The sequence below is a fragment of the Salvelinus fontinalis genome, chromosome 13 (genome assembly GCF_029448725.1).
Source record: "Salvelinus fontinalis isolate EN_2023a chromosome 13, ASM2944872v1, whole genome shotgun sequence".
In the NCBI taxonomy this organism is placed as follows: domain Eukaryota; kingdom Metazoa; phylum Chordata; class Actinopteri; order Salmoniformes; family Salmonidae; genus Salvelinus; species Salvelinus fontinalis.
In genome coordinates, this window is record NC_074677.1 from 28,123,110 (window position 1) to 28,194,814 (window position 71,705).

The 71,705-nt window shown below is 41.8% G+C and overlaps 3 protein-coding genes across 8 annotated transcripts; 2 read left to right on the forward strand and 1 right to left on the reverse strand.

Moving 5' to 3' along the window:
- The first annotated feature begins 16,506 nt into the window (after positions 1-16,506).
- On the forward strand, positions 16,507-45,800 carry LOC129868350 (histone-lysine N-methyltransferase, H3 lysine-36 specific-like). 4 transcript variants are annotated; one of them, XM_055942261.1, is made up of 23 exons: positions 16,507-16,594; positions 17,954-18,780; positions 20,439-20,580; positions 20,810-20,982; positions 21,099-23,133; positions 23,364-23,476; positions 23,564-23,819; positions 24,006-24,094; positions 24,221-24,266; positions 24,451-24,653; positions 24,851-24,988; positions 25,152-25,275; positions 26,219-26,419; positions 26,722-26,901; positions 27,085-27,241; positions 27,570-27,775; positions 31,055-31,167; positions 31,282-31,551; positions 33,123-33,239; positions 40,890-41,031; positions 41,332-41,438; positions 41,706-41,907; positions 42,183-45,800. In XM_055942261.1, the coding sequence occupies exons 2-23, from the start codon at positions 17,971-17,973 to the stop codon at positions 42,824-42,826; spliced, it is 6,468 nt and encodes a 2,155-aa protein (XP_055798236.1). In that variant the 5' UTR covers positions 16,507-16,594; positions 17,954-17,970; the 3' UTR covers positions 42,827-45,800. The 4 variants fall into 4 exon arrangements, with proteins under 4 accessions (XP_055798236.1, XP_055798234.1, XP_055798235.1 ...); XM_055942259.1 differs by lacking the exon at positions 16,507-16,594 and adding an exon at positions 16,871-17,278; XM_055942260.1 differs by lacking the exon at positions 16,507-16,594 and adding an exon at positions 16,871-17,062.
- Positions 45,801-46,167: 367 nt separating this feature from the next.
- LOC129868351 (ras-related protein Rab-24-like) lies at positions 46,168-54,501 on the reverse strand. Of its 2 annotated transcripts, none has more exons than XM_055942264.1 (9): positions 54,106-54,501; positions 53,387-53,562; positions 53,199-53,267; positions 52,912-52,990; positions 51,478-51,545; positions 48,361-48,460; positions 48,171-48,190; positions 47,986-48,045; positions 46,168-47,832 (listed from the first exon to the last, which is right to left on the reverse strand). In XM_055942264.1, exons 2-8 carry the CDS (start codon positions 53,498-53,500, stop codon positions 47,989-47,991), a joined length of 507 nt encoding a protein of 168 aa, XP_055798239.1. In that variant the 5' UTR covers positions 53,501-53,562; positions 54,106-54,501; the 3' UTR covers positions 46,168-47,832; positions 47,986-47,988. The 2 variants fall into 2 exon arrangements, with proteins under 2 accessions (XP_055798239.1, XP_055798238.1); XM_055942263.1 differs by having other exon boundaries at positions 48,171-48,221; positions 54,106-54,500.
- A 10,604-nt stretch (positions 54,502-65,105) lies between these two features.
- Positions 65,106-69,948, forward strand: LOC129868352 (membrane-associated progesterone receptor component 1-like). 2 transcript variants are annotated; one of them, XM_055942266.1, is made up of 4 exons: positions 65,106-65,825; positions 66,593-66,748; positions 66,832-66,889; positions 67,326-67,417. In XM_055942266.1, exons 1-4 carry the CDS (start codon positions 65,531-65,533, stop codon positions 67,333-67,335), a joined length of 519 nt encoding a protein of 172 aa, XP_055798241.1. In that variant the 5' UTR covers positions 65,106-65,530; the 3' UTR covers positions 67,336-67,417. The 2 variants fall into 2 exon arrangements, with proteins under 2 accessions (XP_055798241.1, XP_055798240.1); XM_055942265.1 differs by lacking the exon at positions 66,832-66,889 and having other exon boundaries at positions 65,401-65,825; positions 67,326-69,948.
- The last annotated feature ends 1,757 nt before the right edge of the window (positions 69,949-71,705 follow it).

Genomic DNA, 71,705 nt, shown 5'->3' on the forward strand with positions numbered 1-71,705 from the left:
AAGTTAACCAGAGACTCTCTGAGGAACTGACTCTCCAGCAAACGAACTGGCAATTCCAACAGAGAATACAACAATGACATACGGTCGTAAATGTATACGTTGCAATTATTCTCGAATGAGCGGCTGTTCATGTGCAAAGGATTAGCATTTCAATTAATATAATTATCAACTGTGTGTAGTGAATCCATTTTGTCTTTCCCGCTCTTTTCGCAGTCCCCACCCCTTTCCTTTGTCTACCAAGCTGTCATATCGGCTTCGTCCGCTAGGGACTTTTTCTTTGTATCATGTAGTAACCCAAATATCTACTGTTGTTTGTTATGTATTTCTGTGATTATTTAGTTAGTTAGTAAATAAATAATTAAGCCAATTTGTATATCGCTGATTCATCATTTAGGCTAGGGTTCGTGCAGATATCCAAGGGGTTGCAACGTTTAGTAATGAGAACTGCTGAGGTAATAATAATTCATTAATAAGTGGCTGTTTTGATAAGATATGAAAATATCTGATGAGTCGATTCGGGAAATAGAGACTCTATTAAAAAAAATCCCATGGTGCCCCGACTTCCTAGTTAATTCAAGTTTACATGATTAGTTTAATCACGTAATAATAATTACACATATAGAATTGATTTGATAAAATAATAGACTATCATTTAATTCACATTTAATGATAGTCACAGACACGACAATGGTCAATTATCATGGTCAAGACATATTCAATATCATGGTGAAGTTGTGAAGATGGGGAGGGGTATGTCTGTTATAAAAAATATGATAGCATTTTTGACACAAAAATCAACTGTACTAGTTGTTCAGGCTCTGGTCTTGTCCCATCTTGATTACTGTCCTGTAATATGGTATGGTCCAGCACAGAAAGACCTGCAGCTGGCTCAAAACAGTACAGCACACCTTGCCCTTAACTGCACCTACAGAACTAACATCAACAAGATGTATGCCAGTCTTTCCTGGTTGAGGGTTGATGAAAGAGTAGCGTTTTCTTGATGTCAATGACCAAAGCACCCTCTTAGGCCTCATGGGTGGAATGTTATTAATATTTTTCAAAATCTCCTAATTAATTATGTTTATTTTTTTTACAGACGAAAATCCAGTGTTTCTATGTCAAACAGTTTTGTTATATTTCAGTCTTTGGTGATGTATATAAAGTGTAATATTCTGACGCAAACTCAAAATGAGATACATTTTAACTCTATATCTGACATTGTACAGGTATCTTCTTTTTAAAGGCCATAACCATGTGTGTGAAGTGTATACTTTTGTTTCAAAGTAGATTTGTTTAAGCCTACCAAGAATCACTCTGTGTGACCCTGACTTAGCCCACTGCAGAAAATATTTTTAACTGTTTCTCTTCCAGGTTTTACGAGAAATATTACTGTGATGAGAATTCCAGATTGTCTGCATAATCAAATAACATTCAGCTCAGACACCCATCCATACCCCACAAGACATGCACCAGGGGTCTCTTCACAGTCCCCAAGTCCAAAACGAATTCACGGACCCGCACAGTATTATACAGAGCCATGATCACACGGAACTCCTATCCATAACCAATTACTCAAGCAAACAGCAAAATGACCTTTAAAAAACAGATTAAACAACATCTCCTGGAATGGTGGGGACTGTGAGGTGACACACACAAACACAGACACACTAACACATACATCATTTCTTTGTTGTATTATTTATGTTGTCTTTTAGTTGTATTTGTTGTGTTTATCAATGTATTTTAAATTTGTGTGACTGTCCTTGTCTATCAGTGGATTTTGTTACTTCTCATGTGAACTTTTTTATGGACCCCAGGAAAAGTTGCTGATGCTTCTGCAAAAGCTAATGGGGATCAAATAAACAAATATATGTCTCTACCTCCCATACTTTCTCTGTCACTAGGATTTTCCTCTAATCTTGTGTCCCTGCTTTCATCCAATTCTCCCTCTGTCTCTCTGTCTCCGTCACGTCTTTATTCTATGTGTCTCCATCTCCCACACTATCTCTTTGTCTCTCTCTGTCTCTCTGTCACTCCCACATTCTATTCCCAGCCAGCCTTATTGTCCTGATAGATGTGGGATTTTGACATCTCTCCTTCTCTCTCATGCCCTCTCTTTCGGTCACTCTCTCTTTCTCTCTCCTGCCCTCTCTCTCGGTCACACACACACACACACACACACACACACACACACACACACACACACACACACACACACACACACACACACACACACACACACACACACACACACACACACACACACACACACACACACACACACACACACACACACACACACACACACACACACACACACACACACACACACACGTACTGCTACCCTCCTGTCACAACTCCAGCAAGTCCAATGGTCTGGCATCTGACAGACGTTCTTTCAAAGGTTACATGTCAATCAGTTTTGACAACCATGATGAAGATTTAACCCTGCAGCAGCCAGACTCTATGGTCATGAACTAACCCCTTAACCTTAATCTAGCTACTGAAACCTAAAAGATGGTTAGATTTCTCTCAGACTAGTCCTTATCAGCCAAAAATATACATCCAGGTGGCTTAACCCTATTTTTGTCTTGGCATTTTTGTATGTTTAGGAGATAGACTAGACCTCCTAAAAAATATTTATTTGCTTATCTCCCAAGTATGTTCCCATGGTGCTGAGTTTTAATGCAGTATGTTATTAGATACAGACATGAATAAAGAGAAAGGCTCTGTATGGTTGCAATACAATCTTCCTCTTCTTCTTCTCCTCCATTCCCCACATTTGGACCTGATGGGTCTGTAACCATGGTGCTGCAGGGATCATATTTAGAAGTGGTGGGAGTGTCAGTTAGGTCTCTTTAGCAGAGCCAGAGGGAAGAATAGAGAGGGACTTGGTTAGCATTAGGTCATCACTCCCCCTCCCCCTTTACACACCAGCCCCCATCACCCCCCAATCTAGACTCCCTACTATTAGTCTATCTCAAGCTATGACAGAGCTCATCTCACAGTGCTACGATGCAGATTGACATCTCAATGAGAGGACAGCGGCAGTCTTTTACAAGGACCATTTCACGGCTGCAGGCTTTGTCTCCCCGCGCCCCTCTGGGCAGAACCTCCGTTTTTGGGGGGTTCAGAGGGGTGGGAGGTGACCACAACAGGCTGAAGGGGAGTGCGGGGTGGGGTAGGAGGGGACACCGTCATGACCCAGTGCCCCTCAATCAGAGTCTGTGTAACTGGCTCCATATACCTTGCCTTTGCATATGAATTGGCTAGCCATTGTCCAGGCCAAAATGCACATTAAACCTGACTGGAAACAAGCGAAAGGAAAGGAGGCCAAAACCTTTTTCTCTCCCTCCTTAATAAAACAATTAATTAGACTATGGGTTTCTAGAAGAAGGACCTCTTAGTGCAAATCTCTTTATTTGTACCCAATGGTATAATGTATCCTGTAAATAAATAGGATGTTTATTGTTTTACCAGAGAGAGATAGCATAGTGCTCGGTCTGTATCTGTGCCTTTGTCTGGCTCCAGATTGAGATTTGGGTTTTCTCGTCTTGGTGTGGGTGGTAATAGACTCGTTGAAGGCTGACTGCTCTGTGGAGGACACCTTGGTCTCAGAGACGCCATACGCTTTTGTGCTGGTCACTGAGGAAACAGCAGTAAAAGAGTGTCTGCTAAAGAGACAGTTTATTTCAGAGTTTATGAAGCTAATCAGAGTTGGGGTCAATTCCAATTCCATAAATTGTACATTCCATGGCTAAAAGTAAAATGACTGAGTCTGTGTGTTAGGTCTAAGGCCTATATTCAATCAGATCAAGCATTAACCGGCGATAGCAGTCACGCGTATAGAGGATGTTTTGGCAGTGTCAGAGGTGGAACAGCGTTGAAGCCGTCAAATCGGTGAGCAGCTGCTCTTGCGATCACTATCACAAAGCCACACCCGCCCCACTTGAGTTTGAAGTTCAGAACGAGAAAGTGCTATGTAGAAAAATCACGCTCAAATTGAAAAATCATTGAACAAAATAATTTGTATTTCCATCAGCCTAATCAAGGTGTAGATTACATCTCACATTCCAGTGTTTGAACTTGTAAACAAGGCTGCATGGGATATCTGTTCATGCAACTCCATGCAGCCAATGGCAATGTCTGCTTTAGGTATAATGCCAGGAGCCACTTGTTCCACCTCCGACACCGCCAAAACAACCTCTGTGTGGATGTCGGCTAAAGCGGGTCTGATTGAATAGAGCCATGAGTATACATGTAAACATAAATGCCTTTGGGAGAACTGTATAGGCCGAAAATATTGTATTCTAACATTTTTATCATAAAGGTTTGATTTTCAACATCTTATCAACTCTCTTTTTGTGCCTGATCAATGTAAAGCACCCCTAGCTAAACTCTCTACTGTTAATTCAGAGGCATCCCTGTCCACGGTGAAAGAGTGGAGAAAATTCTTCTGGCATAGCCCCTCACTGTGCTTTGTGCTCTAGGCCTGACAGGCGGTTTGGACTGGACGGGCCCCATGTAGGCCAGCCCTGGCCTTCTCTCTGGGGTCCTGAGGAGCAGGGTCCTGGCGGGACACTGTCTCCAGCTCCAGGCCCAGCCATGCAGCCGTCAGCAGCCCAGTGGGGTTTGTTTGTGAAGGGTCCGAGTCGGTCCACAGCAAAGATCCGGCACAATGTCCAGCCTGCTGGTTCGGATTCCGAGCCAAGAGGCCAACTGTAGGGGCCTCTCAGTCAGGGGCCCCCAGGGCCAGCGCTGGGCTCTCACCATCACAACGCATGCAGCTGCGGTAGGCAACGCAGGCACAGCCCCCTCTCCCCTCGCCTACACAGGTTCCTTCAGCAATGTGGCAGGCTGTGGCCCTATGAGACACAGCTCATATACATAATCCAGCAGGCCCCCAGCTCTCTGAATAGAGGCTCCCCTCCTTTAGGGCCCAGAGCCCCTCAAAAGGAGCCTGCACCTCCCGGTATTGGGGGCCATGTGCGCAGTGAGAAAATGAAGACCTCTGCTCCCCTCTAAATCCCCTGGAATTTCTCATTAAACGCAGGTCTCGGGCTCCTGAAGACCCCGGCCCCCCCTTGAGGAGACTCAACCCGGGCAGAGAGAATGGCTACTCCAGTCCACTTTGTGTCGGCTGCTGTTTCCCAATGCTTGTTATTCACATCTTCCCTTTCTCCCGGCACAAGAGGCTTCTCCCAATCGCTCTTTTCAAAGCCACTCAAGATTTCCTCTTCTTTTCACTCTATTTTAATGTGTGAGTGAGTGTGTGTGGGGGGGGGGGTGTGGAAGGGCCCAAACCTTGGGTTGGAGAGAAAATAGTAATTGAAGTGACATGTTTTTTATGGTTTCCTAAGATATTTGGTGTGGAAGTAGCTAGGACGGATTCATCCGGACACTCATATCAAACACTAGGTTTTTTGGTGCCTTGTTCTCAAGTTAGAGATATGCTCAATGCATGTGTATGGAGAGAGTGGAGAGCTCTGAGAAAGGCAGAGAGGATGTTTAAGGCAGTCTTTAAAAACATATCTGGCTAGTGATTCAGCCGAGGGCGTTATCACTTCTAACTTTTTGCTGATGTAAAAACGTCATTTTTCAAAATCCCAAAGATGATGATTGATCTAGTTTATTTTACAATTATGAAAAAACAACAGTGTAATATCAAATCCCTTCTTGTTTTATTGTAATTATTCATTCCATAAGTAAGTTGTTGTGTCCTGTCCATCCCAGTCTATTACCATTGTTTAAAACTACAAGCTTTGAATATTGTTTTAGACAGATTTTGAATATAAATCTGAAAAAGTGCATTTAGACTATATAGTACCAATGGAATTGATGGAGTGCTCAGATCCCCCTCTGTTATCCCCATAAATAGTGCATGTCATTTTGCAAACACAGTGTCACGTTCCTGACCTGTTTTCTGTTGTTTTGTATGTGTTTAGTTGGTCAGGGCGTGAGTTGGGGTGGGCATTCTATGTTGTGTTTCTATGTTGGGTTTAATGTGTTGCCTGATATGGTTCTCAATTAGAGGCAGGTGTTTGACGTTTCCTCTGATTGAGAACCATATTAAGGTAGGCTGGTTTCACTGTTTGTTTGTGGATGGTTGTCTTCCGTGACTGTATGTATGTTCGTACCACACGGGACTGTAGCGTTTTGTTTGTAGTAAGTACCTGTTTGTGCGTTCTTCGTGTTATATGTAAGTTCTCTAGTTCAGGTCTGTCTACGTTCGTTTTGTTATTTTGTAATCATTCCAAGTGTTTTTTCGTGTTCGTCTTCGTTGTTTAATAAATCATTATGTTTTCAAAACCCGCTGCATTTTGGTCTGATCACTACTCCTCCTCTTCAGACGAAGAGGAGGAGAGAAACCGTTACACACAGCTACTGTCACGACTTCCACCGAAGGTGGCTCCTCTCCATGTTCGGGCGGTGCTCGGCGGTCGTTGTCGCCGGCCTACTAGCTGCCACCGATCCATCTTTCCTTTTCGTTTGTGTCTGTCTGTTTTTGTTTACACCTGTGTCCTATTAGTTCATTTCGGGGGGTTTATTAACCTCTTCTGCCTGCTAGTCTTTGTGCGGGATTATTTGCTGTGTTTGCTCTGTTAGGGGTGAATGTTTGCGCCACAGTTTTTTTTTCTCACAGTCGTTGTACCGTTGGTACTGTATCAGGAGTAGAGGTTTCTCCTCCGTGTGTTTCGTGATTTTCCCTATGTGTGGTGACATTCTTGGGGTGTGTTTCCCCACCTGTTGTTGCTGGGTTGGGACTTTATAATAAACGACTGTGCCACTGGAAATTCCTTGCTCTCCTGCTCCTGACTGCTGCACCTACCTCTTCTTAGGAGGCACCTAACAGCTACTGTATAGGAGATGCCCTTACCTCCCCTTAAGGGTGTTAACGTACCTACAGGAGAAAGTTAAAAGCAATCTGGTTAACCTCTTATGGCTGAGATCGGCTAAGATCCCGTTAACGGGATTGATTTGACAACAGCCAGTGAAAGTGCAGGGCGCCAAATTCAAACAACAGAAATCTCATAATTAAAATTCCTCAAACATACAAGTATTTCACACCATTTTAGAGATAAACGTGTTGTTAATCCCACCACAGTGTCCAATTTCAAAAAGGCTTTACGACGAAAGCACACCAAACGATTATGTTAGGTCAGTATCTAGTCACAGAAAAACACAGCCATTTTTCCAGCCAAAGAGAGGAGTTAAAAAAGCTGAAATAGAGATAAAATTAATCACTAACCTTTGATGATGTTCATCAGATGACACTCATAGGACTTCATGTTACACAATACATGTATGTTTTGTTCGATAAAGTGCATATATCCAAAAATCTCAGTTTACATTGACGCGTTACGTTCAGTAATGTTTTGCTTCCAAAACATCCGGTGATTTTGCAGAGAGCCACATCAATTTACAGAATTAGTTATCAAAAACTTTAATATAAGATACAAGTGTTATGCACAGAATTAGAGATATACTTCTCCTTAATGCAACCGCTGTGTCAGATTTCAATTATTTTTAACGGAAAAAGCAAACCATGTAATAATCTGAGTACAGCGCTCAGACACCAAAACCATGTTGGAGTCAACAGAAGTCAGAAATAGCGTTATAAATATGAACTGACCTTTGATCTTCGTCAGAATGCACTCCCAGGAATCCCAGTTCCACAATAAATGTTTGATTTGTTCAATAAAGTACATAATTTATGTCCAAATACCTCCTTTTTGTTCGCGCGTTTAGCCCAGTAATCCAAATTCATGAGGCGCAAGCAGACGAAAAGTCCAAAAGTTCCGTTACAGTCCGTAGAAACTTGTCAAACGATGTATAGAATCAATCTTTAGGATGTTTTTATCATAAATCTCCAATCATGTTTCAACCGGAGAATTCCTTTGTCTTCAGAAATGCAATGGAACGCAAGCTAACTCTCACATGAACGCGTGTGGTCAGCTCATGGCACTCTGCCAGACCCCTGACTCAAAGAGCCCTCATTCCCCCCTCCTTCACAGTAGAAGCATCAAACAAGGTTCTAAAGACTGTTGACATCTAGTGGAAGCCTTAGGAAGTGCAATATGACCCCATAGACACTGTATATTGGATAGGCAAACCTACAAACCTCAGATTTCCCACTTCCTGGTTGGATTTTTTCTCAGGTTTTTGCCTGCCATATGAGTTCTGTTATACTCACAGACATCATTCAAACAGTTTTAGAAACTTCAGAGTGTTTCCTATCCATATATACTAATAATATGCATATCTTAGCTTCTGGGACTGAGTAGCAGGCAGTTTACTCTGGGCACCTTATTCATCCAAGCTACTCAATACTGCCCCCAGCCATAAGAAGTTTAACAGCAAGCGATTGAGCAGCATAACTCCTGAAGAATTTCAACATGGGCTATCCGCATGTGGGCTACAAACACAGACAGTGTATTATTTGTTTTCGAGACTGCCACAACAAACTGCAGTTCCTCACATTACAGTTAATTTATCAGCTGTGCGTAATACTGTGCCCATTGGGATATGTAGGAATGAATGGGTCAGAGGCATGTTACTTGAGTCCTGTCAACAGATTTGATGGGAGAGGGTCCATACGTTCCTTTCACTCATCATGTTCTCTATGAATTCACCATGATGCAATCAAATCAGTCCCCAAATCCCAGTTTACATGAAACTACCTTTGTAAATCAAGGTTCTCTGTGTGGAGAGATGGGTAGAATAATAGGGCAATAGCGAGAGAGAGAGCAATAGAGAAAGATAGAGAGCGTAATAGAAACAGAATGGGATAGAGAGATAGACGGAGAGAAAGAGGAGAGAGCTGTCACCGGCAAGGACAGCTGACAGCTGAGATCGGGGAGGTGAAAGGTCGGGGGTGGAAGCAGCGGGGGAGTGGAGCGGAATTTAAAACAACAGGAAGAGTATTCCACATACTGAGTTCCGGGAGGGAGAGGAGGATAGCGTGGGCCTCCGGAAACTCTCCTTTGTGAGATAGTGACAGAGACGCCTAAAACTTAATCAGCGAGGGATCTCACCCCCCCCCCCCCCTACACACACACACACACACATACATACACACATATGAACGTACAAAAACACAAATAAGCATACACACACATACATAATTATGCATACATGCCTACACACACCCAATTATCACCCCAGTCGGTACAAAGGTTAAGGCTATAGCTGCTATTCAGTGCCTAATGATGGAAAGTTTAAACTCTCAGATATTGTCCTGTTGGAAATGATGTTTCTGTCATTTGTGAATTGAGGAATTCAATGGGGCCTTATTCAAACAATTCCTGATGTGAGATCTATAATTTCCTATTCTAATCAATCTACATGTAAAATAGATATGTATTCTAAATTGTATTCATTTGTTACAATGTTAAATTGCATTATTACACATAAGACATAACACAGGTGTTACACATATCTGGATTCAATATGGTTTACCATGATTACTGCATTGTTGGGTTATCTATCTTTACATTTCACTGTACTTGTCCATGTGACAATAAATACATGAAAGATGTGCTGCCCCTTGGTGGTAGAATCATGTCACCACAGGTTTATTTCAAAGTAAAAACATTCTAAACTCATCAAAAAAAGAAACTTCCTCTCACTGTCAACTGGATTTATTTTCAGCAAACTTAACATGTGCAAATATTTGTATGTACATAATAAGATGCAACAACTGAGACATAAACTGAGCAAGTTCCACGGACATGTGATTAACAGAAGGGGGGGACAAAATCAAAAGTAACAGTCAGTATCTGGTGTGGCCACCAGCTGCATTAAGTACTGCAGTGCATCTCCTCATGGACTGCACCAGATTTGCCAGTTCTTGCTGTGAGATTTTACCCCACTCTTCCACCAAGGCACCTGTAAGTGTAACGATTGTCGTCTGGAGAAGGAAAAGAGGACCAAGGTGCAGCGTGGTAAGTATTCATAAATACGTTTCTTTAATAAATATGAACACTAACAAAACAACAACACGACAAACGAACAGTTCTGAAAGGTGACGACAAACACTAAACAGAAAATAATCACCCACAACTCAAAGTGGGAAAAATGGCTACCTAAATATGGTTCTCAATCAGAGACAACGATAGACAGCTGCCTCTGATTGAGAACCACACACAGCCAAACACAAAGAAATAGACAACATAGAACACTAGACATAGAATGCCCACCCAAACTCACGCCCTGACCAACCAAAATAGAGACATAAAAAGGATCTCTACGGTCAGGGCGTGACAGTAAGTTCCCGGACATTTCTGGGAGGAATGGCCCAAGCCCTCACCCTCCGATCCAACAGGTCCCAGACGTGCTCAATGGGATTGAGATCCGGGCTCTTCGATAGGCCATGGCAGAACACTGACATTCCTGTCTTGCAGGAAATCATGCACAGAACGAGCAGTATGGCTGGTGGCATTGTCATGTTGGAGGGTCATGTCAGGATGAGCCTGCAGGAAGGGTACCACATGAGGGAGGAGGATGTCTTCCCTGTAACGCACAGAGTTAAGATTGCCTGCAATGATGGAACAAGCTCAGTCCGATGAAGCTGTGACACACCGCCCCAGACCATGACGGACCCTCCACCTCCAAATCGATACCGCTCCAGAGTACAGGCCTCACTCATTCCTTCTACAATAAACACGAATCTGACCATCCCCCCTGGTGAGACAAAACCGCGACTCGTGAGTGAAGAGCACTTTCTGCCGGTCCTGTCTGGTCCAGCGACGGTGGGTTTGTGCCCATAGGCAACATTGTTGCCGGTGATGTCTGGTGAGGACCTGCCTTACAACAGGCCAAGAAGCCCTCAGTCCAGCCTCTCTCAGCCTATTGCGGACAGTCTGAGCACTGATGGAGGGATTGTGCGTTCCTGGTGTAACTCGGGTAGTTGTTGTTGCCATCCTGTACCTGTCCCACAGGTGTGATGTTCGGATGTACCGATCCTGTGCAGGTGTTGTTACACATGGTCTGCCACTGCGAGGACGATCAACTGTCCGTCCTGTCTCCCTGTCTTAGGCGTCTCACAGTACGGACATTGCAATTTATTGCCCTGGCCACATCTGCAGTCCTCATGACTCCTTGCAGCATGCCTAAGGCACGTTCACGCAGATGAGCAAGGACTCTGGGCATCTTTCTTTTGGTGTTTTTCTGAGTCAGTAGAAAGGCCTATTTAGTGTCCTAAGTTTTCATAACTGTGACCTTAATTGCCTACCGTCTGTAAGCTGTTAGTGTCTTAACGACCGTTCCACAGATGCATGTTCATTAATTGTTTATGGTTCATTGAACAAGCATGGGAAACAGTGTTTAAACCCTTTACAAATAAGATCTGTGAAGTTATTTGGATGTTTACGAGTTATCTTTGAAAGACAGGGTCCTGAAAAAGGGATGTTTCTTTTTTTGCTGAGTTTAGTAGGCCTATGTATTGTATTGCTTTTTATTTAAATGTTTTCAGTGAAGGCCCAAGATTCAACATACTTCTGCTGTAGGTCAATGTTAATGGTTAATCGGGAAATTATATTTTAAATGTCTAAACATTTACCATTACTGTACGTCTAATTATCTTTACATTCATTATGCTAATGTATAATATCATATTGAATGCTTTTGTTTTTACTGAACAAAGCCATATCTATACATCCCTTGTAGAACCTATTACAGCCTACTGAAACAATAAAAGTCGCTTTGGGTGGCAGAGGTCAAACTTATATGTGACCACTAGGTGGAGTAAGTAGTGAGTTGTGCAGTGGCGCCTGTTGGCAGCAGGCCCGGTAGAGTCGTCTGTACAGCCAGAGAAGAAGAGGCGAAGCGAGATGTTTCACTGCCCAAAATCTCCACCGAAAATAAGCCCACTAAGTGAGGAATTTGTATGGAGGTCAATGAGAGAGTCTTTCTATGCCTGCTACGTTAAGTTAACGAGAGTGTCGAATTTTGTCAACAAAAAATGTAATTGCTAATTTGCTAAGAGGCTTATTGGATAAAATAGGAGTTTTGTAATGGTTAAGTTGTTACAAATACCCGATATAAGTGGATGCACGTGGCATTTCGGCAACTTTGAAAAAAGAACTTTCCATCAGTGTGCTTGTTTTCATAGAGATAGATAGAGGACTCATCATGCATATGACAGATGTTTGCATGGATATTGCCAATAAGCATGGTTACATGCACACAAAAATATAATTATGGTGGATAGTCAGATTACTATAATAGTTTAAAATGTTTACATGCTTTGCAAGAAGAACGATTTCCCAAATAATCCTGTTTACATGGACACCAGAGGATGCTGGTGGAAAGAGTTATAGGAGGACAGGCTCATTGTAATGGCTGGAATGGAATCGATAGAATGGCATCAAACACATCAAACATATGGAAATCAAGTTTGATTCCGTTCCATTAATACATTCCAGCCATTACAATGAGCCGGTCCACATATAGCTCCGCCAACCAACCTCTACTGATGGACACCTCTGAAATCAGGCTAAGTGATGGGACTTTTGTTAATGCAGAAAATTGGCAATCAAAAATAAGCATTCTACCACAGTGACCATGTTATTTTTGTGAAACGTATTTGATTCTGAGTTTTTTTTTTTTTTTTTTTTTAACTAGTCAAGTCAGTTAAGAACAAATTCTTATTTTCAATGACAGCCTATCCCGGACGATGCTGGGCCAATTGTGCGCCGCCCTATGGGACTCCCAATCACGGCCAGATGTAATACAGTCTGGATTCGAACCAGGGACTGTAGTGACACCTCTTGCACTGAGATGCAGTGCCTTAGACCGCTGCACAACTTGGGATTTTGGACATATAAAGTTTGTATGTGAAAACTATTTGTAAGACACATACTTACTTACGCATAAGAGCGAGGCTTGCGCTATTGGTGCTGGCACATGTGCAGATCAAATACACAGCTGGGATGAGATTAAACTGTTTATATTTCCTAATCATTCAAAAGCTTGCTCAGAAAACCAGATGTTTTAATCGGTGTATGCTTACTTCAATTTTGACCTTACACCGATTAAGATAAGCAGAGTAAGGTGTTTACATTACTATTTCCATACTCGGCCTACTGCCATAATTAGTTTAATATTGAATAATTAGTGTGCATGTAAATATACTAATTGAGGGCTTACACCATTTTAAAGTAGTCAACTGGCTGGGGATTCCTATGAGTTGGGCCATTGAATAATAATAAGAAAATGGACTACTTTAAAATGGAGATAGCCTCAATGGCGCTGCCCATTCAGTCACATACATTATAATGGCACAGATAGAAAGAAGAGTCCTCTATCTATCTCTATGGCCATTTCACACGTATCTGCCCTCTCATTGGCTAGAATGTTCCCACCTGATCTCGCCTCCTCCCACCTGCATTCCGTTTTTCAGAACATGTATTTCCATTGTCAGAGCGGTTACTTGACTATCTTGTCAATATAATAGACCATCTTTACTACAGCTACAAAGTCATAGTTATGGCAAAATCCCGCCCATTTCTATAATTTATCTTCTTAAAATCGGATTTTAAACCTAACCCTTACATTAACCCAAGCCTAAACCACACTGCTAACGTTATGGATAATCCTAGCCTTAAATTAAGACCAGAAAGCACTTTTTTTTGTTCATGAATTTTTCATGATATAGTCCATTTTGATTTTGTGGCTGAGTTAACTAGGGACAACCGAATGAACGTCTGGGACATTTGGCCACCACACTTGAGAATTAAATAATTTTTTTGTGACCTGAATTATATGCCATACAAACGCCATACAAGTACAGTATGCCAGTTCTTCTAGAGTCTGTTTCTGTTTTGGGGTGCACAGAGAGAGGTTGTATTTGTCAATGTAGTTGAAATCGTATTATAATAGTGTTATTTACTGTAAACACGTTCTAGAGAGAAAATATAGTGCTTTCTATGTAAACCAACATAAAGTGCAAACACGTTTTTTAAATTATCTTATCTAAAGATTCATTATATTGCACTGGATGTTTAAATATTTAAGACTTGGAGTTGTAGGGCTTTCTTAGGCCCTCTTGATTCGAACATCTTTAATAAGTGGGTGTAGCCATGTCCAGCTGCATATCCTCTGAGCCAATTGGCTCCTGTCTCATACATAATGCTGCAGGTGGGTGGGGGGGAGGAATGGCGTGCCACTAAGGGGCAGCCTAGTTCCTGTTCCCAGGGCCGCGGGAAACAGCCGCCCTCCCTCCACCCTTCTTCCCTCCTCTCTCTCTCTCTCTGGCTTCCAACAACAGAGCCTGGCGCGAGCCTGTGAGTATACCAACCAGGGCTTTAACTCACTGCTGCATCCACCGCACAAACAGACAACAATTATAATGCAATGCATGCATCGTGATCATTGTGATTTGATTTCAACACACTAAAACATGTTACTGTAGTTTTGGTGGTTCTGCCCTCTTCCTTCCCCACCTGAATATGTGTCTGCTTGAGGAACACTGTATGGTATTATGCTCCAATGGCTTAGCTGAAGCACTCATTCTTATTCAGGAGAGAGGTTGTTTCGTTCGAAGACACTAGTAGCAATGTGATAGATGAGATGACAGAAATAGAAACTGTCACTCCTCTGAGACATCTAATTTATTTGTAATAAGGACAGTTTCTGTTTTTTTGCCAGATGAGTCATAACTCATAAGCAGGTTGGTTTGATTTGATTTGAAGGTAATGGTGGGTAGGGAGGGGTGTGGCATCTTCATTGTGGTGATAGTGTTACAGTGGATTTGAAGGGTTGACTGTCACCATCCTCAGAGGACAAAACCCAAATTAACCAGCAAGTACTATAAAAAGTTATAATTTGCTGTTACACAATTACAGTCACACAATCATGAAGTTGTATTATGTATAATCAATGCATCATGACTTAGTTGTTTAGTTTCCAGGGTTAGTGACTTAGTTTCCAGGGTTTTTTGTATTCACCACCAATAACTGTAGGGTTAGAGGTCGTGTAGGGTTAGATCTGATTGACCCACTGACCTCAAATTATCAATGGGCCAATTACAGTTTTCTATACTCTTAGTAGTGTATTGAACAGATAATTAAACTTTACATAAACTTTCAATCATAAGGGCTACATAACACTGTTGTAAAAATACATTATATATATAATTCAAGGTCATGACAACGTTAATTAGCTAAGCCAGTTGGGTCATTTAAAACCTAGCCAATTAGCTGATCATGGCATATGTCATCATAAATCATAAGCTGACTACTGTTTATAACAAATGGCAGTGTTATAACCGTGTTATAGGCTTAACAGTGTAATGTAGCTTTTTTGACAGAGACTTCATTCAAGTAAAGTGTTACCAAATAAAGTATGAGTATGATGACTGACAAATGACTGAAATACATTATAGTCATGTCATGGACAGAGCCATTAACATAAGTGACAACATTGAGCTGTCATTAAGTAGACTAATGGACAGTGACAGACTTTATAATGGGCTTGTCAATCACTCTGCCACAAGAAGACATGATGGAGACTTGTGTACAGGTAAGATACTCCTAAGGGTCCACATTGTAGGGGTGAATAGTGAAAACACAGCTTGGGTAAAGATGGAGGAGCACAGGTCTATAAACCAGGCATGACAGGTAAGCATGTTGTGTAAAAGGAGATAAGAATAGAGTGGTACATATAGCTGAGTATTGTGCAACTGAAGTGCTGATGTCTCTAACCACCATTGTTTTTCTGTTCTGACTGACTGCGGACATTACGAACTGCACAGACAGAGCACAGCGTAGAGGAACACACTTCACATACTGTATAGCAAGATAATGATTCAACAGTTTACTTCAACTCGATTTCTTGACGGATATGTAAATAGAGAGGCTTTAAATCATGTTATGATATTTTTCTCGTTACAAATCTGTCTAAAAACGAAAGAAAGATGGGTTTATTAGGGCTTGGAGACGCATGAATGTGTTTGATCTGTCGGGGCGCTGTTTTGACTGTGTGTTTGCGGTGCACTGCAGGCCCTCTCCCACCAGGCTCATGCGAGCGAGGCTGAGCAGGCAGCGCAGTTCTTCCGTAGGCTTCAGTTTTTCCACTCGACGAAAAATATCGCATATTCATCTTATTGAGAGTGTGAAGACATATCTCGCCTTTTCAAAATACAGAACTGTTAATCAAGCAAATAAGCCAATACGTGAAACCATATTTTGATGTTCAGGGCAAGATGGATTCATTATGGAAATTAGCATTGTGGCACACTGTCCCCCTACACACACCAGTTACAGTTGCCCGTCGTGAGTCTTCTGTAACCTGTCATATTATAGCATATACACTAAATAGCTTAGACTAAATATTATTGTGGAATGTAGTTTCTTCGAAGGTGTGTAATTAATGCAGCTTTGCATTGAGGCTTTGGAATGTTTTGGATTGATTGGAAACGTGTGCGTAATTGCGGTTACATTTTGTGCGCTTTGATGTCAACTTTATATCGAGCATATTTTAACACTTTGTGGCCTGTTTTTTTGTGAACAGACTCCATTTTGAAGGACCCGGTGAGCAGAGGAAATAAGGCTTTGCAACTCGTCTAAAGGAAAGGAAGCCATCTGTTTTCCGGGTATAGCCATATTAGAATGCATATACATGAAGACATAATCCTTTAATTTAAAAAGCGCAGGGGGTTTCCATTTGGGGTATGATATTATGCCATTGTTGGCACAAGTTGAGCAAATGGCACGCATGTCATTAGTGATACATGTGAATGACAGTAATTAGAAATTAATGTGATAATTCATCGAGGATTGGACCAGTAGAGAGGAATATCTGCGTCTTTTCTCCATCCCACATATCTTTAGGATTTTTGGTGGCACTCAAAGCCTCAGAAATACTTCATGCTGGGGGTTGGGAGGCAGTGACGATTGGTCCGCTCTCACAGACAGACACGGGCAGTCAGGGGCTGCAAGGGGCAGGTCGACAGCTAGGAAATAGTAATAATTTATTAGAATATGCATTGAATATGTGGTAACAAGGAATTAGAAACTTATAGCACACTATGATATGTTGCTGTAAAGGGGTGGTTCTCTCAGTAAGTGAAATGCATGCATATATTTATCTTTTGAAGGGGCCGCCGGTGGAGTAACAGCTATCGCAAGTAGAGACAGTGTATGTCCACAGGATCCTGGCCTAGTATTGCTGCTACTGGGATTCTCCTTATCCGATTTCACAAAATTGGAAAACAGCACATTTAATTATATAAATTAAAGGGTTGACAGTTGTTTTTGCGGTGACGGACATTTCAATGGTAAGATTATTGCGGCATATCATTGACATCCGCTTTTTTTGTTTAACATTCCGTGATTGTGTATGTACAGTAGACATCGGTCGATGTTAAGTCTGTACGAATGTGTGGCTGTGTGAACTTGTGTGTCCATACTGTATTGTAGCGTGCCAGCTATGCACTATCTATGGTGCCTCGTGAGCCATGGCACACAGAGTTGATGCACAGGCGGCAGGCGCTGTCAAGAGCTGTCCATTTTATTCATGGGCATTCGCGATTTCTACATCAGCCTTTTGAAATCAATTTAACCCTTCGTTGACGCTGGGAAGGACAGCGTGTCATTTCAGTTATGCTGGTCTAATTTGAACATGACCGTTGGCCTTCCAAACGTGCAGTAGGTTGCCACGATTCCACGTTCTTGGCGGGGTGGAATGATGACGATATTATGGCTGCCTGATACCTAGTTTCATTCTTCATCTTTTTTTTGAGGTGGGGCAAGATAACTATGTCACACTTTAATAGATAATGAAGCTCAGTAATAACTTTTATCATATTTTTGTTGCCATGCTCTTTGATAGCTTACAATAAATAGACTATAATTATAGACAACAAAATGTATGTGATCAATAATTGAAAATCCATCCAATTAAAGTTGCTATCACTTTTTTAAACCTATTTCTGTTTTACTTTTATGTTTAGGGTGGAGACATGGCAGCATGAGTCAGCCCTATGAACTGCCCATCAAAGATGCTCAGGCCTGCTGCTCTGACCCAACATTGACCTCTGCCCCCAATGACCCTGTCTCCCCCTGCTCAAAGCACCATAACCACAATTCAAGACTAGACCCTCCACGTGCCATGCAGCTGTCCACCGCCCCTGCCCCGAAATCTACATCCACCTATGGGTTCATCAAGGACCTATCTTCCTCCTACAGCCCTCTGAGAAGGCTACAGCACCTGACCACCATGGTCAGCCACCCAGACCTGGTCCTACCTGGAGTCGGGGAGAGGGCCTCCCAGGGCTCCAGGGAAGACTCGCATACCCGGAATGCTGTTGGGAAAACTGACATCGGAAATTCCTTGGCCCTCACAGCTACACAGCCAGGCAGCAGAGACACAGACAATAGTAAGACTAATCTTAGTGTGGAGAAGAAGAGTGACTGTTGCTTCTCTGACCCACCCAGTCCAGCTTTCTCACTGGATAGCAACAGCCCCTTTGCAAATGGCTATCTGCACTTTGAGTCCACTTTGTTTGATGATGAGAATGATGATGATAATGCAGAGGATGATGAGGATATAGCGTTGCCTCTGACAGACAGAGGGAGAAAAGTTGGAAAGTCACCTGAACCTCTTCCTGGACTTTTAAACTTGAAGGTTAAAAATATACCAGAGCCAGGGCTCTCTGTGGGTAAAGGCTTGCAGTCCCCTGGTGTCCCCCCATTTACAGCACACGATGGGTCAGACGAGGACTGGGGGAGTGACTGTGAGCCTCTCTCTCTTGGGAATAGCCCCTCTGGGCCTGCAATGGCAAGTCCTACTACTGAGCTTTTACATAACATGGCTATTCACAGCAACATCATACAGTACCAAACAGCCCTCGTATTTAAATCCTGTAACATGTTACAGTTCTGGCCTGGGTACTTCCTTGTCAGTCCAGACCACCTGTTTTACTGTGCAACATAAATTGTCAAGCTTATGGGTTTTAATTATATGTGAAATGTTAATGAAGATAGTGAGAGGCCTAAATTCTGGTTAATTAGCCAGAAAGGTCAAGCAAGATCACTTCCTCTATAATCGATAAGCTCCTCCTACTGTAGCTGGAGAGGATCCATGTCATTCAGTTGCTGTTTGGCTCAGTATACGCCAGCATCTCATGGTAAATTATAGTCAATAGTTTTTCCTTTTGCAATCAATAAAAGATGTGCACAGAGAAACGTCATTAGTCAGTCCATATCCAGAGCTTTGTTTAGTCTCTGGGATGTTTGCATGATCAGTTGATACAAGGTTAGGGGCATTCCTCGCAAAACTAGAACTAAAAATGAGCATGATTTTGGGGATTTCACAAAATTTTATCCATAGAAGGGTTCTTTAGAGGAAGGATTCTTGACATATATTTGACATTTGTATCTAAAAGCATAGGCCCAGGCCTCCTTTTCAGACTCCTTAATGTTTCATCTGTAGGTGCTACAAAGCAAAAAATGGTGTCATATGAAGCTTTACGGCTTGCTCTGTAATATGAGTAGTATTTTGATTTAAAGAAAACATTTATTACATTAATTTATGAATATTGAAACATATAAACATGAATATTGAAAATAAACCATATTTGATTTGGCACATTTTTTGATATATTGTTGAACATAATATATTCTATGGGCATTTCAAAGTTCTAGAGTGGAATTTCTGCTAGTTTTAAAGTTATGGCCCATTTTATAGAGAGAAATTGGCATAGTAGGTAATGTAACCACAGCCCTCCTTGTATCGTTGCACATCCTGCAATTCATGAGCAGAGGGTGAATATTTTAAATCCATTTTCACATTCACTGTGTTGGTAATGCTTACAAATTGGATCATAACTAAAAGTAGAAGAAATCCCACTCTGGAACTTTCAATGCCTGTAGAGTTTTTTATGTTCAACAATATATTTTTATATTTGTTTGCCAACTCAAAAGTTTAATATTTTCAAAATTCATAAATGAATGTAAGACAAGTGTTATTGAAATCAAAATACTACACATATTACAGAGAAAGCGGTAAAGCTTCATATGACACCATACATTTGGCTAAGGCTAAAATGTCACAAATATTCTAACTTCTATTAATTATGTCTTAATTATGCTTTAAGATACAAATATAAAATATACTGTATGTCAACAATCCTTCCTCCAAAGAACTCTGCTATGGATTTAATTGAGTGAAAACCTAATTTACCTCAATACCAACCAGATTGGTTGTAGATGTTAAATGACTGTGGTCCTGGCCACTCGTCAACGTATAGTCTTGGAAAATATTGGAATGCTTGTATATGTTTGAAGATAAAGATTTTGACCAAATTTTTACAGACATATTTGCATATGTGAAAGAGCATGTACATTCTGATATAGTAATGTAATACATAACATGAATTGTTTTGAAACATGACTTGAAGTAATTTAAATATTGTCTTATTTGGTGTCTGTCAACAGATGGGCAGCCCAAAGAAGAAGTCCTTACCACCTGTAAAGTTTTTAGAAGGTGAAGTTATATGGGCAAAGTTCAACCGAAGACCCTGGTGGCCTTGTGAGGTGACTGTTGACCCACTACAGGGAACCTATCACAAAATGAAAGGTAGGCCTTGGTCCTGGATATTATTTTAACAAGCCGTTGTTTGGTTTGAGTTGATCTTGTTGAACAGATTTGCACTACCATGGAAGTCTTGTGTTTCGCAATCCACTTGTCATATCTTGCTCTTGCAAAATATATGTTATATCTGTGATAAAGGTTAAATTAATAGAAAATCTACAAACACTAATACCTAGTGGCCTTGGTCCTTTGCCCCTGTGTGATGATGCTGCAGAGCCCAGTGACAGGCCTTGTCGGCTGTACCACATCAGGACCTTTGGGCCGCCTGTGGAACTGGCCTGGGTCACAGGGAAAGCTATACACACATTTCATGGAGGCTTTGAGTTCGAACAGCTCCCCTTGCTGCGCAAGAGAGGAAGGCAAAGGGACGAAGACTATAAATACATTGTAAATATGTGGCACAGCTTTTGTATATGTTGGACAATAATGAATCATGTTTTACCTGAATGTACCTAAAAATACAAACATTTGTGATTACAGAAAAGCTTTATTTGCCTTCATAGATACCCAAGAGGTTTAATGCATCTTGGAAAACCAGTGTGGCTGAAGCAGAATCTGTCCTCCCAGAGCGACCCAAAACAGATGTCTCTATACCTGACTCCATAGATACAACCCTCTATGATGGGTCCAGATCAGAAAAAGAGGGCAAGGCCCTTCCAACTCCCCCTTCCAATCCATCCAACTGTATACCCCTTGCACCAAGCAACTTAACATATGGATCTCTGTCACCACACAGTAAACATTCCCCAACAAAAGTAAGCACTTCCAAGAAGCCTCAAAGCAAAAAGAAGCCAAGTAAAGCGTTTAAAGCTAAAAATGAGTGCTTGAACACCAAAACAACATTTGACAGCACTAACAAGCCAGAGGGGGACATAAAAGAATGTCCGTATTCGGACCTTGACTCTATCCCCAATATTTTGTGTCCTAAAGCACTTGAGCGTCAATCCAAGCATGCTCAGACTCAGCCCTCAGTTCCAGTAGTAAAAGAGGTGAAGAAGCAGCCTGAAGGACACAGTCGCCTGTGGTTCAGCAAACCAGGAAAAGACAGGCGTCTCAACACTACCGCCTCCTTATCTAACCACAGTGCCTTCAGCAAGGGCCCCTGCAAGAAAAAGACTCAAACTGCAGCTGCTGTCAACAGAAAGACTCAAGCGTCCAGTGCGGCCATCAAGGAATGCTCTATTGATCAGTCGAAGACTCCAGTGTCCAGCGTAATAGTCAAAGAACACCCTGCTGATCAGTTGAAGACTCCAGTGTCCAATGCAACATTCAAAGATATTACTGGTGATCAGTCGAAGACTCCAGGGTATAGTGTAACAGTCAAAGAACGTCCTGTTGATCAGTTGAAGCCTCCAGTCTCAAGTGTGCACAAGCCTCCTGATGAGTCGAAGGCCCTGGGCAAGCAGCCTGCACATCTGCCTGCTAGCAACCGCCTGATGACCAGAGCTCTTAAAGCTATGGAGTTAGCAGTGCGGAAACAGAATCTGTTCTCCAGCCCAAAGCCTGGCTGTTTCCTTCCTATCAACAAGACAGAGGAGGAGGTGTCATCTTCCACAAACACTCCTTCTGATAAACCAGAGACCAAAACAGACTGTTATACAGAGGAAAAACTTTTAAAGGTTGACAACGATAATCAGTCCTCCTCAAAGTTCACCAGGTCGAAGGACTTTGAAGCAGAGGTTAAGACTGAAGATGAGGGCTTCTTGATATCCCAGATGCCTGTGGACTTTATACCTCTGACATCTGGGAAGGCAAAGAAAAATAACTGTGTGTCTGACATGTCCTCCTGTTCCTTGCCATGCTTCTCTCCCATGGACGCCTTCAAAGACATTAAAGAGTTATCTTTCAAGTCCCTGGAATCAAGTGAGGGTGATGGGAAACCTGTGTCTTTTAAACCAGACACTAACTACAAGTTCAGTACTTTCCTCATGCTGCTGAAGGACATGCACGATACCAGGGAGAAAGATGGAACTCCCTTGGAGCTGGAAATCGGACCACCTAGTGCTCATGTAAAAGAGGAGCCTTCCGTGATTCCACCCTTACTGGGAGAGGAGTCACTCGGTCAAGGCCCGAGTCTCAGTAAAAGTCAACAAGGCAAGAGCAAAACCAAGGCCAAGCCCAAACCCAAATCTACTCTGAAGGTAGAAATCCCACAACTTGAAGGCAGCACAAACCAGGTCGTGAAAAGGCTAGCCAAAAACAGAGGCTCGTCCGAGACTAAAAAGAAACCGAATGGAAAAGTGCCTTTTGGTAAGAGGTCTCCTGGACCTGGCTACCTTGGGATAGAAGCCTTGCACCACCTTCCGAGCAATTCTTGGGAGAAGTTTGACCAGGATTTAGAGACATTAGGGGGGGTGGGGGAGGGCTGCAGTAGGCTAACGAATGAGAGACTACAGAACATGGTGCCTTTGGAGCAGGGTGGTGCAGAACCATCAGTGTCCTTTCAGCCAAAGACAGCATTGGACGAGCAGACTATCACTGCCACAATTTCTGCAAACACTACACAATGTACTGGGGAAGGCCAGGAGGCTCCCACAGGTAAAGGGTTTTTGTTATTTCCTTGGTTTTACAGAAGGGTATCCTAAAGGAGATAATTACTGGTCAATGCATTAACTTTGCTTCTGAAGTCATACCATAATGAAAATATCAACAGCTATGAAGTAAAAGTGTTCGATGCAGGGCCATGAACTTCTGTAGATCATGACATGTAATGATTTAACATGTGTGGTGTACACTAGTCATACGTTTTGCACACTTATCCTCCACAGCACATAAACGAATTCGAAAACCAAGCAAAAGACTCATAGAATGGACAGAAGAGTACAGTCAGATAATCTGCACAAGGAAGAAACAGAAAAAGCCCCTCCAGTCTTTGGGAAAGGTAGCTCACTCAAACATATTGCATCTCTTGGATTTTCAGGGTTTTGTATTATGATCCCAGCTCTATACCCTCTTCATGTTATTCCAGGTGGCACATTCCAACAGCAACAAACCAGATCCCCTACCATCAGGGAAAACCACACATGACCACGCCCCTCTGAACCCAGTTCCTGAAATACAAACTCTGCCCCCAGACGAACGATCCAAGACCCCCACTGGACAAGCCCCTCCCCCAATACAGAATACTCCCCCTCAGGATGCACCTATCCTGTCCATAGATACTCTAACCCCACCTCCTGAAGCAGACCATTCGCTGCTGAGTGACGGTCTGACAAAGAATGTTGGTGAGAAACTATTTATATATAAAATGTATACTTTGGTTGGATTGCAAAAAATTACTAAATGTTTTCAAAATGCAATGTGCCGTGAAACCAAGTAATTGCTGTTTTTATTACATTACTCCTCTGTAGTAGTAGTCATTATCCCAGATGTGTGTAAAGGTCCATAGTAACACTGTTGTCTTGTGGCAGGTGACGTTCCTTACTTGGAAACCATCCGTAAGAGACAGAGGAAACCAACTCCGAAGATTATGGAGGCTACCACAATTCCAAAGAAGAGGGTATGGAGGTGTTAGGGAATGGTTGTGCTTTGTTCAATAAGGATTTTTTTTGTATCTGATGGTTCCATTTATCTTCACAGTAATGAAGGCCTTAAAACAGGTTGACTGGTTAATTATCTATTACAGGTCAAGTCCCTGAAGACCATCTTATCAAGTCATCCTCTTCCTTCAGGTCAGTCTACACAGGAAGGATCTCCCTCAAACTGCCCATATTACACACTTTTTAAGAGTCTTTTTCACTTTTACACTGTTTATCACAATTCTTTGTCATACTGCTGTTGTTTACTTAATGATTGTCAATTCAAAGGGCTGATTGGTCTTGGGGCCAAAGTTGACTTGACTGTTTTTGTTCCCAGGCTCTGGACAACTCTTTTCTAAATCAAAGATCAAGCAACCTACCACACCTACCCCTGCACCCTCCACGTTTACACCCTGCACCCCTGCACCCTGCCCCCTAACCCAGAGCAGCCTGGAGAAGGGGTCAGACTGTGACGTCACCAAGCCCCCCAGTGAGGAAACTGATCTTCATAACGATGGGAGGGATACCCTAGACCCAGAGGTCAGACAATAGGTCAAATCTCAAGCTCTATTTTATGGTCCATGTTTGACCCGATAATAACATAGAAAGTACATGGTAAAATAGACATTACTTAATAATGATCTAATAATGAAAATAAATTTAAAAAATGTTTCTACGTGGAATCGTGTTACAGTGTTTGAACTCTGCTGCTGATTTTCCTCTTCTTTGCTCCTCAGGGTTTTACATCCAGTTTGGATGACAGCTTTTCATCCATGAGGGAGGAGTCTTCACTGTGCGATGGCCCACTCTCCCCCAATAAGAAGATCATAGGGGACAGAGGGGGCGCTGCCTCATTGAAAGAGAATGTGTGTCAGGTGAGTAGGCCTCGCATCACCAATGTAGGAGTGGTTACCTTGTGTTGTTTTAATGTGCAATATGTGATTATGGACTGACTGCATTTGCTCTTTACTCATTGTTTCAGATAGTTGTGTAAATGTTGTTGTAATGTTGTCTAAATGTTTATGGACTATATGGTAGGTGTGTGAGAAGACTGGGGAGCTGCTGCTGTGTGAGGGCCAGTGTTGTGGGGCCTTCCACCTCCAGTGTATCGGCCTCACAGACCCTCCTATAGGGAAGTTCGTCTGCCAGGAGTGCAAGTCTGGTGGGTCAAGCACATATTCCTTAAAAACACAACCACTCTATACTCATTAACCAGGTTTCCATCCAACCTTTTTATGGGAGTAAAGTTCATGTCGGATAAAAAATGTCATTACAGGTCTGATGGAAACAGAACATTTTTCAGTTAAATGTTCAAATGTTGACAAAACAAAATGCGGCAAAAAAGGTGGGAATGTTTTGTGTCTGTAAAATGATTTATGTGAGAAATGTCAGTGGAAATGCTTTTAATGCACAAGTATTGATATAATAACCATCTTATCGAAGTAAACTTGGAGTCACACGATGACATGTTGTGTGGACTTAAACGTCACAGGGAGATGAGGTGCAAGGTGATGATCTTGATGCTCCTTTCCAATAAATATTGACGGTCTTATTCTGGTGACATGATCATCAATACTTGGCTGCCATTTGACAAATAAAAATAATCTTGCTCTTTTGTCCATAATAATCTCATCATGTAGGCTATACGTGCGTAGAGTTGAAAATGCGATGGAAATCCATTTGAACTTGTATTTGTTATTCGGTACATGGGAATTTAACCGCAGAAGCTATTTTTATGTGCACTACGTCATCACGCACAGCCTTTTATCTGCAACAAGTTTTATCTGCAACAATTTGATGGAAACACATCTCTACTGGGAAAATGCGCATATTGTTTTTATGCGGATTTTAGAATATTTGTATGAAAATCTGTCGCCAATTCAATGGAAGCCTAGCTAGTGTCATGTTTTTAAGCTCCATTACTGCTCAGACAAAATTATGGAAAGACTATTATTAGTTGCACATAGAGTTATAAGTGTTCTCTCTGATTGTTTCAGACGCTATTTTGCTGATTCTACCCTGTCATCCTCTCATCGTAGCATCCATAATTCTCTCTGGCTAGTAAAAGCAAATCCATTGATTAAAGCTGATGTGTTTGTTGCTAGGTCTCCACACCTGTTTTGCGTGTAAGAAGCCCGGGGAGGACGTGATGCGCTGTATGATCCCAGTGTGTGGGAAGTTCTACCATGGAGAGTGTATAGCTAACCACGCTCCCACTGCCCCCCTGCACCTGGGTTTCCGCTGCTCTCTCCACGTCTGTCTGTCCTGCTTCATAACCAACCCTGTCAACCCCTCCGTCGCCAAAGGTGGGTGCTGCTCTGCTTAACCCAGCACAGTTTAGCTTTGTTTTATGCAATTCTGCTCAATTGAAATCCCGGTATATTGCTAATTCCACAGGAGAAATTATGATGTTGGAGTTAATAAATAGAACAATTTTTGCACACGTTTGTGCTAAAATAATTTACATTTTTGCACAGCAATTCAGTTTATTTCAACAGCATGATAGAAAGACAAACTAATTGAAGTGAGCTGTGGGAAGTAAATGTATACCAGATATTCTAACTAACAGCTCATTCTGCCCGTTTCCCCTGTGTTGTGTGTCCTGTAGGTCGTCTGACGCGCTGTGTGCGCTGCCCTGTGGCGTACCATGCCAATGACTACTGCATGGCAGCGGGCAGTGTGGTCCTAGCCAACAACAGCTTCCTGTGTCCCAACCACTTCACCCCCCGCAGGGGTTTCCGCAACCATGAACACGTCAATGTCAGCTGGTGCTTTGTCTGCTCCGAAGGTACGCCGGCTTCCACATATGTTGTGTTGTTAGAGTCAGATATGCATAGGTACGCTATTATGTCATGTACATTACATGATCAGTGTCCAATTTTCGCAGAACGTAATCAGCGTTCTTAAACACTAGAGCCCAGACCGTAAACCAGTTCAGTAGCCAAACTGTTATTCTTCTCCCATGCTCCAGGGGGCAGTCTGCTGTGCTGTGAGTCGTGTCCTGCTGCCTTCCACCAGGAGTGTCTGAACATCGACATGCCCGAGGGCAGTTGGTTCTGCAACGACTGCCTGGCCGGGAAGAAGCCCCACTATAAGGACATCCTGTGGGTCAAAGTGGGCCGATACAGGTTAGTACAGCTGCCTGGGTACCAACCTTACTGGCTCAGCATTGGTTTGGTAAAACAACAGCAAGTTGGCTAAAGCAGAAGCAGATTGGCATCCAGTGTATTAGTAAAAGTCCTCCCCTGCCTTAACCACATTCCCCATGCTAAAATATCCTAACTCTGAAGTGTTCTGACATTACTAAACAACCAAGGTACTGAGAACCAAAATGCACCTGCATTTCTATTCACAATATGGCAGTGGTTGCAAAATGGTAGGGTCTTTCTGCCATGGGCCGTGACCCATTTTCTTTTCTTATTCATATCGTCTTTTCCCTTCCTATCCTCTGTCTAGGTGGTGGCCTGCGGAGGTCAGCCATCCCAAGAACATTCCGGAGAACATCTTACGTATGAGGCACAATGTAGGAGAGTTCCCTGTGCACTTCTTTGGCTCCAACGACTACCTGTGGACCTACCAGGCCCGAGTCTTCCCCTACATGGACGTAGACACCAACAACAAGGAGAAGATGGGGAAGGGTGTAGACGCCATCTACAAGAAAGGTATTCACACCAACAGACCTGGGCAGAAAATAGTTGTATTTTGTAGTTTAAAAAAAAATACCAACTTTTAAAATAATTGAGGTAGTCGAATATAGTTTATATAGAGTTTCAACTAAAAGGAAACTTATTTTATATTTTATAAACAATATAAAACATACACATACAAACTACAACATCATACAAACATCAACTACATAATACCTGCACAGACCCACTAGCACACACCCCCATCTCCAGCGCCCCCATCACTCTACGCCACATGGTCTCAAAATGCACCATTTTGTTTCTCTCCCTCGCCCACGCAATTTACATTTTTAGATAATAAAGCATTTGAACTTTCCATTGCGTTAACGACGGAAGATTGGTTGATTTCCAGTTTTTGATTGAGGAGAAAAGTATCGTCCAACCCATCGGGTATCTCACTGCGCCCTCATATGCCATGTCTTGAAATATACAGACAGACGGATTCAAAGTGAATTTACATTGTAATAGTTCTGACAGGCAACTATCTAACTCCACCCATAACTTTTGGACTTTATAACATTCCCAGTAGGCATGGATTATTGAGTCATCGTTAGTGTTACACTTCAGACAACTCTGCTGTTGTGCTGTAGAATTTGTGAATTTTGTCTCTTGTATAATACATTCTATACATTCATTTATATTGGATTAAGAGTACATTTTTGTTAACTGTAATCTCATTAGTTATGTTCCAACATTCCCTCCATCTTGTGCCATTATCGGTTATTTTTACGTCTGGATTCCAATAGTTTATATTTGTTTCTAAGAGATTGTCAGTTGGATAGGCTCTCTGCAAGGTTTTGTACAGCGTACCTATCATATGAATATCCTTCTCTGACTCAAATAGGATTACCTCAAGATTGCTCTGATGTCCAAAAGATTTCTAATCAACATTTCGTGATATAAAACTTAAGTTGGATGTACTTGAAAATATCTACATTAGTCAATTCAAAATTTTAAGCTGTCATGGAAATACATTTATTTCCTATTACCAAGTAATTTATGGTTTTTATGCCTTTAGTTTTCCAAGTGGACCAATTTATCTGTGAATTCTGAAAAGCTATCCAAGGATTGTTCCATAGGGTTGTGTTATAAGGGAGTGAGATTGGTTCTTGTAGAATACGTTTCATTTTCTTCCATGTTGTTCTTAACTAGGAAGTTGTTAATATTCTTAGCTTTATCCTTTGAAAATTGACACATAAAAATATTCTGAGGGATGAGCATGCACATCTTCAATATGTACCCATTGTTCCTCTTTAGTGCATTTAACTATATGTCTCAAGTAAAAGCCTTGGGTGGTGAGTTGATACAATTCCACGTCTGGAAGGTTAAAACCACCCTCAGACTTAGGAAGATGTAATACTTTCCTTTTAATTCTATGAGTTTTATTTGCCCCTCTGAAGTCTGTTATGACCGAGTATACTTTTGTAGCCCTTTCCTGCAGTTAAATGACCTAGTGGCCTCATGTGTGGAATGTTATTCATATATTTCATTATCTCATAATTCATTTTTTTTAATAAATATGGTGTTTCTATGTCAAACGGTTTTGTAATATTTCAGTCTTCTGTGATGTATATAAAGTGTACTATTGGGATGCAAACTTGAATACATTTGAACTCTATTTCTGACATGGTGTAGGTGTCTTCTTTTTTTTAAGACCATAACATTGTGTATGAGGTGAATACTTTAGTTTCAAAATAGATTTGTTTAAGACTACCAACAAACACTGTGTGACCCTGCAGTAAAAGGTTATTAAAGAATGTCTTCATGGGGTAATTAGTATTACCGAGAATAAGTATGAAAACTTTGGGAGCCATGCAGGGCCGGCACTATGGGAGGGCCTTAGGGGGCCTGGCCCGCCCTACCTACCTCCTTGCCCGTCCAAATAAAATATTGAAATATTGATCATTTATTTGACCGAGACGCACGCCAACAGAAAGACGCATCAATCTCAGATAAAGTCTCCAAGAGAGCGAACCAGCGCTCTCTGGTTGTGTCTAAACTTGACACTTACATGCGACTTCTGCTATCAGAATACGAAGCTTGCAATTGTCTAGACGCACGAAAGTCGCTTTGTGGTCTGATTGTGTTCAGATCTGTCTGACCACTTCAGGAGGTGGTCAGGGATGCATTTTGTGCCGATTTTTCCTCAGTCTGGACGTAGTCAGGCTACCGAAAGCGCATACAGTGGGCGAAGTCATCAGTACTCCTCCCACAAGTCATAAAATGTGTGTTTTTGGGACAGAGGCACCTTTTCATTATAATGTTGGCGGAAATACGTTCCTAGGGTGTGGGGAAAGTGTTTGCTGGCCTCATAAATGCTAGCCAGCGAGCTAATATTTAGATGTATTTATTTTATTTTTATGCTAACTCGTTTGCAATCCCTCTAGCATTGCTTGCTAACTTGCTGGCTGGCTACAGAGCTTAGCTGGCTACTTACCTACAGTAGTTAGATACTGCCATCAGCTGTTGTTTTACCTATTCCACCTTTTATAGAATGCATACTGGCATTTGAATATAGTGCGGGAATGGATACAATGTGGGCAAGGTGGACACATTTAAATGTAAATGTAGACAGAGTGGGCAAGGTGGACACATTTAAATGTAAATGTAGACAGAGTGGGCAAGGTGGACACATTTAAATGTAAATGTAGACAGAGTGGGCAAGGTGGACACATTTAAATATAAATGTAGACAGACGCATGACGTGTTCGGAATTTTATGATCAGAACTCAATTATCAGAATACAAAAGCGTCATGAACTGTCAAGTCTAGCTAGACACGGCCTCTGTCTCAGTATGTGTAGACCATATATAGCTGATGCTGTCTGGACCAAAAGAGTATGACATGTCATACTATTTCTAGCCAGACTGGATTAGATACATGGGCTACATATAGTAAGACCGAGGGGAGCTGTTTCGCTCACTCGGATGCTTTGGTGAGAGTTTCAGCAGAGAGGAAGAGGCGAAGCGAGAGGGCTCACTCTCGCCAAAATCTGTCCAGAATAAGCCCAATGCGTTTCTATGGGCATAATATGCAGACCTAAGCTTGTCGTCTGCCTTCCCGCCTTTGGGACAACGACTCTCATTGTTAGGGTGGAAACATGAGCATCTCGTCATTAAATACACATCTCAGGTTTTTGCCTCTTGCGAATTGGAAAGGAAAACTGGCAGGTGCACAGTGCACTATTAGGACACTGACTTTCCACAAAGCAAAGTTAAAAGGATTGTTTTTTACTTAATGTTAATCTTTCCCCAGCTTTGGAGGAAGCTGCTAGCAGGTTTCTGAAACTGCAGGCAGAGAAAGAACTGAGACAGCTTCAGGAGGACAGGAGGAACGACAAGAAACCCCCTCCATACAGACACATTAAGGTAACTGCCACACCTCTTGCCACACAAAATGTATATATGAAGTTTGAGCTGTAGAAGTATTAGAACATCCCCTTGACATCTTAATTCCTCTGACATCACTCTCCTACCCCTCAGGTGAATAGGCCAATCGGGAAGGTGCAGTTCATTACGGCCGACCTATCAGAGATCCCGCGCTGTAACTGCAAGGCATCGGACGAGAACCCTTGTGGCATTGACTCTGAGTGTATCAACCGCATGCTGATGTATGAGTGCCACCCCCAAGTGTGCCCAGCAGGGGAGGGCTGTCTTAACCAGGCCTTCACCAAGCGCCAGTACAGCCAGGTGGAGATCTTCAGGACGCTGGCACGAGGCTGGGGCCTCCTCTGTGCCCACGACATCAAGAAGGTAATACATGTCAATTATAGAGTAAATTAAGTAGAGATCAATGTGCCGCCATGAAACTGTATCCCCTGGGGCTAAAACTATTTTCAAAAAGCTATGGAATTGAAAGGGGACTTTGATTCTTCTGCAATCCCGACAGATTTCAGTCCCAGCAGACTTTTTTTCTAGAAAATGTGCACAATCTTTTGGCTGTTCAAGAAATCATAGATTTAATTTCTTACCGGTACGGGACCCCCCCAAGTATACTACAAAAATTACAGGGTAGCCTACTCTGCTGACACTGACAAACAGATCAATAAATACGATATTGTCTGATTCATATAATCGGGCTACGAAAAGGGGAGACACAAATACAATATGACGTCCATCTAACCTGGAGGAGGAAATGATTGTCCAAAAACAAACAAAAGGAACACTGACCCAATGATAAAGACAGTGAATATGCACACTCACCAAGGATATGGCTGATGTTCTCCGCTGGTGCCAATAAGATAGGCTTCTGTTCGATCAATTAAGTTAAGAATTTAAGAATTTTGATAACTAAAAGACAGATTGGTGTCTTTTCATTGTTATCTCTACACAGCAATAGCCATTTGCTTTCCAAACAGCTTTTACGCGATTGTATTTTAAATATTGCGATATGCCTGGCTGGCTGGGTCTCTGCTTTTCACTGACAGTCGCAACTCAACAATCTATTTGGTATTTGCAACACGCGCTGCACAAATTGCGGGTCCTTCCGACTGTAGGTCATGCGATTTAAAACAATCCACAGCTTTTATTTTTAAGAAGTTAATGATCCTCTGTGGCCAAATCATGCTTTCTGTTGTAGTAGCCTATGTTGAATAATTGTATTTATTTCTGTATAGACAAGAGTAAGCTAATTAGGTTATATAATGTTGTCAATTTAATTACATATACTTTAGGGAAAACTTAGTTTCCCTTAGCCTTATGGACACGCCCCCTATCCATTTTAATGTGGCATAAACACAAGCAATAATCATTTTTCATCTGATTGTCAAACAATCACTTAACAAAGGTGCTCCCGCGCACATTAAAACTTGAAACATTTGTAATTTCAGCATCCAAACCCCAACAGTGCACTGTGAACCTGAAATTTGATGAATGGAAAGAGACATCTGTTACAAAACACCTACAGTACATGTATTGTAATGACATTCTGCGATTGTCATTAGGCCTACGCTTGTAGCATGAATTGATGTATTCACTGTTGTCCACGCGCGCCTTGGTCTCGGCTACTCATCTCTGCCTTGACAAAATGTAAGTGTTCTCCTCGAACCACAACGCAATTTGGAGCGTATACAGTCAATTCGCTAATTTTTCTTGCAGCTGACATTCAGTAATGTTAAGTAATGACGTGATTGACTATATTTTTTTGGGCATGTTGTATTAATTGTGATCGGCTCACGTTTTACCAGCACAGTGTACCCCCACAATTTATTTTGCCAGGACGCCATACTGGTCTGTACCGCCTTACTTTCATACCTGATGATTAATATTAGAATGAGTGTTCTACCGTATCTCTCCTGCTGACTGTCATGGTTGTGTGTTCTCAGGGGGAGTTTGTGAATGAGTACGTAGGAGAGGTGATCGATGAGGAGGAGTGTCGGGCCAGGATCAAACACGCCCAGGATAACGACATCTGTAACTTCTACATGCTGACTCTGGACAAGGTAGGGTTCAGGAGTCAGGACTTAAAGGTCTAATGCAGCTGTTTTTATCTCAATATCAAATCATTTCTGGGTAACAATTTAGTACCTTAGTGTGATTGTTTTCAATTAAAATGGTCAAAAGCAAACAAAAATAGCTTCTTAGCAAAGGGCAATTTCTCAAGCAAGAATTTTTCTAGGACTGTCTGGGAGTGTTTTGAGCGTAGAGAGGAAGCTGTTGGCAGAGAGGTTTGGAACTCTCTTTCTTATTGGTATATTAACTAATTTACCACCAGGTGATGTCAGCATACTATGGAACGCTGTTTGGGTCTTTGCGTGTCAAAAAAGATACACGTCAAATAACACAATTCTATTATAGAATGTTGTGTGTGCTGAATTTGCACGTGCAAGCCAAGTGCCCCCACTACTAACAGTAGCACTGTCAAAGCTGAACAAAAAAGTTTGTAAACAAGCACACACCGGCCACGAACGATGTGTTTACAATAGTGCGTTGGTAACAAGCCATTATTTGTTTGACCTCTACTTCTGGGGTAGCTAGTTAGCTTTAGTTTGGTACCTAGCTATCACCAATACAACCAGCCTGAAATCGATGACAAGTAGAAACTGCAGTCATTTTCATTATTCTTAGCAATGATTTAGGAATACTTGTGAGTAAGTATTAGCTAGGTTGCCACTTGTTCACCTATTGAAATTGAACTTCAGTTCATGAAAATAAATAGCTAGCCAACTACTTAACCCTGTTGCCCAAAGCTAACGTTATAAGCACCCAGCTAGCTTCATCTGGCTAGTGAGGCTCAACCGGACCGGGTTATGTGTTTTGAAGCTAGCCACAATAAGGATTAGGCACAATAGTGAAATTTGCGGTTTGCCTTCAAAATAAAAGTACCCCTTTGAAAGTGATGCAGAAGGTTACAATTGGTGGAATCATGCCATATTTTGACTAGATAATGTTAAACAAGGTTGGAATGTGAAGCAATGAAATGGGGTATCAGTCTACTCGGTGACACCAACAGAACACAACTATTTAGAGTTTACGCAAATATTAGCGTTGTAGCTCTTATCGCGGGAGTGTGACTGTGTGAAATCACCTCCCCAGTCAGCTTATTGTGTGTATTGACATTCATATTTTACTGTACAGCTTTACCCAAGGATTGGGGATCAAGGAAATGGGGTATCAGTCTACTCAATAACCAAGATATTTTTCCCAACGCCCTCCTCAGAGTTATCAGACTCCAAAACATCCACACAGTATTGTTTTTCTTTTGGAATAATGTTCAATACACATAGTAGGTTGACAATAAATGTGGCTCAATTCAGTTGTTTCAGAGTCCCGCAATAAGAGCTACAACGGTAATGTTCTCTGGGTGTCACTGAGTAGACTGATACCCCATGTCATTGATCCACAATTCATAGGTAAGGCTGTACAGTGAAATAAGTATGCCCCAATGCAATTCTAAATTCTAATACATTCAGTGTGATTTCAACATATTTTTGTCAAATTAACAAATTATTGGCTTTTGTTGATTTTGTATAACAACGTTCCAACCTTGTTTATTATGATCTATTCAATTATGGCATAATTCTACTATTTGTATTCATTTGCATCACTGTCAATGACATACTTTTATTTTGAAGGCTAACTGCAAAGTCAGCTATTGTGGCTAATCCATATTGTGGCTAGCTTCTCATAGATGGGTCCGACCACCATTAATCAAATAAGAACTGTTTTATAAATTAGGGTTATTTTAGATGATGACACCAAGCTATATAGTTAGCTAGCTGACGATAGCTACTGAAACAGATTATGTTGTTTTGCTATGTTTTTGGGTAAGAACATTGTTTGCATCCATCAGCTAGCTAGCTTTTTTTATGACCAGTACTGTAGGTGCGAGACAACCTTACCAGCATCATAGCATACGTATCGATGAATCGTTGTGACATATGAAATATGAGTGATAGCGTAATTTCCATAGAAATTAACTTACTAAATATGATAGGCTAAAGTTGTGGCTCCGAAATTGACTGGAAATAAATATTGAAAACACATTTATTTGTGTCTGCCTGCAAATTGCACAGTGCTATCAAATATATGCCAGATTATTTCAAAACGGTTATCTTTGTTTTGTAGGCTATATGCCATCTATTGTATTAAAAGCACCTCTGTTGCAATATTCACAGACTCTAATACCCTCATTCTTGCTGACTAGTTTCAGTAGCCTACATATCTTCTCTTTTGTTGGGCGTGTGAAATCAAGTGTGCCTGTATGGGTGGTCTCAATTAAATAGCATGTAGACTATACTATATGGGTGGAGAAGCACAGCATAGCCCTGTCTAAGCCGGGGGAGGAGAGGTGGGTTTCTACTAAACTACATTATATGGAATTATTTGAAAAGGTTATACCAAGGATCATTTAGCTATTTGATTTAGAATTTTTAGATGCATTGAGGTATCACAGAAAAAATGATTGAGGTATCATAAAAAAAATGATTTGATGAAAAAAATGTTTGGCCTTACTGCTATTAGCCCATACAAATGCATTGAATAACAGATTCACTACATGGAACAACAGAAATCTAAAGGAAGTTTGTTCTGAAGTGTCTGTCCCATATCTGAGAGATATAAGAAAGATCAAATCAAATCAAATTTTATTGGTCACATACACATGGTTAGCAGATGTTAATGTGAGTGTAGCGAAATGTTTGTGCTTCTAGTTCCGATAGTGCAGTAATATCTAACAAGTAATCTAACAATTCCCCCAAAATGACCTAATACACCCAAATCTAAAGGGGTGAATGAGAATATGTACATATAAGTATATGGATGAGTGATGGCTGTGCGGCATATGCAAGGTGCAATAGCTAGTAAAAAATACAGTATATACATGTGATATGAGTAATGTAAGATATATAAACATTATTAAAGTGCCATTATTTAAAGTGGCATTGTTTAAAGTGACTAGTGAACCATTTATTCACGTGTCCAGTGATTGGGTCTCAATGTAGGCAGCAGCCTCTCTGAGTTTAGTGATGGCTGTTTAACAGTCTGATGGCCTTGAGATAGAAGCTGTTCTTCAGTCTCTCGGTCCCAGCTTTGATGCACCTGTACTGACCTCGTCTTCTGGATGATAGCGGTGTGAACAGGCAGTGGCTCTGGTGGTTGTCCTCCCTCACGACGCCAGGACAGCGGAGTCAATCACCACCTTCCGGAGACACCTGAAACCCCACCTCTTCAAGGAATACCTAGGATAAAGCAATCCTTCTGCCCCCCCCCCCCCTTAAAAGATCTGATGCACTATTGTAAAGTGGCTGTTCCACTGGATGTCATAAGGTGAATGCACCAATTTGTAAGTCGCTCTGGATAAGAGCGTCTGCTAAATGACTTAAATGTAATGTAAATGATGTAAATGTCCTTAATGATCTTTTTGGCCTTCTTGTGACATCGGGTGCTGTAGGTGTCATGAAGGGCAGGTAGTTTGCCCCCGATGATGCGTTGTGCAAACCGCACCACCCTCTGGAGAGCCTTGCGGTTGTGGGCAGTGCAGTTGCCGTACCAGGCAGTGATACAGCACAACAGGATGCTCTCAATTTTGCATCTGTAAATGTTTGTCAGGGTTTTGGGTGACAAGCCAAATTTCTTCAGCCTCCTGAGGTTGAAGAGGCGCTGTTGCGCCTCTTCGGGATGTCTCATGGTCTGATAAACACAGCTCTAGCTCTGTCACCTTTCACCGCAGATGCGGAAGTTCGACATTGGCGGATGCGGTAGATTGAGACGCATTCAATGCAAAAAACATATCTCTAGCTTAAACTGACAGATTTCTATTGACATTAACTGGAAATAAATATTGATAACACGTGTATTTTACTCTGACTGGGCCACTCCAGAAGGCGTATTTTCTTCTGCTAAAGCCATTCTGTTGTTGATTTACCTCTGTGTTTTGAGTCGTTGACCTGTTGCATCACCCAACTTCTGTTGAGCTTCAATTGGTGGACAGATAGCCTTACATTCTCCTGCAAAATGTCTTAAACTTGGGAATTGATTTTTCCGTCGATGATAGCAAGCTGTCCAGGCTAGAGGTCGACCGATTAATTGGAATGGCCGATTAATTAGGGACGATTTCAAGTTTTCATAACAATCGGAAATCGGTCATGTTGGACGACGATTTTGCAGATTTTTTCTATTTTTTACTTAACCCTTTATTTAACTATGGCAAGTCAGTTAAGAACACATTCTTATTTTCAATGACGGCCTAGGAACGGTGGGTTAACTGCCTTGTTCAGGGGCAGAACGACAGATTTTTAACTTGTCAGCTCGGGGATTCAATCTTGCAACCATACGGTTAACTAGTCCAACGCTCTAACCACCTGCCTCACGAGGAGCCCGCCTGTTACGCGAATGCAGTAAAAAGCCAAGGTAAGTTGCGAGCTAGCATTAAACTTATCTTATAAAAAACAATCAATCAATCATAATCACTAGTTAACTACACATGGTTGATGATATTACTAGTTTATCTAGCGTGTCCTGCGCTGCATATAATCGATGCAGTGTGCATTCGCGAAAAAGGACTGTCGTTGCTCCAACGTGTACCTAACCATAAACATCAATGCCTTTCTTAAAATCAATACACAGAAGTATATATTTTTAAACCTGCATATTTAGCTAAAAGAAATCCAGGTTAGCAGGCAATATTAACCAGGTGAAATTGTGTCACTTTTCTTGCGTTCATTGCACGCAGAGTCAGAGTTGAGTATATGCAACAGATTGGGCCGCCTGGCTCATTGCGAACTGATTTGCCAAGATTTTTACGTAATTATGACATAACATCGAAGGTTGTGCAATGTTACATTAATATTTAGACTTATGGATGCCACCCGTTAGATAAAATACAGAACGTTTTGTTTTTGAGATGATAGTTTCCGGATTCGACCATATTAATGACCTAAGGCTCGTATTTCTGTGTGTTATTATGTTATAATTAAGTCTATGATTTGATAGAGCAGTCTGACTGAGCGATGGTAAGCACCAGCAGGCTCATAAGCATTCATTCAAACAGCACTTTTGTGCGTTTTGCCAGCAGCTCTTCACAATGCTTCAAGCATTGCGCTGTTTATGATTTCAAGCCTATCAACTCCCGAGATTAGGCTGGTGTAACCGATGTGAAATGGCTAGCTAGTTAGCGGGGTGCGCGCTAATAGCGTTTCAATCGTCACTCGCTCTGAGACTTGGAGTAGTTCCCCTTGCTCTGCATGGGTAACTCTGCTTCGAGGGTGGCTGTTGTCGATGTGTTCCTGGTTCGAGCCCAGGTAGCGGCGAGGAGAGGGATGGAAGCTATACTGTTACACTGGCAATACTAAAGTGCCTATAAGAACATCCAATAGTCAAAGGTATATGAAATACAAATGGTATAGAGAGAAATAGTCCTATAATTCCTATAATAACTACAACCTAAAACTTCTTACCTGGGAATATTGAAGACTCATGTTACAAGGAACCACCAGCTTTCATATGTTCTCATGTTCTGAGCAAGGAACTTAAATTACATTAGCTTACATTAGCTTTCTTACATGGCACATATTGCACTTCTACTTTCTTCTCCAACACTTTGTTTTTGCATTATTTAAACCAAATTGAACATGTTTCATTATTTATTTGAGGGTAAATTGATTTTATTGATGTATTATATTAAGTTAAAATAAGTGTTCATTCAGTATTGTTGTAATTGTCATTATTACAAATACATTGAAAAAATCGGCCAATTGATCGGCATCAGCTTTTTAGATCCTCCAATAATCGGTATCGGTATCGCCGTTGGAAAATCATAATCGGTCGACCTCTAGTCCAGGCCCTGAGGCAGCAAAGCAGCTCCAAACCATGATGCTCCCTCCACCATACTTTACAGTTGGGATGAGGTGTTGGTGTTGGTGTTGGTGTGCTGTGCTGTGCCTTCCTCCACGGATAGTGTTGTGCGTTCCTTCCAAACAACTCAACTTTAGTTTCATCTGTCCACAGAATATTTTGCCAGTAGCGCTGTGGAACAGCAAGATGCTCTTTTGCGAACTTCAGACATGCAGCAATGTTTTTTTTGGACAGCAGTGGCTTCTTCCGTGGTGTCCTCCCATAAACACCATTCTTGTTTAGTGTTTTACGTATTCTTAGACTCGTAAACAGAGATTTTAGCATGTTCCAGAGATTTCTTTAAGCCTTTAGCTAACACTCTAGGATTCTTCTTAACCTCATTGAGAATTCTGTGCTGTGCTCTTGCAGTCACCTTTGCAGGACGACCACTCCTAATAGTACCAACAGTGCTGAACTTTCTCCATTTATAAACAATTTGTCTTACATTGGACTGATGAACATCAAGGCATCAGTGAACATCAATGAACATCAAGACATCAATGAACATCAAGATACTTTTGTAACCATTTTCAGCTTTATGCAAGTCAACTATTCTTAATATTGCGTCTTCTGAGATCTCTTGTTCGAGGCATAGTTCACATCAGTCAATGCTTCTTGTGAATAGCAAACTCAAATTTTGTGAGTGTTTTTTATAGGGCAGGGCAGCTCTAACCAACATCTCCAATCTAGTCTCAATGATTGTACTCCAGGTTAGCTGACTCCTGACTCCAGTTAGCTTTTGGAGAAGTCATTAGGCTAGGAGTTCACATACTTTTTCCAACCTACAATGTTTAAATGATGTGTTCAATATAGACAAGAAAAATACAATACTTTGTGTGTTATTAGTTTAAGCAGACTGTGTTTGGCTGTTGTTGTGACTTAGATGAAGATCAGATCTCATTTTATGACCAATTTATGCAGAAATCCAGATAAAAAAGGGTTCCCATACATTTTATTGCCACTGTATTTCTTAGGTTATTTTTGCGCATTTTGATCTCAACTAGGTTGGCAAAATTGCTGGGACCAGGGCTGCAAAGCAAGCCAGTCACAAACACCTAAAATAACATTACGGAACTGCAGTCAGGTTCGGGACCAGTTCTTGCGGGACGGGTTGGGAGTCAGAAAATAAGTCAAAAGTCTCTTGGCATGAAGTTTTCTCTGTAATCTTATGACCTTTAACTATGATTTATGTTACTAGCTACAGGAAGTTGTCATGGGTTATTAAAGCTGCAATATGTAACTTTTTAGATGATCTGACAAATTTCACATAGAAATGTGAGTTATAGATCTCTCATTCTCATTGAAAGCAAGTCGTAGAAGCAGTAGATTTCTATGCTTCCCGTTCTGAAGTTTCATTTTTGCGTGTTGTACTTTTGGGTTTGTACACAAGCTTCAAACAGCTTAAAAGACAATATTTTTGGTTATGGAAAATATATTTCACAGTGGTTTAGATGGTACAATGATTTTCTACACAATGACTGCTTGTTTTGCTACATAAACTGAAATTAGGCAAACTATTAGATTTTTGCAACCAGGAAATGGCAGAGCGATTTCTGCATATTGCATCTTTAATGCTATTGGTTGTTATTACGTAGTTATTATCACTATTATTGACCATTCTTGTTTTCTTGTTTTAAGAGGATTCTCTTGGTTTTCTATATTTCACCTCAGAAAATTGCATCTGCTTTGCATGGTAATACAAAGACACCCAAGCAGACTTGATGATTGAACAGTGTTTTTAATTTCGGTGTGTTTGTCAGGATCGGATCATCGACGCTGGTCCGAAGGGGAATCAGGCCCGCTTCATGAACCATAGCTGCCAGCCCAACTGTGAGACCCAGAAGTGGACGGTGAATGGAGATACACGTGTGGGGCTCTTCGCTCTCATAGACATCCCTGCAGGTGAGCGGAGATTTGGCATGAGGAGTTTGTGCTATGTTAAAGCTTTGACTTTTGGCAACACTTTTCATTACATAGGCATTACAGGAGAAATATAAGAGCATTGAACTAGTTAAAGAAGAAAAGGAAGTTGCATAATATTCACCAGGACAGAGTAGTCCATAGGCAGTATATTTACAGTACTAGTCTATTATAAGGTAATTATATAGGTAAATCTATCAGCAGTTCATGTCCATCTCTGCATCACTTGTTGTGTATACTGGTTTATATCTGTCCTCTATGGGTCATTCTGCCTGTCTCCAGGCACAGAGCTGACGTTCAACTACAATCTGGAGTGTCTGGCCAATGGGAAGACTGTGTGTAAATGTGGAGCTCCAAACTGCAGCGGCTTCCTAGGAGTCCGGCCAAAGGTGAGAGGAGACATTGGAACGAGATGTTGTTATTGGGTTTGATAACATGATCCACAGAATGAATAAGATACATGGGATAGTAGAATGAGATAGTAGAAACAATATTAATTGCTATTTTAAAATCTCTTTCCACAAATCCAAGGGCACTTGATACAGTAGTCAAAATATTAGTAATGTCAAGGGGAATGAGATATTTGATTGACAGGGGCATCATCAGTTTGGGTGTCTGTGTCTCTATTAACAGCCTGACTCTTCATCCTTCCCCAGAACAACCCTCCAGCAGACGACAAGGGCCGCAAGCTGAAGAAAAAGGTCCAGGCTAAACGGAAGAACAAGATGGAGGTGACCAAGGAGAGGGAGGACGAGTGCTTCAGTTGTGGGGACGGGGGACAGATTGTGTCCTGTAAGAGACCAGGCTGTCCCAAGGTCTACCACGCAGACTGTCTCAACCTCACAAAAAGGCCTGCAGGTCAGTGGCCCAGTTCGGTTCCTGTCAGAGGAAATGTTTGAGTAGTTATCATAGCTTGTAGTGGTTTGTTCTATTTCCTCGCTGTTACTGTAGGATTGTGTGATTGTAGAATTATATACATGACGTATTTCGTGCATTTTCACTGTTTGATGTCTGTCAGATCACTGGTTAGCAGTCTCAGTGTGCTGATTACTTCTCTGTTACTGTTGATGCAGGGCTGTGTCTGATTGCTTCTGTCTGATATACTGCGTCTGACTGCCTTTTCTGTGCTGCAGGTCGGTGGGAGTGCCCGTGGCACCAGTGTGACCTGTGTGGTAAGGAGGCGGCCTCCTTCTGTGAGATGTGTCCCAGCTCCTACTGCACACTGCACCGCGACGGCATGCTCTTCATCTCCAAACTGGACGGACGGCTGTCCTGCAGCGAACACGACCCCTGTGGACCAGACCCCCTGGAGCCAGGGGAGATCAGGGAGTACCTACCCGACACTGGGGCTCTCTCAACAGGCCCGGGGGCTGGTATTGTACCCCCTCCTGCTGCTGCTGTGGCTGGTGCTGCTGCTACTACAAGGGGGACAGGGGACCCCCAACCTAGCCCTGGCCCTGAGTCTTTCCCCCCTCGCCCCATCTCTTGCCCCATCTCTGGCCCATTCTCTGGCCCCATCAGCACCCCTCTACCCAGCTCGAAGGCCCTCGATAGCTCTCACCTATTCCTTCCCCAATACTCACCCATCTCTTCCTACGGAGATGAGAAGGAAGAAATTGAGGATCCTTTTTGTGATGAAGAGGGGGATGGAGAGGGGATTGAGGGAGAGTTGGAGGATGGAGAGATGGAAGGCTTAAAGTTGAAAGATGAAGAGGAGGAGAAAGAAGAAGAGGAGGGAGAGGGAGAAGAAGAGGAGGGTGAGGAAGAAGAGGAGTAAAGACCTATGTCCTTTTTCAACAACTCTGCATCCTGGCTAATCATTCATGGGGGGGTGGGGAGAAGAGCTACCTGCTTGTTCTTGAGGGTGGGACTGTGCTCAGCATCATGTAGATTCACTCATCTTTGTATATAAGGATCCATGTACAGATGATTTATAGATCTGTGAATTTGAACACCGCCTTGTTCAGACAGACCCCTGAGAAATAGCAGGATGAAACAATGTGGCCTGGAGCTGGAGTGTCGAAATGGAGCAGGAGGGAGTTTCCTTTGGACACTGATTTATGGTCAATTTTCCCCCTAATAGTCCCAGTTAGGGGTTGTGATAGGTATACTGATCCTAGACCTGTGCCTAAGGGCACAATGGGTATGATAGTAACTCTAGTCATATAGATAGGTCCATTTGAATCTCTTCTTTGTTCGTTGTCATAGTTGTTGGTTTGTGGTTTTAATAACATGTTTACATTTCTGCACCTCCTCTTGGAGAACACGGCAACTAATGTATCTGAAGCTTCACCTTTATCAAAGGGGAGACTGAAGAGAGGAGGAGCAGTACTGTCAAAGGCACAGAAATCCCCTCATGAGAAAGTAGCCTATGGTGTGTTAGATGGGCCTGTCAAGCTGGTTCTCTCTGTAGCAACTCTCCTACATGGCACAAATGAGTAATGCTGTGAAATTAGTGCGTCAGCAATGGAAATTATTAGTCACGCAATCAGTCATTTCAACCTTGTCATTGTACAGTCTATATCCATACCTATTTGATGATGATGAATCTATCGTCTCTGCTGGCATCTGCCTTACCACACCAAATGATACAGACACCTAGACAATACACATGAAATCAAATGGCTTAGTTAGTAAATGTGGGTAGTACATCAAGGTGATATTGATATTGAACATGCCTATATCCTAATCCATGACTGCACTTTGCGTTTTCCCTTAACCCTGGCATTGCATTGCGGAAAGCTCCTCTGTACTGATATCTATTTGGGGTGCAGTTGGCTGTACTGTAGGTCTTTGAACACAACTGAAATCTGATTGAGTGGTCAACTAACGTAAATTCAATGTGAAATCAACCAAAAATGTCACCATGTCATTGGGTTTAGGTTAAAAGTTGCTGACTTTTTGAAAATCCAATCAGTTTCCACGTTGATTCAACGTCATCACATTTCATTTTTTGGGTTGAAATGACGTGGAAACAACATTGATTCAAGCAGTTTTTGCCCAGTGGGAAGCTTCCTTGCATGGTCTAGCTTTCCCTTCAAACTGAACTGAACCTTCAATGTGAAAGTGCCAGAGTGTACTCAGCAGTTGAGTAAGCTACTTGACTTAACCTTGACGACAGCTAGCTCACTTGTGTGTATTATATTCTCTATGACATATTTATATTGACTTTTATAACGCACAAATGAAGATGGGACTGACTTCTAGTAGTGACATTGCTGTATGTCACTTTATATAATCCATACTTTCTGTTTGCTCGGCTATACTCCTTGCCATTAGTTTAGCACTAAAAAGTACACTGGTCCACTCCCCTGCTAAAATGCTTTCACTACAGTATTTGTCTCAGCTATGTGTTTTCTCCCTCTTGAAGCTTGTCTCTACATCACTCTTTGTTGTGTCAGTTTTTCTTCTCTGCTTATGCCTTTCCAATTGAGTCAATCAGTGTTTGGGTTTTTGTGAAGTTGATTCTAGAGGGCCAGAGAACAGAATGAAGTGGATTTGCCACTTTCCAGTTATGTAATGTTGTGTTTCCATTTCTGAAGCTTATAACACACTTTTACTCCAAATCTGCACAATACGCACTATTTTTACTGCTTTATGTATCCCAATTTTGTCACTTTAGTCATGTCGAAGTATCTCTAGCAGCCTTTATCTATTAAAACTTAACTGGCTTAGTTTTAGATGAGGCCCATGAAAAGATATGTGCAATTTCTTATATTTTAATAGAAAACCAACCTGTTTTTTAATGACTTGAAAAATTGGTAAAACGGTTCCAAGGGTCCCTCTTGTCCATATACTGTACTGTAAAGGTTGCCATGGTGCCCCCTGCTGTTGTTCCGATATACAGATACAGGCACCCACCGTCATGGCCAAAGTAAATATTTATCTGACTTGAACATATTTATAGCACTAAAACGCCTACGAATTATAAAAACACAGATAGATTTAACTGATCTGTTGGAAGAGTATTTGTACATTTTAGATTGGCCTAGCCTGTCCTTCCAAAATCTTATATAATATGTATATACATTTTGTATATGAAAGCTATATATGATGAATGATTAAAAAACAAGAGCTAATAATGAGTCTAGAGCCAGTGGATATCATGCGTTCTCTGGTCTCAGCTTTGTCATCAACCATTCCCACAAACAGGATCACTTCAACTTTGATACATATTTGTTGTTTACGGTTGAGTTTCTGTCAACAGACGTGGTTAATAACACTTTATATTGATGTAACAGTATCACAGTAATCAAACAGGCTATGAAAGCATACAGTATGAGGAGGTCGAGGATCATTTCTGGTCACGACATGAGCTGGGAATCGGAAGAGTCGGGAGATTGAAGGCTCAACTATCACTACAGTACCTTTGGGACTTGATATGATAATGAGCTGTATATCATTTTGCTTTAATATATTCCGTTTCTACATTGTCAGTTACCCCTCCCTCCTCTTTGGAGGGTTCTTTGATGTGGCACAAAGGAAGAGTTGGGAGGCTGTAAAATATTTTTCTACATATCTACGTATGTAACAAAGCTGGACATTGTTTTTCTACTGCTGTTTTTGTTGTTGTTGCCGTCATGCTTCTTAGCTTCTGACTCTCTTCCCTCTGCCTTATTAAGCCTTGTGTAATTCATCTGTTCAAATTGTAGCTGTTGAAGAGTTCAATAATATCCTGCTGCCTTGTGAGGATATTGAAATGTGCTGGAGTCCTTTGTACATAATAAAGAAAAAAATGTAAGTTGCAATTACATCTGTTTTTCTTCAACTCTGTTTTTGGCATTTTGATTTGGGCCAGAGGTTTGTTACCTTTCCCGACTGAATAATCAAGTTCGTAGGCATATTACTGTAATAACAGTTCACGATTGCATTGAGCAGGGGTAGATTTGATACCATAATCCACTATAGACATGCTTATGATATAGCAACTGGCTTTAACACATCCATAGCTCAGTGTACTATAAGCCTTGCTAATAACTAAACTGACCACTGTGCTAACCACGGTTTCACTTCACATACTGTACGATAAAGTGAAGGAAAACAATGGTGAATGCAGCAGTCAGTCTGGGTGACCAGGCTAATGTAGTGTAGGTGTCACACAGACACTAACACACAGACTTGCAGAAATCTAGTCTTTATTTTTTCAATTTACAACACGCTACAAAACAGTCCACACAATGAATGATCATATCAGCCGACTCTCTGTGGACCTGTAATAGTGTTGGGACTATGCATGTTATAATATCTACAAGGCCTCAGACGTGGGACTGCAAACAACCTCTTGCTTTGTGCCTGTGCCCCTTGCACCTTGTAATAACAGTCCTGTAAACCATTCATAAAAATGAGCTATGTGAACTAGTCCTCTTTCTCAGGCACCAGGTCTGCGTCCGTGGGGAGTGGCACCATAGAAGGTGCTGTGTGTGTGTAAGCAATAACACATTTGATGAAGTGTATGTACACTTGAATGGAGCCTTCTATACACAGCTAATAATGGATATGTGATTCATGCCTGTGGGCCCATTGCTGCTGCTTACTACTAGTACCCTACAGGCACAACTTCAGTGGGACTGAGATAAACCCTCAGAGAGGTTTCAGAATTTTCTTTGTACTCAAATGCAATAATAGCTCTAACTAAGCTACATTTTCACACACATTGGTAAAATCAAGTAAAAATCTGCCATTGGCTAGACTGCCTCAAAAGGTCAAAGGTTTCTTGAAAAGTGTAAACAGTAACAATACATTCACAGAAAATTGCAACTTCTCATTGTGTGGAGTAACGACAATGGTCAGCCACGGTGATGAGGCGTCGGTAACATTGAAATAGTGACTTGATGGAGATTACATTGAACATTAGTTAAACATAGCTGTATGTAGGGTTTCTTTGAGTATATATATATAAATAAGCCATTTAGCAGACAGTTTTATCCAAAGTGACTTACAGTAAGGCATTCATATATTTTACGTATGGGTGGCCTAGGGAATCAAACCCTCAACCCTGGCGGTGTAAGCGCCATGCTCTACCAACTGACTTACAGAGGACCACATAAGCTATATCTTGTACTTTTAGCCATGGCGACATAACTATCATATTACATTTACCCACAAGCTTTTTCCTGTGTTGGTGCAATCTTTCTAGTTGCATTCCATACTTTCAACTGTATCAGAACTTATGACGCTAAGAAAAACATATTAGATGACCATAAATGTGCAGGTACATACTTTGGCAAGTACATTTCACCATGACGAGTAGACAATGAAAACAAGTGTTCACAGAATGCTTATTCAAATCAAGTCATTAGGAAGCACACTCACTCAAGGCATTTGACTGAGTGATGAAGGCCATTTGTGTCATCAGCATAATTCATTTATATAAGGTGGGTTGATAGACACTGAGGAAATCAATGTTGTTGTTTTTTTTTAAGTGGGGTTGAGGTGCTAGTTCCTCGTATGCTTCATTCAGATATCGCCCTTGGCAGGTCCTTTGTCATGAGAGAGGGGTCGCGTCCAACTATTGTAAGGACTCCTTTAAATGCAGTGAGCATATAATCGTCTATGGGACAACGGAAAAAAGCTACCAAGAAAAACCAGCAACACTGTTTGGACTCCTCTCTTTCTTTCTCTGTTTTAAATGGACAGGCTCCAGATGGGATGTGTAGCATCCATCCTGCATTTTCAGGTTGGTTTTACGGCAAGTGATAGCTGTCCATCCAGTAAAGGCTCAACTGTGGCAGCAGGAATAGAGAAAAGAGTCCTTCTTCTGACCCAAGTCAATACCGGTCTCTTCTGTAAAGAGAAAGCAGAGAATTGTCAATCAGACCCATTCAGGAATGCATTAATTCGCTACATTGGAGATTAAATTGACAACTCATGCTAGTAATACTACCATTGCAGACAAAATGTGCACTGACAGCTAAGCTACTGGAGCCAAAGTCTCACCGGTCAAGAATTGAAAGGAGATGCTGTTGTAGTCCTCTGCAACCTTTTGGAACAGCTCATCTGGAATGTGGTTAAAAGACAGTATGAGTCTACATCTGCATTTTTGGAAATGTTGTCTTATGAGAATGGATTAAAAATAAGGTTACACTATATTTGAAATTAACTGACCATGAGGTGTCACTTACCCACGTTGTTTCCTGTTTTACTGGATGTTTCAAAATGTTTAGCCCCAATCTCTGTATATGAGAATGGGGAAAAACACTAAACATGAGCCCCTTTAAAACAGCCAGTCTTTATACTAATCAAGAGGATGTCTGGTCAAACACTCAGACTACATTAAGTAGGAGTTAGTGATGATTATCATTAGCAATTTACCATCAGCAAAGTCCTGAACGTCATGATAGTCTACTTTCCGCAGGCCCCGGTCACTCTCAATCAGGTCAATCTTTGTGCCACACAGGTATATCTTGCAGTGCTTCAATTGAGATCATAGAAGATTTTTTTTTTTTATCTGTGTCATTGTGGGCAGTTACATACATAGGATAACATACTCTCATCGGACAGTTTATTAGGTACACCATCTCATTCACAGATCGCTCCTAAAGACAGTGCGTTACGTGGCCATGACTTCCTATATAAAGCAGGCAGACATGCATTGAGGCATTCAGTTACTGTTGGATTGAACGTTAGAATGGGCAAAACAGGTGACCTAAGCGACTTCGAGCGTGTTATGATCGTCGGTGCCAGGAGCGCCGGATCAGATATCTAAGAAACATCCACCCTCCTGGGATTTTCACGCACAATAGTGTCTAAGGTTTACCGAGAATGGTGCGACAAAACATCCAGTGAGTGTCAATCCTGTGGGCGAACACAGCTCGTTGATGAGAGAGGTCGAAGGAGAACGGCAACAATTGTGTACGCCAGGGATCATCAACTAGATTCAGCTGCGTGCTGATTTTTTCTTGAGGGGATGGTTGGGTGGCCGGAACATAATTACAAATGATTTCTAGACTGCAAATTGACCGCAAGAATCCCAAATAGATATAATATTTAACTAAAACAATTTCAAACCTTGCTTACATTTGTATTTGATCACGTCTCCAGTATGAATAGAAGTACTTGGGAACAGATTTCCCAATCTAAAATCGCTTGGAGCTGATTTGGTGTTTTTACAGTTTATCTCCAACAGAAAACTTGGGGGGCCAAATAAAACCACCTGCATGCCAAATTCAGCCCGCGAGCTGCCAGTTGGGGGACCCTGGTGTAAGCTAACAGGAGGGCCACAAACAGGCAAATAATGGTGCAGTACAACAGTGGTGTGCAGAACGGCATCTCGGAATGCAAAACTCGTCAATCCTTTTTCACGGATGGGCTATTGCAGCAGATGACAACAGCGGGTTCCACTCCTATCACTATGAACAAGAAGCGGCTCCAGTGGGCCCGCGATCACCAAACACTGGACAATTGAGGAGTGGAAAAACATTGTCTGGAACATGACAGCGAGTTCAGTTTACTTGAGTGGCCTGGTCAGTCCCCAGACCTCAACCCAATATGAGATGGAACGGGCTATTCACAACATGAATGTACTGCCCTCCAATCTGCAGCAACTGCATGATGCCATCGCGTCAGCATGGACCAACATACCTGTGGAATGTTTCCGTCAACTTGTAGAATGCGCTAAAGAATTTAGGCAGTTCTACATTTACATTTTAGTCATTTAGCAGACGCTCTTATCCAGAGCGACTTAGGGTAGAGTGCATACATACTTTCCCCCCGTACTGGTCCCCTGTGGGAATCGAACACACAACCCTGGCATTGCAAGCCATACGGGACCTGGCAAAGGTGGGGTCCAACCTGGTACTAGATTGTGTACCCAATAAACTAGTAGTGCATTAGGAAAGTATTCAGACCCCTTGACTTTTTCCACATTTTGTTACGTTACAGCCTTATTCTAAAATCGATTAAATTACCCCCCCTTAAATCTACACACAATACCCCACAAGGACAAAGAAAAAACACATTTACATAAGTATTGAGACCCTTTAACTCAGTAGTTTGTTGAAGCTCCTTTGGCAGCGATTACAGCCTCAAGTCTTCTTGGGTATGACGCTACAAGCTTGGCACACCTGTATTTGGGGAGTTTCTCCAATTCTTCTCTGCAGAGCCTCTCTAGCTCTGTCAGGTTGGATGGGGAGCGTCGCTGCACAGCTATTTTCAAGTGTCTCCAGAGATGTTTGATCGGGTTCAAGTCCAGGCTCTGGCTGGGCCCCTCAAGAACATTCAGAGACTTGTCCCGAAGCCACTACTGCGTTGTCTTGGCTGTGTGTTTAGGGTCGTTGTCCTGTTGGAAGGTGAGCCTTCGCCCCAGTCTGAGGTTCTGAGCAGGTTTTCATCAAGGATCTCTCTGTACTTCGTTCCATTCATCTTTCTCTCGATCCTGCAAGTCTCCCAGTCCCTGCCACTGAAAAACATCCCCACACCATGATGCTACCACCATCATGCTTCAACGTAGGGATGCTGCCAGGTTTCTTCTAGATGTGACGCTTGGCATTCAGGCCAAAGGGTTCAATCTTGGTTTCATCAAACCAGAGTATTTTGTTTCTCATGGTCAGAGTCCTTTAGGTGCCTTTTGGCAAACTCCAGGTGGGCTGTCATGTGCCTTTTACTGAGAAGTGGCTTCCGTCTGGCCACTCTACCATAAAGGCCTGATTTGTGGAGTGCTGCAGAGATGGTTGTCCTTCTGGAAGGTTCTCCCATCTCCACAGAGGAACTCTGGAGCTCTGTCAGAGTAACCATCAGGTTCTCGTGTCACCTCCCTGACCAAGGCTCTTCTCCCCCGATTGCTGTTTGGACAGGCAGCCAGCACTAGGAAGAGTCTTGGTGGTTCCAAACTTCTTCCATTTAAGAATGATGGAGGCCACTGTATTCTTGGGGACCTTCAACACTGCAGACATATTTTGGTACCCTTCCTCAGATCTGTGCCTCGACACAATCCTGTCTCAGAGCTCTACGGACAATTCCTTTGACCTCGTGGCTTGGTTTTTGCTCTGACATGCACTGTCAACTGTGGGACCTTATATAGACAGATGTGTACCTTTCGAAATCACGTCCAATCAATTAAATTTACCACAGATGGACTCCAATCAAGCTGTAGAAACATTTCAATAATGATCAATGGAAACATGATGCACCTGTGCTCAATTTCTAGTCTCATAGCAAAGGATCGGAATACTAATTTAAATAAGGCATCTTTAATTTTTTATAAATTTGAACACATTTCTAGTAACCTGTTTTTGCTGTGTCATTATGGGGTATTGTATGTAGATTGATGAGGGAGAAAATGTATGTAATACAGTTTAGAATAAGGCTGTAACGTAAAAAAAATAAAAAGTCAAGGGGTCTGAATACTTTCCAAATGCACTGTATATGACAATACCCATCATACAATTCCCATTGGCAAGTGAGTTGAGTTTTTATGAAAGAGTCTGTAACCTCGTCACAGTTTTGCAGTTCCTTCACCCAGAATCTAGCTCGCTGGAAACTGCTTGTGTCGGTCAAATCTACAGGAGAAAAAGTCACACAAATTAAGGTGAATGACAACATAAAACTTAACCAAAACAGTGTATGTTTTCACAGTTATGAAAGTGTATTTGACCTAGAATATTTTGTAGTACTAATAGTAATATTGCAATGTAAATCAGCCCATAAAAACAACACTAAAAACAGAACCAGATAAAAACTAAAAGACACTTAAAAGAGTCATCAACTGGGGAAATGCCTCATTGGCTATTTTCCAAACTGTAAAAAGTCCCCCAATGAGGGAAATAAGAGTGGAGGACACTCATATATGCAGAAACCTCCATTGCACTCAACAAAAATTTCTACAATTAAACATTTAGGAAATAACAAAGCCATTAGTGCTTGTCAGGGACCTCACAATACGACATTATTATGATACTTAGGTGCCAATACGATATGTATAGTGATTCTCACGATTCTATATGTATTGCGAGTTGATAATGCAATTTTACTGTGATTTGATGTTCCAAACATATTGCTCGACACTGAGCATACAAAACATTAAGAACACCTGCTCTTTCCATGACAGACTGACCAGGTGAATCCAGGTGAAAGCTATGAACCCTTATCGATGTCACTTATCGATGTTAAATCCACTTCAAAATCAGTGTAAATGAAGGGGAGGAGACAGGTTAAAGAAGGATTTTTAAACCTGGAGACAGACATTGATTGTGTACGTGTGCCATTCAGAGGGTGAATGGGCAAGACAAAATATTTAAGTGCCTTTGAACGGGGTATGGTAGTAGGTGCCAGGCGCACCGGATTGTGTCAGGAACTGCAACACTGCTGGGTTTTTCACACTCAACAGTTTCCCATGTGTATCAAGAATGGTCCACCACCCAAAGGACATCCAGCCAACTTCATACAGCTGTGGGAAGCTTGGAGTAAACATGGGCCAGCATCCCTGTGGAACGCTTGACACCTTGATGAGTCCATGCCCTGACAAATTGAGGCTGTTCTGAGGGCAAAACGGGGACTTCAGCTCAATATTAGAAGGGTGTTCCTAATGTTTAGTATACTCAGTGTATGTCTGCTACAGCGAGACAAGAGAGCATGAGAAAATTTGTTTTGATCAGTAAGGTAAATAAGTGCTGAAAACAGGTTCTCACTATTTAAAAAGAAGATGTAGAACAAGCTATCGGATGAAAGGAGGAGTTTTGGAGCAGGTACAGACGACTATCGCTAGCTAATGCTACCAAATATCAAATATCGATAATAATATAGTCCAAAAATAACATTTCAATATGTAACTATAATTTCCCCCCATCACTAAACACAATAGTAGCAAAACAAAACAAAAACGTAGCGTGATATTGATAGTGTCATTCCAAGGGGATAAGAACTTACCATAGCAGACAATGGCAGCCCTGGCTCCTCTGTAGTAGATTCTACTCATAGCCTCGTAGCGCTCTGATCCAGCCGTGTCCTGGGTTGCAGAGAAGGAATCACTTATAGTCTATCCACACATAGCCTGTAGCTACCTCATATCGGGCTACAATGGATTTATTAATTAAATTATTATGCAACGATAATAATAAACCAGGCAACTCCCTACGGAGTATAAAGACTCATGCAAATCCTTTCTCATTTACATTTCCATTTTATAAAGGATGCCAGCAGTCATCCTCACTCACCCATATTCCCAGTGTAACCACCTTGTTTCCCACCTGGATTGGTTTGGCAACGAATGCAGCCCCAATAGTCTATCGAAGAAAGAAAGATTGCAAGAAAAATATGTAGCAAGTACAATTTTGAGAACGAGTCTTCACACTAAAGCAGAGAGCTTCCCACACACCGCCCTAGGCAATCGACTGATACTCACGTTCTGGTAGGGGCCGACAAGAAAGCGGTGGTGAACATATCTCTCCACAAGGCTGGTCTTGCCCACACTCTCTTTCCCAAGCATAACAACTTTGGCATCCACACGCATGGTCATAGTGCACAGGACCAGGACAAGAAAGGAGGAGCAGGAGAGGGGTAGACCAGGATGCTGAATTGCTGTGTAACAGTTGAAAGACACAAAAAAATATTATAATAATAGCAACAAGTAGATAGTATGATTAAGAAGTTGGGCACGATAAAACAGTTCCTGTATTCCTTCTACTTTGTTCATGGCATGACAACATGAATTCGATGCAGCATGACTTGGCAGACATCAACAGTACCAACACCACAGAATGAGTTTGAGACACTGCACTCGAAGTTGCCACAGCAGAATTTGTCTGAAGAGAGCAGTTGGCAGGATACATTTCAAGACATGTCATGACATGACATTTGTGGCAGATGTCAACAATTCTAAGAAGTGAACTTGAGCTAAGTTAAAATGGGCATGGGTGTGTAGCTAGCAAAATAGTTAATGCTGTCATTAGCTTAACCATCAACAAATGGTGCACATAATTAGCAGACCTGAACGATTACACGAAATACAAAAGAACGTTTCGTTAGCTAGCTTCACAGTAGCATTTATTAGCTAGCTAGCCATCTAACGTTAGCTAATGATGACTTGATAGCTAGCTAGCGAGCTAAAACCAAAACACTTACCTGCTTGATAAACTCAGCTAAATGTGTTCAAATTGAAGTATCAGAGCCGAGTGAGATTAACAGTATAGGTAAATGGTCGAATAGCTCTTAAAATATGAACATTTCGTTAAGAGTTAGCTAGCCAGCCGATGTTTGAGCCACTTGGTGTTGTCAGCACGTAACGTTAACGTTACATTTTAGCTAAAAACTAAAATTACAAGATACAGAAACATCCCTAACATTTATATAGTCTATGCCATTGCTATGTCATATGGCAAAGCTTACTCGACTTGAACTTCTAGACCTCATTCGTTAGCAAGTAAGTTAAATTCAAAATTCCAAGATGCTTTGTTATGAGGGAACTCCTACTTCTTTAAAGTTTTTGGGCAGACTACACCTATTGGTGTATGGCCGCCACCTACTGTACGGGGTTTTCTTTGATATTATTGCGGTCCGCCAACAAATGCTAGTAGTGCATGCCGCCACCTACTGTTTTGGCTGTATATCAGCCCAAATAAATAAAATAAAAATTAACTAAACAAAAGTCAATGTACTCCTTTATTCAGATTCAACTGCCAACGCCCATCCCTACAGGCTCTGGGGCCTGACAAGGAAGAGCTGAACAATTAATCAAATGGCCACCGGATTATTTACATTGGACCCCCCCATTTGTTTTTTGCACTGCTGCTGCTCGCTGTTTATTGTCTATGTATAGTCACTTCACCCCTACCTACATGTACAAATGACCTCGACTAACCAGTACCTCCGCACATTGACTTGGTACCGGTACCCCTTGTATATAGCTTCGTTATTGTTATTTTATTACTTTTTATTATTTTTTAATTTAATTTATTTGGTAAATCTTTTAACTCTTTCTTGAACTGCACTGTTGGTTAAGGGCTTGTAAGTAAGCATTTAACGTTAAGGCCTACACATGCTGTATTTGGTGCAGGTGACAAATAAGGTTTGATTTGATCTGATCTTTGGACAGTATTCTTTGCAAGTCCTGGAAACCCCAAAAACTTTTCAGCCGCAGATACTATTATGTCCAGTTTCTTGGACTTTTTGTTCATTGGTGCAGTACAATTAATCACATCTGTGATAAACACCAGGAAATCCACCTTCTTCACAACCAGCATATCAGTTTCCCTCAACTGTTGAACAACACCCTGAATCTCCACAGTCTATGGAGTATCCATCACAATATCTTCAGCTCCCCTCACTCCTTCAACTATTTCACGTGCCTCTGTGTAGGAGACCTGCTGAATAGTCCTGATCTTTGCCACTTCATACTTCTTTACCCTAACCGGGCACTCCAGGGAATTGGGAACTGTGAACTAGTTGCCAGAAGATACCGACCCTACCGTTACGCTTGTTTACACTACGCTGCACTGGAATCAGAACGCAATAGACTACCACAGTATGAATCATAATACCCTTACAACCTAGCACTATTCAAGGAAATGGTTCCAGTCGTTTTTCCACCATAAATTTATCCCATAGGGGAAGAGGGGGATGACAGCGGCCGCTTTCCAAACTTTAAGAGGCTCAGACGATACGAAAGAGAGAATGAACAGACTAGTAATAGGTGTAACAGTATAACTTTACGTCGTCCCCTCGCCCCGACACGGGTGCGAACCAGGGAACCTCTGCACACATCAACAACGGTCGCCCACGAAGCATCGTTACCCATCGCTCCACAAAGGCCGCGGCCCTTGCAGAGCAAGGGGCAACCCTACTTAAGTCTCAGAGCAAGTGACGTAACTGATTGAAATGCTACTAGCGCGTACCCGCTAACTAGCTAGCCATTTCACATCCGTTACATAGGGGTTGCAACAATGGTGGCGGATAATTTTAGGAAGAGAGGGTCCAGATTGTCTAGCCCAGCTGATTTGTAGGGATCCAGGTTTTGCAGCTCTTTCAAAACATCAGCTGCTTGGATTTGGGTGAAGGAGAACACTTGGGCCAGTTGCTGCAGAGGGTGCAGAGCTGTTGGCCGGGGTAGGGGTAGCCAGGTGGAAAGCATGGCCAGCCGTAGAGAAATGCTTATTGAAATTCTCAATTATAGTGGATTTATCGGTGGTGACAATGTTTCCTAGCCTCAGAGCAGTGGGCAGCTGGGAGGAGGTGCTCTTATTCTCCATGGACTTTACAGTGTCCCAGAACTTTTTTGAGTTAGTACTACAGGATGCAAATTTCTGTTTGAAAAAGCTAGCCTTAGCTTTCCTAACTTCCCTGAAAAGTTGCTTATCACGGGGGCTATTCAATGCTAATGCAAAACGCCACAGGATGTTTTTGTGCTGGTCAAGGGCAGTCAGGTCTGGAGTGAACCAAGGGCTATATATGTTCTTAGTTCTACATTTTTTGAATGGGGCATGCTTATTTAAGATGGTGAGGAAGGCTCTTTTAAAGAATAGCCAGGCATCATCTACTGACGGGATGAGGTCAATGTCATTCCAGGATACCCCGGCCAGGTTGATTAGAAAGGCCTGCTCGCAGAGGTGTTTTAGGGAGCGTTTGACAGTGATGAGGGGTGGTCGTTTGGTCGCAGACCCATTACGGATGCAGGCAATGAGCCAGTGATCGCTGAGATCTTGATTGAAAACAGCAGAGGTGTATTTGGAGGGCGAGTTAGTTAGGATGACATCTATGAGGGTGCCCGTGTTTACGGATTTGGAGTTGTACCTGGTAGGTTCATTGATCACTTATGTGAGATTGAGGGCATCAAGCTTAGATTGTAGAATGGCCGGGGTGTTAAGCATGTCCCAGTTTAGGTCACCTAGTAGCACTAGCTCAGAAGATAGATGGGGGGCAATCAATTCACAAATGGTATTCAGGGCACAACTGGGGGCAGAGGGTGGTCTATAGCAAGCGGCAACAGTGAGAGACTTGTTTCTGGAAAGCTGCATTTTTAGAAGTAGAAGCTCAAATTGTTTGGGTACAGACTTGCATAGTAATACAGAACTCTGCAGGCTATCTTTGCAGTAGATTGCAACACCGCCCCCTTTGGCAGTTCTATCTTGGCGGAAAATGTTATAGTTGACGATGGAGATTTCAGGGTTTTTGGTGGTTTTCCTAAGCCAGGATTCAGACACGGCTAAGACATCCGGGTTGGCAGAGTGTGCTAAAGCAGTGAGTAAAACAAACTTAGGGAGTAGGCTTCTAATGTTAACATGCATGAAATCAAGGCTTTTACGGTTACAGAAGTCAACAAATGAGAGCACCTGGGGAGTAGGAGTGGCGCTAGCCACTGCAGGACCTGGATTAACCTCTACATCACCAGAGGAAAAGTAGGATAAGGGTACGGCTAAATGCTATACGAACTGGCCGTCTAGCACGTTCGGAACAGAGAGTAAAAGGAGCAGGTTTCTGGGCACGATATCATAGATTCAAGGCATAGTGTACAGACAAAGGTACGGTAGGATGTGAGTACATCTAGGCATTGAGTAATGATGAGAGAGATATAGTCTCTAGAGACGTTTAAACCAGGTCATTGCATATGTAGGAGGCGGAACAACATGGTTGGTTAAGGCATATTGAGCATGGCTAGAGGCTCTACAGTGAAATAAGACAGTAATCACTAACCAGGACAGTAATGGACAAGGCATATTGTTAGGATTTATGTTTATGCACTATAGCCCGCTACCATATTGTTTGAAGATGAATATTGTTTTGTTACACACACACACACAAACAATACAGATGTATGTGTGTAAAGACTGATCAACAGAGTGACAGGCTATAAAAGCTGTGGTCAATCTGGAAAGGGGAGGGGTGCATATCTCCAGGCCAACCAGGGGGGGGTAGGACACTGGACAATACCATATTAGGAATTGTTTGAGTGTAGAGCATCGGGAGCGGCACAAGACGGATCTAATCTACCCAACGACCAGATGCGGACATCTGAGAGAAGGGGACCAGTCTGAGTACCGGCAATAGGCTGAGCAAAGTTTAAACCACGCTCAGCCTCTACTGTGATAGGCCAACAGATGGGTTGGAACTACGTCATCACGGTATAAGAACAGATGTTTACGTACTTCCTGCCAGTTCCCTGTTTTACCCTGCGCGGTGATACAGCGAACCCGTATGTACGAAAATTGCATTTGCCATTTATTGTTTGCGTTAATTAAACATAATTAAAGAAAGTTAACAGACCTTGCTTTTTATTTATCCTGATACCGGATTTGATTAACGCAGCGCTCACAATATTGATATTAGAGAGAGGCATGCGTAGCTAAGTGAACATATGGGTCCAGTGAGTGGTTGGGCTGACTGGGGACACAGCGATTCAGACAGTTAGCAGGCCGATGCTAACAAGTTAACAGTTAGTAGGCCGGGGCTAAACAAGCTAGCAGTTAGCAGACCGGGGCTGGCAAGCTAGCAGTTAGCAGACCGGGATAGCAAGCAAGCAGTTAGCAGGGGCTAGCAGTTAGCAGACCGGGGCAGGCAAGCTAGCAGTTAGCAGACCAGGGCTAGCAAGTTAGCCTTTGGGGGACGTCCTTGGGCAGATTATGTCGGTATTCCAGTCGTAGAGGATCGGCGGGGTTCCGTGCCCCGTACCGGCAGTAGAAGGGGTCCGGATATTGTAGCCCAGGAGTGGGCTTCGGTGGTAGCACAGGAGCCCTGGCCGGGCTAGCTTCAGGCTAATTGGTGCTTGCTCCGGGATGGAAACGCTAGCCAGGAGTGGTCACCCGGGATTGTGGTTAGCTAGTTGCGAAGATCCAGATGAAAATGTTCAGAGTTTGCGGTAGGAATCCGGGGATATGGAGAGAAATAGGTCCAGTATGCTCTGGTTTGAGTCACGTTGTTCGAACTGGCAAGAGCTTTCTGAGCTAAAGGTTAGCTGATGACCGCTAGCAATGGTTTGCTAACTGATAGCTGGTAGGTAGTTAGCTGGCTAGCTTCAGTTGAGGGATTCCAGATCCAAAGTAAATAGAAATACTTTAGAAAAAAGCAGATCCACGCCACATTGGGTGAGGCGGGTTGCAGGAGAGTATTTAGAAGTTGAGGTTTAGGAAAATATTTTTAAAAGATATGCGAAGAAAAAGATGTAAAAAGATATATACAAGGGACACGACAGGACAAAGACAAAGACGTCTGACTGCTACGCCATCTTGGATTATTATATGGGGATTACCATCTTGGATTACTATCAGACCCCTTGACACAATACCCCATAATGACAAAGCAAAACTTATTTTTTTTAAATGTTTCTTAATTTATACAAAATCTTAAACTGAAATATCAGAAGTATTCAGCGCCTATACTCAGTGCTTTGTTGAAGCACCTTTGGTAGCGAGCGATTACAGCATCAATTCTTCTTGGGTATGACGCTACAAGCTTAAGTAACAGTGTTGCTTCCGTCCCTCTCCTCGCCCCAACCTGGGCTTGAACCAGTGACCCTCTGAGCACATCAACAGCTGCCTTCAATGAAGAAAATGAAGAATCATTGCTCCATTGCTCCCTTGCAGAGCAAGGGAAACAACTACTTCGAGGTCTCAGAGCGAGTGACGTCACCGATTGAAATGCTATTAGCGTGCACCGCTAACTAGCTAGACATTTCACACCGGTTACACTTGGCACACATGTATTTGGGGAGTTTCTCCCATTCTTCTCTGCAGATCCTCTCAAACTCTGTCAGGTTGAATGGGGAGTGTTGCTGCACAGCTATTTTCAGGTCTCTCCAGAGATGTTCGATCGGGCTCTGGCTGGGCCACTCAAGGACATTCAGAGACTCGTCCCAAAGCCACTCCTACGTTGTCTTGGCTGTGTGCTTAGGGTCATTGTCCTTTTGGAAGGTGAATCTTTGCCCCAGTCTGAGGTCCTGGGCGCTTTAGAGCAGGTTTTCATCGAGGATCTCTCTGTACTTTGCTCCGTTCATCTTTGCCTCGATCCTGACTAGTCTTCCAGTCCCTGCTGCTGAAAAACATTCCCACAGCATGATGCTGCCACCACTATGCTTTACCGTAGGGATGGTGCCAGGTTTCCTCCAGACGTGACACTTGGCATTCAGGCCAAAGAGTTCAATCTTGGTTTCATTAGACCAGAGAATCTTGTTTCTCATGGTCTGGGAGTCTTTAGGTGCCTTTTGGCAAACTCCAAGTGGGCTGTCATGTGCCTTTTACTGAGGAGTGGCTTTCATCTGGCCACTACCATAAATGCCTGATTGGTGGTGCTGCAGAGATGGTTGTCCTTCTGGAAGGTTCTCCCATCTCCACAGAGGAACTCTAGAGCTCTGTCAGAGTGGCGAGTGGCCATCAGGTTCTTGGTCACCTTCCTGACCAAGGCCCTTCTCCCCCGTTTGCTCAGTTTGGCCGGGCGGCCAGCTCTAGGAAGAGTCTTGGGGGTTCCAAACATCTTCCATTTAAGAATGATGGAGGCCACTGTGTCTTGGACCTTCAATGCTGCAGAAATGTTTTGGTAACCTTCCCCAGATCTGTCCCTTCTACGGGCAATTCCTTCATCCTCATGGCTTGGTTTTTGCTCTGGCATGCACTGTCAACGGTGGGACCTTTATATAGACAGGCGTGTGCCTTTCCAAATCATGTCCAATCAATTTAATTTATCACGTGACAGTGCATGTCAGAGCCAAGTTATATGGAAACAAGTTCAATGAAAACAGGATGCACCTGTACTCAATTTCAAGTATCATAGCAAAGGGGCTGAATACTTATGTAAATAAGGTATTTCTGTTTTTAATTTTTAATACATTTGCAAACATTTCTAAAACCTGTTTTCACTTTGTCATTATGGGGTATTGTGTGTACATTGCTGAGGATTTTTATTTATTTCATACATTTTAGAGTAAGGCTGCAACGTAACAAAATGTGAAAAAAGTCAAGGAGTTTGAATACTTTCTGAAGGCACTGTATATCAATATTTGTGCATAAAGTTGTTTCCACCGCCATTTCTCACATAATTAATTTTACATACATAAAAAGATCTCTCCATGTTGAACAAACAAATTATCGGATTGGATTTTTGTCCATCCTCCCCTGATTCAGAATAAATCATTTTCATAGTCATGGCACACTTTGTGTAAGAGCTATTGAAGATTGACAGCCCAAAAAATTATACAAATTAATAAGAATCAAATAATATATATAAACTGTGAATTTTTGACCATTCTCCCGACTCAGAATATATATTTATCATAGTCATGGCACGCTTTGTCTAAGAGCTATTGAAGATTGAAAGATGAAAAAAAAAATGTAAATAAAGAATTTTTACATAAGATCCAGGATCATTTTTTTAAATAAATACAAAAATTAAGCCATGAAAGCTTAAACATGCATTATGCAAAAAACGCTCTGCCATTTCTTGGTTCCCCAAATAGTTTGCTTTGCCTCATTTCTATTCATGTGACAAATAAGCTAGTATAGTGTAGAGAATCATTGTACCATCTAAATCGCTGTGAAATTTTCAGCTGTTTGAAGCTGGTGTAAAAGACTTAAAAACGAAACTTAAGAGTCATTGGACAAAGGCATCTTCTGTAGGAGGGCGTTTTGTTAAGTTTTGCCAGAGTGAATGGCTCATCATTGAGCAGAGCAGCCCAAGCGGAGCCATTGCTAGACTCGGGAACTCATGGGGACCATGCGCAGGTTAGATATGATTTCACCATGGGAGCAACAACTGGCTACCATTTTCAGACAAATATGTTCAACTCATAGCTAGTTTATCCAGTGACCATCGCATTTAGAAGGATAGCTACTGACTGAAATGTAGCTGGCTAGCTAGCATGCTGGCTCACACTGGCCATGCAGTAGCCATCTAGCTAGCTAATAATGGAGGCCAAAAGACTCAGCTATCTAGACTTAGGAACTCATGGGCACACAGGCTACATTAAACTACTGATTAGACATGATTACACCATGGACAATAATAACTGACAACTAGTTCTTTTTCAGACCAATATTTTTAACTCTTCAACTTAGTTTATCCACTGACCACCACATTTAGGAGAATAGTTAATTACTGAAATGTAGCTAGCTAGATTACAGGCCAGGCAGTAGGCACTAACTAATCGTGGACGCATGACCTATTTGTATTGCTAGCTAAACAGATGGCTCTGTAGAGAATCTGTGATGTCATGCACTCAAGAGGGCTCAACCAATCATCTGCAGCGTTCTATGTTGAGACTAATGAATATTCATGAAATTGCCCCTGCCTTCCTATGGAAGGACATTTCGCAGACCGTATGGGCTGTGCACGCAGAAGAAAGTGGAGATCTGCACATCATATGTCGGGGTTCGGAGGTTGGACTAAACAAGTATTTCCGCACTAGGACCGGAATTAGGTCAAAATAGTGGCGTCAACTTCCTCTGGAGGGGGCCTTTAAAGATAACTGGGAACAAGGTCAAGTCATGACATCAGTGATCTTCAGGTTCGTTTTTGTCTTGAACACACTGAAATCTGGGATTTCCGAGTTCCCAGTTGTTTTGAACACAAGACAAGTACATTACGGTCCTCCCACCAAACGTTTTGTGTACACAGACAGACGCGTCGAACAGAAGCTCGAGAGGCAGTTTTCATATAGGTGACTAGGAAGAGACCTGGCTGACGACTGTGGCAGCATGGAGAGGCCAGAGAAAGCTAGACTAGGAAATTGGGCTAAGAAACAGAAGGTGGGTATTTGGAGAAAGTCCATCAATGCGTGTTCTGTGAACAGTACAGCGGATGATGCCACGGTATGAGAGTGGTGAACGGATAGATGTGGTTATGAACAGCGAGGAAGGAGAAGAGTGTAATGCATTGGGAAAATGTGTGTTGAGGAAGAATGGCACCAAGTACAAACCATATTCTGCTGCCTCTGATGGAGGAAATTTAACTAGAAATTTAACCAGACGAGAGTGAGGATAAATTACCTGTGGTGGCAGGTGTGGTGAAGACCTCAGAGTCCGAGCCTCAGCCCGATGTTCATGCAAAGGATGATTCAGGCTCAGTGTGAGTGACATTTTTGGAGAAAGTGGACCACTGACTTTTGGCTGATCCATATGAAGTCTCAGGCTGGGTAAAAAAGAAGTTGAGTACTGTTCGTTGAAGGTAGCTCGAAGTGGACCTGTGATGATTTTCTGTGTTTCTTCCGTCCAGAAGGAGCAGGCGCTTCACGTTACGTGACTAGGGACATGACCTGTGACATGCGTTGCTCTCCAGAGCAGGGTGCACTGAAAGCAGTGATTATGCCTGGGGTGGCGTTAAGTGTTGAGGTGGAGCAATTGAAATGGAAAATTACATGTCTGTGACGCTCGCTGTTTGGTGCGACGCAGACCCTGTGGTGAAACTGAGAAGACACTGTATGTCCTTTTTTAGTTTTGAATCAAAGTCTTTACCTGATAAAGTCATGTTAGGATATGTCAGTTATCCAGTGAGTGCTTTTGTGCTGAACCCACTAAGGTGTTTGACTCCAAGTTGATCATGTTGCAGCAGTGAGTAGGACTGAGATTTGAGAAGTGTGCAGGAGTGCATGGGACAAAGGAAGGTGTAGTATCGGTGGAAAAAACTGTGTGTGTCAATTGTGGGGGTGCCCATGTTGCTGGGGATCAGAAGTGCCCAGTGCGATAGACAGGTTGAGGGAGCAGAACAGAAGGTATCCTATACTGAGGCAGTGAAGATAGTAGAGGATGATGGGCCAAGGATGAGTTGTAGGCTGATGCAGAGTGATACAAATTTGTGCTTCAGTAAGGTTGGCTTCTTATCAACTGTACCTCAGAAATGGAACGTAAATCACAGAAAATATATGTTGTGGTGGCAGCTGCAGAGAAGTACCTGGGTGTATGAGGTTTTACTGCAGAAGTGTTACATGGTGTGTTGAACGAAAGAATCCCATCCTCCCAGGTCGTCTGCCTGGTGTAAGATCAGTTAGGGTCAAAGTAGTGGAATGGGGTGGTGATTTTTTTTAAAGGAAATAGGGGTATATAGGTGTAGGGTTAGTTGGTGGTGCATTTTTATCCTTTTCCCCCTTCCTTTTTTATTTTTGTATCACAAAATGTAAAGTGATTGACCACACACTACCGCACAGTAGGTGGCGTCATGCACAAATAAAGTGTGCGAACGCCATGATACCAAAGTAGACAGTCCTGCGATCAAATATTATATATGAACACTGACGGAAGATGGCGGAAACTGAGGTTTTGTTTGAAACTGCTAGTGTGTCGAGTGAAGCTAATAGTACAGAAAGTGAGAATGAGTGGGTTACAGTGGCGAAGAAAAAGGGAAATGAGAAGTAAAGCTATGTTGGAAAAGAGGAAACCACGAGACCCATTTTTGGTCGGAGTCAGGGTTTTGGATGAATGCTACTTGGGAAATCCGCTTAACTTTTCCAGGAAAATCTGGAATGTGTTGGAAGAAAGTGTGGAGTCGGTGAGAGTCACAAGAAGTGGTCTTATTTAGATTTCTTGTGTGTCTGCAGAGCAGAAGATGTGTGTGATAAGACTCAAAAAGATATCGGAGTGTAATGTTTACTGCATGGATTTTTGTAACGGGGGTATTAGGGGGGTATTTCTCGGATGATGCAAGAAATAAAGGCAGAGGATATAACTGAAGACATTGATGGAGTGGTTGGTGCACGTCGATTGACCTGTATGGTGGATGGAGAAAAGAAGTTAACTTCATCCATGCTACTGTTCTTTGATGAAGAGTCTCTTCCTTGTCATATAAAGTTAGGATTCATGAGATACCCTGTAAGAGCTTTTGTGCACAGGCCCCTTCAGTGTCATAAATGTAAAATGTTTGGTAATGTGTCAAGTGTGTGCAGAAGGATAGAATATCGTATGCCAGATGAAGGGAAATGCTGCAAATGTGGAGGTGAACATCTCCAGGAATTCTTGGAGTGCCCTGTTAAGGTGAAGGAGAATAAGGTGGCAAGGGTAAGGAGTGTCCAGCATGACTCCTATCTGGAGGCGGTGAGAAAATCGTAAGGAACGAGTAGCGGGGAAGAAGCAATAGTAGTAGAGCCACCAAAACCAGTGAAGGTTTCTCATCAACTGAGGGATAGTAAAATGCTACATGTTAAAAAGGTGGACTCTGTATTATTTATTGCAATGGTCATAAACTGTACAGCACAAGCGGAGAAAAAGTCTAAGAAAATTGGAATCGTGAATGCCGCTGAATGTTTTTTGGGTCTGTGATTTCACAGCCGAGGCGGTGCAAGAAATCCTGTCGGTGAATGTAGCCCCATCACAGGCCCCTGAGCATGTGTAGGGATATATTTTAGAGTGGACTGTGATTGAAGAAGTATGATTACATTTTTTAAAACATACACAAATAGTTGACGTGTTTTGTTTTGTATGATGTCGTTTTCCCCCTTTCCCGATGTTTTTGTTGTTGTTTCTTATTCCATACCCCGTCCAGCTGGTGACGGTAATGTACCATAAACATTGGATGCCAATCGCCTTTAACCCCATCAAAGAAGAAGATACCAAAGAAGAAGAAGCATACAGCGATAAACATGGCTGATACAAAGGGAGTAGATGAAACTACTCCAGGAGTTTTGCAGGAAATGTTCACGTCTCCGTTGAATTTGAGTCTGCTTGGCCTCTGCATATTTCTTTTGTACAAAATCTTCCGCGGAGACACACCTGCAGATATGGGCGAGGTTGAGGAACCTCTGCCTAAATTCAAGAGAAGAGATTTCACGTTAGCGGAGCTACAACCGTACGATGGCCTGCAAAATCCAAGAATTCTTATGGCTGTCAATTCAAAGGTGTTCGATGTTACCAGAGGAAAGACATTCTACGGGCCAGGTAAAATAAGTTGTAGGCTATTTGTGCTCATGTGGCGCAACACCAGCTATTTCTGCTCAAATGAATGGTTGGTGCAACCGTAGCCAACTGGCTTGCTGGTCACTCAGTTTTATTCTTAGACTTGTTACTTTGTCTATTGAATTATGTGTATATATATTTTTTATTTCGAAGTTGTTGCATTGGAAGTACGACCATCTAAAACGCCACGTCCCCTTCTTTATGAATCACCCGCAGTCGAATTTCACAACACGCTAACTGGCGTGTTCAGCCGAGTTGGCACAATGGCATGTAACCTCTCACCAAGTTGATTGATCCTGCACTGTCACACAACCCCCGAAGAACACCCTTCCTTAAAATGTATAGAAATTGCATATCTTCTCAGTCTGTATTGAGGTGTGTGCTTGTTGCCTTCATGCTATTTCAAAATAAAGGTTGACACAGCCTTGCACAAAGGTTGAATGTTCAATTCAGCAAGACCATATGGTTGCACAAAAAAAGTATTGTTGAGGAATACTGTAAAGCAGTACTAGCTCTCATTTAAAGGATTCAGTCTGTACCTTCTGTCAGTCTCAATATTTAGAATAGAGAACTTGTTGTTAGGGGGGGGTTATCTTTGAAGCCATCATTAAGCTACTGTATGTATGTTGGAGAGCATGTGGAATTTAATTAGCAGATAAATAAAATTGCATATTTTCTGTCTTCACAATCACATTTTAGTTTATAGAATATTTGGCTGAATTTCAAAATCTGTGTGTGATGTTTTCCAGAGGGTCCTTATGGAGTGTTTGCTGGTAAAGATGCCTCCAGGGGCCTGGCCACCTTCTGTCTGGAGAAGGAGGCCCTGAAACAGACCCACGACGACCTCTCGGACCTCAACGTCATGCAACAGGAAAGCCTCAATGAATGGGAGACCCAGTTCACTCGTGAGTTGATGCAGGAGTTGGTAGTAGTTGCTACAAAACACTGATCTACATTCAGATACTGTATTTTCAACTTCTACCTCTAGGGAAATGGACCCCTTGCAGTGAACATCACACGCACCCACTATCCACTCAACAGTGCAGGTTGTTCATGCACCAAACAGCTTTGATGACCCTTAGACCTACATTTTAAACATCAATAGTTCTATGTGCCGCAGGGAATAACTTGTCTTGTGGTGGTCCAGTCTTTTTGAGCTTAAGTCAACTACTGTGTTCCTCTTGTGTGACTTGGCAATGATAGAAGAGTTGGCTACATCACATACAAAAATATGGTACCATGCCAAGGGATAACATAATGCTACTTTGCATCAAAATGAATCTGTTAGATACACTTTCATCTACATTACATTGAATACTGCTTTAAATTTAAACACACACATGGGAGTCTTTAATTCATATAAAAAAAAAAAAAAAAATTAAAATGGTTGTTCTCTACCCAGTGATTATCATGTTCTTGAGATGCTCTCTGTTGTCTGAAGGTCCTCGAGGGACTCAGTAATTTTCATCTTTCCTTTCACAGAAAAGTATGACTACGTTGGGAAACTTCTGAAACCTGGAGAAGAACCCACAGAGTACACGGATGACGAGGAGGTCAAGGACAAAAAGATGGACTAGAACTCACGAGTGCACAAGGGAAATTCAGATGCCTTAATTTTTTCAGGATGTTATGCATATTGCCTTGTGTTGCAGCCATTGAGTGAAATGCTTTCACCTGTATGGTTTTTGTATTATGTCATGGACCACCTCTTATGCTAATTTCATATGCCATTGACCTTCATTAACCTAAAATACACTTGATTTTGGTAAAGGTTAGAATAATTATTGAATACTGTACTGTCATTGAAGTTATACAGGTAGTATTAGTTGTAATGTAGAGGCTGTTGTAGGATCTATTACTGTAGCTCAGTGTTCATTTTGGCCATCTTCTAGATTGTCATTTTGACTAAAATATTGTCTTAGTCACGTTTTTGTCATTTGTATAATCATTAAGTCTAGTTATTGTCAAAATTATAGAAACAGTTGGCCATTTTAGTCAACTAAATGACCTTTCGTTTTAGTCACATCACATTTGTATTGCCTCAACCTATAGTAAACATAAATAATTGACTTCCATGTGTACAAATCTATATAGCCTTGTCCTACCAACATATTTTTCTGCATAACATATTCCCAACAGCAAAAATATGACTAACATGTGTAACAGTTATCTGGGTGTGTAAATCTCTAATTGAGCCTACATGATATTGAGCATTGCATGCAAAACACACACACAAGCGCAGAGAGTGTGTAACACAGTCACCAGATGGTGCCGCAAAGTAGTATGGGTTGGTTGCTCCTCCGTCACTCGGTCGTGTCATTTCCGTTGTTATCAACGTTCCACTGCCACATTGATGTCCAAAAGTAGAACGGGCTAATGACAATTTCACCCAGTGATATAGTCAAGTCACTAAACCTCAAGTCCGGATCGAGTCACCAGTGGTCGAGTCCTGGTCCAAGTGCTCAAGTTTGAGTCACTGGGTCCACATTAACTTAAAGTTATTAACCCAGTCAGATATATAGTGTAGTGGCAAGATGGATTTAGTCAAGTTGTTTACTACTCATTTACCATTATTGTTGTGCCATAAAATGTTTGGTAATGTTACCAGGGCCACTTTCATTTTCAAAACATTCTTGAATGTTGCAAATAGAAATTCCATTAAGAGTCATCGTTATTTCTTATTCAACATGTCAGAGAGGCAATTTTGTTCTACATTTTTATCTAAATGTTACTGAATGTTGACCTGCTGAACACACCCTAGTTTGTTGGCTATAACTAGGTGTAGAAGTAACATGACTGAAGGTGTAGCCTTAACAAATGGTTAACGGTCTGGTCTGCAAGTAGCCTAGTTTAAGAACGTCCGCTTTGGTTTAATGAATGTAAAATGCCAATAAACAATAGAAAAACGTCGCGCCGGTATTAAGGGTCATGTCTTTTGAGCAGTAATGGCTAGAATCAAGTAGTTTTCTCTGAGGAAAAGAGATTTGGCTAGTACGTTGGCTACAGAACCTGGCTATAAAATGCAGTGGGAAAAGTGGGAGGGTTGAGCGAGACCACAAATTCAAAAATGTTTCTATACTCAAGGGAGAGAAACATAGCTAGACAGTTTTACTATTAAACTTAATGCTGCTATTTTATTTTGTAAAGCATCTTGTGTTTGTTAACCAGGCAAAGGGTATCTTACTAGAAGGCTGGTGGGGACTTGTTAGCTATAGGGAAGCAAGAGTCGTCTGCACAATATGTATAATCAGAGGTGGAGCCAAAGGAGCGCCTGTCTACCCACACTCATTGCTTGTTCCCACGCAGCTCACCAGCTGATGTAGGCTAGGCTGTGTTTGGCGGATGTGGAGCGTCCTTCCCAGTGCAGTATAGAACTGCCCTGAGCATCTGTGCTGCAAATATTAATTGTGCTTATCACTGAAAAGCTCTCAATCTTTCCAGAAACTCTTGTCCAATCCATGTAGTAGTCAGATTATAGTCTCACTTTAGTCAACTAAAATGAAAAATCATATTTGTTTAGTTATAATTTTTTTCAGGGTCTCTTTAGTCAGTTATAGTATTGCCAATTGTCACTGAAAATTAGGTGTTTGATGAATATTTGAATCACTATTTTTGTTGATGAAATTAACAGCTGTAGCTTGATATGAATTTATTTCCTTTTTTGTAATCTTGAGATGACCACAGATTTTCAATTACACAGAAGCTGAGCTAGTGTTTCTCATATGCGTTAGAGAAGATAATGCTTGATATACTTAGTCTAGCATTCACTTTCAGCATGACTTTGTAATAACACAATTGGTTGGATATTTTCACATACTACTAGTGTATGGCTTGTACTGGATTAAGTAGGTTTTTGGATGTTCATACTGTAGCTCACATTTTTTCAAAATGTCAAGTGAACTAAGGCTGCTGCCTGTATCCATTATGTATGTCATGGTAAATACTCCCAGGAATGGGCCAGAACCTGGACTCGAATACCAGTAGGCACAGGAAGGGAACACAAAAAAATTCATTACTAAGGAATGTCATTGTCTGTGTGATCATGAGACTGATATTTTGATATGATAAATAAATCTCCCCAAATGGATTATCAAACTGTAAGAAATGTTTTCAGTTTTTTATTGTGTGTGTGTGAATGCTGGTCATGGGCAAGATATATTCAGTAAACTAGTGACAAATATTTGAATAGGATGCTAGTGAGGTATTGCTTGATGATGTGCATGATAGCCTCGAGACCCATAGAGGCGTAGTTCTTCCTGACGTATATGATTCTGTGCATGACACTCAGCTGAAATAATATAAGGGGTTTAGGGTACAATTCCGTTACATTATTTACTCATCACAATGTCCTACTTTTCTCTGAAGTGTTGATTTTTTATGATTTAATTACAAATCCTGTATGAAGGGGTTGCAGATGCGTCACAAATCGCCTAGCAACCACACCAGGCACCATGTTGGAAGACAAGAGTACACAAGTAGAATGAATAGAACAGACGGCCCCATTTAAATCAATGATGGCCTAATGGGTGGAATAATTATGTGTCTAAACCAATGATGTACACTGAACAAAAATATAACCACAACATGCAACAATTTCAAAGATTTTACTGAGTTACAGTTCATATAAGCAAATCAGTCAATTGAAAAAAAAATACATTTGGCCCTAATCTATGGATTTTACATGACTAGGAATCAATGGCGGTTCTATTTTCACATGACTAGGAATCAGTGACGGTTCTAGCTTGTATGGCTCCCTGGGCCAACCCCCCCTTCAGCACCCCCGCCAACAAACCAAAAAAAAGCACTATTCTGCACTAACTGTAATTTTTATTCAGACATTTGGAACAACACAAATAAATAATCATAACATTTAAAACTGTATAAATGACAAAATATATACAAAAATAAGACTCATAAATATCAAAAAGAAGTAACAAAGACAAATAGAAACAAATTGTAGTACATAAATAGAAATAAACAAGATAATCGAATTGTTACACTATTACCCTATTGCTAACAAAAAACGCACAAATAAAACTAAATTGCACAAATCCTATATCACACAAATAGAATAACACACTTAAAAAAGAAGAGAACCTGATTATTACACTACTGCACTCAAACAAGAAACACACAAACTAAATTGCACAACTGCCATCTAAACTCTGACCTTTCTTGCCTTCCATGATGCAAAGTCATCAATTACATCATCATAAGAAATCTGCCCAGCAATTGCATGTTTAATACTGACGACAGCAATGCCACTAAGGTGTTCCTGTGACATGGTGGACCTCAGGTAGGATTTGATGAGCTTCAGCTTTGAAAAGCTCCTCTCTGCTTCAGCTATGGTCACTGGAAGAGTAAGACAAATTCTGAGAGCAGTCTACAAATTTGGATACATTTCTGAGAGCTCCCTTTCGTGTATAAATATCAGAAGCTCAAGCAGGGTCAAGGTCTTCGATGGCAAGTCAAGCAAGTTCTTCAGTTCCTGTGCAAGCTCTCTGCCGTCCAAGTCTGAGTGTTCTTTATAGTGCAGTGTCATACTAGGGGCCTCACATTGTTCTGTCAGCTCCTCATTTGAGAGACTTTGGAAGGTTGACAGCACTCCAAACTTCTCTCCCACATTTATCAATCTGGAAAATCTTTCCTGAAGGGCTGAGGTTGCTGCATCAACAACAACATTGAAAAATGTCACCTCCAGCTTCCTCAGGGCATCACTCAAAGGCTCATCAAATGATTTGTTTGAAAAGTGCCGCTTTGTGAACCTCAGCCTTTTTTGTTGTAGAACGGCCTCTACATTCATACCCTCGCAAATATCCTTGGCTGATGTTTGTGCAGTCATAAAGCCTGTTGCTCTGTAGT

What these genes read in the sequence shown, in the direction of transcription:
- LOC129868351 (XM_055942263.1), bottom strand. Translation starts at nt 53,500, where the DNA reads ATGACCATGCGTGTGGATGCCAAAGTTGTTATGCTTGGGAAAGAGAGT. An exon ending in GGCTGCCATTGTCTGCTATG is followed by an intron (nt 51,546 to 52,911) that starts GTAAGTTCTTAT and finishes TTTCTCCTGTAG; the next exon opens with ATTTGACCGACACAAGCAGT. An exon ending in AACTGCAAAACTGTGACGAG is followed by an intron (nt 48,461 to 51,477) that starts GTTACAGACTCT and finishes TCTCAATTGAAG; the next exon opens with CACTGCAAGATATACCTGTG.
- LOC129868352 (XM_055942265.1), top strand. Translation starts at nt 65,531, where the DNA reads ATGGCTGATACAAAGGGAGTAGATGAAACTACTCCAGGAGTTTTGCAG. An exon ending in AAAGACATTCTACGGGCCAG is followed by an intron (nt 65,826 to 66,592) that starts GTAAAATAAGTT and finishes GATGTTTTCCAG; the next exon opens with AGGGTCCTTATGGAGTGTTT. An exon ending in ATGGGAGACCCAGTTCACTC is followed by an intron (nt 66,749 to 67,325) that starts GTGAGTTGATGC and finishes TTCCTTTCACAG; the next exon opens with AAAAGTATGACTACGTTGGG.
- LOC129868350 (XM_055942261.1), top strand. Translation starts at nt 17,971, where the DNA reads ATGAGTCAGCCCTATGAACTGCCCATCAAAGATGCTCAGGCCTGCTGC. An exon ending in GCCCCTCTGGGCCTGCAATG is followed by an intron (nt 18,781 to 20,438) that starts GCAAGTCCTACT and finishes GTCTGTCAACAG; the next exon opens with ATGGGCAGCCCAAAGAAGAA. An exon ending in TCCTAGGAGTCCGGCCAAAG is followed by an intron (nt 41,439 to 41,705) that starts GTGAGAGGAGAC and finishes ATCCTTCCCCAG; the next exon opens with AACAACCCTCCAGCAGACGA.